The following is a 72,089-nucleotide window of genomic DNA, read 5'->3' as shown; positions in this document are numbered from 1 at the left end:
TCTGGTCCTGATAACTTGATGAGATACCGGTGCCAACCAATTGGGAGTGTGTGCGTGTCATGCCAATAATGATGGCGTGATCCCGGTTACCGGGTTCCCATGTGTCGTGGGCACGACAAATGAGGGACAACGTGCAACTAGCATGGCATCTACGAAATGGACAACATCGACTCTCACACAACAACACATTCATCCCCGGGTATCATCTCGGTGGTATACCTTTGAAGCGTGCCTCTCGGAGCGGGTGAAATCCTGGCGGTGTAGTTCTACATGGTCTTCCTGGACGTAGTGGAAGTAGTGGTACTCGCGATCTTGTCGACTTTAGTTGAAGTAGTGGCACACGAGTCTTCGGCGACGGTAGTCGTACATGCTCTATAGATGTTCGGGGTCATCGAGGATGTCAAGGAACTAGATGTAAATGACAACGATAGTGGTTTCGGTGTTGAGCGTCGCGGTACTTGGCGCTTGCTGGGGTCATTCGTACGAAACCCATGATGTGGACAGGAGGCAAACGAGTCAAAATCTCCATATATGTGGTTGACCAAGATGCTCCTATTACAGGATGGTTGTGACCACAACCACTCATATCTGATGGCAGCAGCACAAGACGACGGGCTGCAGCTTCGAGCTTAGGTATGAGCGCGGGATCTGCGGGTCGAGGCGGGGAAGAGATGGGATGCGTCGGCGCTGGAGCAGGCCCACGCATGCGGGCACGTGGTCAATGGCCATGGCATGACATGCTCGGTCGCCCCAGACCGAAGCAAGCCCGACAGCACAGGGACGGCTGTGACCTGGCTTGGCTAATGCGGGCAAGGGGAGGTCGGATCGGGCCTCGCAGTAGCTACATGCACTTCCGGGTCTTAGGCGATGCATAGAGGCGGGGTTGGGGCGGCGAAAGGGGGGCTAGGCAAGCGACGGCGTATGGTGCGGTGCGGAGTGGACCTGCCGCGTTGGCGTTGAGCTGGAGATTGGAGCAGAGATGGGCGACGAGCCCGGGGCGTCGACCGATGGAGGGCGGGTGAGGCGGTGCTAGTCGCGGCTACTGGCGGCGAGTGATGTCAGCTGTGCTTCCCCGCCAACGGCGCCAGAAATACTTCTGATGTCAGCTGTGCTTCCTTGGCAATGGCAGCAGGAATAGTCGTGTCGACGGCACCAGCAATCCTTCTGCTACGGCTACGGAGCCTTGCGTTGGTGTTCCCTCGAAGCGGAAAGGGTGATGTAGCACAACGGTGGTAAGTATTTCCCTTAGTTTGAGAACCAAGGTATCAATCCAGTGGAGGAGTATCACAAGATCCTGCACAAACACAAAGAACCTGCTCCCAACGCTATGAAGGGGTTGTCAATCCCTTATAGATTGTTTGCCAAGTGAGAACTGGAAGCAACAAAGTAACAAAGCAAAGTAAAAGCAAAGGTGTAAACGATGGATGTGAATAGACCCGGGGGCCGTAGTGTTTACTAGTGGCTTCTCTCATGAAAGCAAGTAGACGGTGGGTGAACAAATTACTATCGATCAATTAATAGAACCGCGCAAAGTCGTGACGATATCTATGGCAATGATTATATCTATAGGCATCACGTCCAAAACAAGTAGACTGATACTGTCTGCATCTACTACTATTACTCCACACGTCGACCGCTATCCAGAATACATCTATTGTATTAAGTCCAAAAGAACAGAGTAACGCCTTAAGCAAGATGACATGATGTAGATGGACAATCTCATATCAACGACAGAGCCAATCTTGTTACCCTTGATGGCAACTACTTAATGTGTGCCTTGCTGCCCCTACTGTCACTGGGAAAGGTCACCACATGGTAGAACCCAAAACCAAGCACTTCTCCCATTGCAAGAATCATAGATCTAGTTGGCCAAACAAGACCCAAGACTCGGAGAGAGTTACAAGGATATCAAATCATGCATATAAGAAATCAGCAAAGACTCAAATATATATATATATCATAGATAATCTGATCACAAATCCATAATTCATCGGATCTCGACAAACACACCGCCAAAGAAGATTACATCGGATAGATCTCCATGAAGACCATGGGGAACTTTGTATTGAAGATCCAAGAGAGAGAAGAAGTCATCTAGCTACTAACTATGGACCCGTAGGTCTGAAGTGAACTACTCACGAGTCATTGGAGGGGAGATGATGATGATGAAGAAATCCTCCAACTCCAAAGTCCCCTCCGGCAGGGCGCCGGCAAGGGTCTCCACATGAGATCTCACGGAAACGGAAGCTTGCGGCGGCGGAAAAGTATTTTCGAGGCTCCCCTGATTTTTTCTTGTATTTTAGGGAATATATAGGCCAAAGATCTAGGCCAGGGGGCGGCCAGAGAGGCCACAAGCCCTGCCACTGCCGCCTCCCTTGGTGGCGGAGTGGGGGCTTGTGGGCTCCGAGGAGCCCTCCTGGCTTGGCCCACAGCCCCCCTGATCTTCTTCCATTCGGGAAAAAAATCATTTCGGGGATTTTATTCTGTTTGGACTCCGTTCCAAAATCAGATCTGAAAAGAGCCAAAAACACAGAAAAAACAGGAACTGACACTAGGCACTGAATTAATAAGTTAGTCCCAAAAAAGATATAAAAGGTACATACAACATCCAAAGATGACAAGATAACAACATGAAACCATAAAAAATTATAGATACGTTTGAGATGTATCAAGCATCCCCAAGCTTAACTCCTGCTCCTCCTCGAGTAGGGAAGTGATAAAGAATGAATTTTTGATGCTTTCATGCTACCTAGCATAGATGTCCTTTGTAACTCCTCTTATGTGACGTGAATGTTCAGATCCATTAGATTCAAAAAAATAGTTTGCTATTGACGTGGAAACAATAATAATTCAAGCAAACTAGCAAGGTAATCATGAACTTTCAAAATAACAAGTCCAAAAGAAAGTTATCGCTACAAAAGCATATAGTCTGGCTATGCTCTATCATCATTGCACAACAAATTTAAATCATGCACAACCCCTGTATTGGCCAAGTAATTTTTTCACACCTTTACTTTCTCAAACCTTTTCAACTCTCACGCAATACATGAGCGTGAGCCATGGTTTTAGCACTATAAATGGTGTGGAGTGTGGTGGAGGTTGCAAGACAAAAAAGGAGAAGATAGTAACATTAACTAGGCATATCAATGAGCTGTGGAGATGCTCATCAATAGATATCAATGTGAATGAGTAGGGATTGCCATACAAATGATGCACTAGAGCTAAGAGTATGTGAAAGCTCTTAAAGAAAACTAGTGGGTGTGCATCCAACTTGCTTGCTCACGAAGACCTAAGGAAATTTTGAGGAAGCCTATCATTGGAATATACAAGCCAAGTTATATAATGAAGATTTTCCCACTAGCTATATGGTGGTGACAAAATGAGAGAGACTCAATCATGAAGATCATGGTGCTTAATATGCACAAGTGTGGAAAAAGTAGTAGCATTGTCCCTTCTCTCTTTTTCTCTCATTTTTTTTTATTTTTTTGGTGGGCTCTTTGGCCTCTTTTGTTTTGGTGGGCTTCTTTGGCCTCTTTTATTTCCTCACATGGGACAATGCTCCATTAATGATGATCATCACACCATCAACTCAAAACTTAGAGCAACAATGACTCTATATGGAATGCCTTCGGAAGTGTACCGTGGCAATGATCTAGCATGGCATAGACATTAATGGAAACATCATGCTAGCTATCTTACGATCATGCAATGGCAATGTAGACGTGGTGGCACATGTCATGGTGGTAGTTGCATGGCAATATATCTCGGAATGACTTTGAAAAAGCCATAGTAGGTAAGTATGGTGGCTGTTTTGTGGGAGGCTAATGGTGGGTTTTGTGTACCGGTGAAAGTTGCACGACACTAAGAAGATAGTGATGGTGGTAGGTGAAAGTGCATCTAAACCATGGAATCAACATTAGTCATGAAGAACTCATATACTTGTTGCAAAAGTTTTATTAGTAATTGAAACGAGGCATTCAACGGATACTCCTAGGGGAAGGGTTGGTAGGTATAAACCATCGCGCGATCCCAACCGCCACGCAAAGGATGACAATCAATAGACTAATCATGCTCAGATTTCATCACATAGCGGTTCACCATACGAGCATGCTACAGGGTTCACTAACTTCAACACAAGTATTTCTAGATCCACAACACCTTACTAGCATAACTTCAATATTACCATAACCACAACTCAAAACTAATTGAGATGAATCAAACTTTTCTAACTATTCAATGCACATGAAGGTGGAAGTTTTCGTATCCCTTTGGATAACTACCCCTTTTGAGACTAATTTCAAAGCATAGATCAACTACCAAGCCATGCACCGCTGTGCTCTAAAAGATATAAGTGAAGCACATAGAGCAAAAGTATCTAGCTCAAAAGATATAAGTGAAGCACATGTGAGCTGAAATGTCTACCAAAAGATATAAGTGAAGCTCGACAAAATCACGGTGAGTGCATGTCTCTCTCTCTCTAGGTGTGCAGCAAGGATGATTGTGACACAACAAAAAATAAAAGACTCCTACGATACAAGACGCTCCAAGCAAAAACACATAACATGTGGTGAATAAAAATATAGCCCCAAGTAACGTTACTGATGGATTGAAGACGAGAGAGGGGATGCCTTCCCGGGGCATCCCCAAGCTTAGGCTTTTACGACATCCTTGAATCTCTTGGGGTGCCTTGGGCATCCCCAAGCTTGAGCTCTTGCCACTCTTTATCTTTTTGTCCATAAGAACTTCACCCAAAACTTGAAAACTTCACAACACGAAACTTAAACAGAAACTTGTGATAACATTAGTATGAGAAAGCAAACCACCACTTCCTTAGGTACTGTAGCAAACTTAAATTCTACTTATTCTGATGTTGGGTTACTGTATTTTCAATCTTCCATGCCTAATACCCCCCGATACTATCCATAGTTTCATCAAAATATGCAACCAACACAACAAAAACAGAATATGTTAACAGCAGACCAGTCTGTAGCAATCTGTATATTTCGTATACCTCTGGTACTTCAAAACTACTGAAACATTACGACAGTCTGAATAGTTTGCGTAGCCATCAGCAGCAAAAAGAATCAACTCAAAAGCTCTTACAGAAAAAAATGAAAATTCTTTTCGTGAGCAGAAAGTTTCTGTCTTTTCCAGGATGACCAAACGATACTCCCCAAGACTAATCATAACGGTTTTGCTTGGTGCAAACGCAAAAAGAAACACAAAAAACACAGTCATAACAGAATTATGAAAGTGTGTAAAACACAAAACAGAAAGAAAAAGGATAGATTCGTTGGGTTGCCTCCCAACAAGCGCTTTTGTTTAACGCCCTTAGCTAGGCAAAAAGTGATGGAATCACGCATAGTCATCTTTGGTGCTCAAACCATAAGTAGCGTGATCATTTATCATCTTAAGATCTTCATCTTTATTGGATGACTCACCCCTAGCTTTAGGAACAAAAACAGGCTTGACGGTCTTTTTGAGAGTGAGATTTGGAGTATTTTGCACAGCGGCAAAAGAGGAACCCAAGTTGGTTATGACATCTTCTAATTTGCCAATTCTAGAAGAATCATTAACTATAAGTTCCTTCTCCCTTAAATTTTTCAAAAAGCTTCCCACTTTGGATCCGTACTGAGTAATTTGATTGTGGATCTTTCTATCCAAATCCTCAATAAGTTCAACTGTGGCAATTTTGTTTTCAATAGCGTCAAGCCTTTGCATCACGTGTTCCAAGGTCAAGATAGTTCCATTAACCATGAGCGGGGGTGAGCCTACCAAATTCATGATAGCTCTACACGAGTCAACAGTATGGCTCCCCAAAAAGTTCCCGCCTAGAATGGTATCAAGGATATACCTATTCCAAGGAGAAATTCCAACATAGAAACTGCGAAGGTCGACGGTAGTGGATTGCTTACGAGTAGATCTACTTTGAGCATTGCAAATCCTGCACCAAGCGTCCTTCAAATTTTCTTCCTCATTTTTCCTGAAATTGAGAACTTCATTTTCAGGGGTGTCGTTTGGAATGGTGGGTCTAGCCATCGATGGACTATCTCACACACAAACGAGCAGGAAGAGAGAGTGAAACGGGCAAAAGAAAACGGCAAAAGAGAAAGGCAAAGGAGAAAGGCAAATGTGAAGTGGGGAGAGGAAAACGAGAGGCAACTCGCAACAAAAGTAAATGCAGGAGATGAGTTTGTGAGACCTACTTGGATAGATCTTGATCTCTCCTCCCCGGCAACGGCGCCAGAAATACTTCTAATGTCAGCTGTGCTTCCCCGGGAACGGTGCTAGAAATACTTCTGATGTCAGTTGTGCTTCCTCGGCAACGGCGACAGGAATAGTCATGTCGACGGCACAAGGAATCCCTCTACTACGGCTATGGAGCCTTGCGTTGGTGTTCCCTCGAAGTGGAAAGGATTATGTAGCACATCGGTGGTAAGTATTTCCCTCAGTTTGAGAACCAACATATCAATCCAGTGGAGGAGTATCACAAGATCCTGCACAAACACAAAGAACCTGCTCCCAACGCTGTGAAGGGGTTGTCAATCCCTTATAGATTGTTTGCCAAGTGAGAACTGAAAGCAAAAAATTAACAAAGCAAAGTAAAAGCGAAGGTGTAAACGATGGATGTGAATAGAGCCAGGGGCCGTAGTGTTTACTAGTGGCTTCTTTCATGAAAGCAAGTAGACGGTGGCTGAACAAATTACTGTCAAGCAATTGATAGAACCGCGCAAAGTCGTGACGATATCTATGGCAATGATAATATCTATAGGCATCACGTCCAAAACAAGTAGACCGATACTGTCTGCATCTACTACTATTACTCCACACGTCGACCGCTATCCAGCATGCATCTAGTGTATTAAGTCCAAAAGAACAGAGTAACGCCTTAAGCAAGATGACATGATGTAGATGGACAATCTCATATCAACAACAGGGCCCATCTTGTTACCCTTGATGGCAACTACTTAATGTGTGCCTTGCTGCCCCTACTGTCACTGGGAAAGGTCACCACATGGTAGAACCCAAAACCAAGCACTTCTCCCATTGCAAGAATCATAGATCTAGTTGGCCAAACAAAACCCAAGACTTGGAGAGACTTACAAGGATATCAAATCATGCATATAATAAATCAGCAAAGACTCAAATATATATCATAGATAATATGGTCACAAATCCACAATTCATTGGATCTCGACAAACACGCCGCCAAAGAAGATAACATCGGATAGATCTCCATGAAGATCATGGAGAACTTTGTATTCAAGATCCAAGAGAGAGAAGAAGCCATCTAGCTACTAACTACGGACCCGTAGGTCTGAAGTGAACTACTCACGAGGTATTGGAGGGGAGATGATGATGATGAAGCAGCCCTCCAACTCCAAAGTCCTCTCCGGCAGGGCGCCGGCAAGGGTCTCCATATGAGATCTCGCGGAAACGAAAGCTTGCGGTGGCGGAAAAGTATTTTCGAGGCTCCCCTGATTTTTTGTTGTATTTTAGGGAATACATAGGCCAAAGATCTAGGTCAGGGCGCGGCCAGGGAGGCCACAAGCCCTACCACCCTCGCCTCCCCTGGTGCCGGAGTGGGGGCTTGTGGGCTCCTAGGTGCCCTCCTGGCTTGGCCCACAGGCCCCCTGATCTTCTTCCGTTCAGGAAAAAATCATTTCGGGGATTTTATTCCGTTTGGACTCCGTTCCAAAATCAGATCTGAAAAGAGCCAAAACACAGAAAAAACAGGAACTAGCACTTGGCACCGAATTAATAAGTTAGTCCCAAAAAAGATAAAAGGTACATAAAACATCCAAAGATGACAAGATAGCAGCATGAAACCATCAAAATTTATAGATACGTTTGAGACGTATCAGCGGGGTCCGGCGAGGAGGCGCGATCAACGCTCGGGAATGGCAAGGCTCTCGGGAGAAGTGCGCGGATGGAGCTCGAGGGTTCGCGGGGCAGGTACGTGAGCGTGGCGTTCGGCTCTCGGTTGTGGGCTCAAGGGCATGCATGGCGGGGTCGAGGACCACTGCTCCTCTCTCTCTACGCAGGTGTGTTGCGGCGCAAGGTGAGGGACGTGACGGGAAGGAGAGGAGTGAGATGTGGATCAGGCACGGGATCAGGGAGAGGCTAGGGTTTCGATGGTGGGGGTGGCTGGGCCTTCGGCCAGCTTTGCAACAGGGCGGGCTTCCCTCTCACAAATCCCTCTGTCTTCTCTAACTATCTCTAGAAATTAGGAAAGAACGAAAAGAAAGGAAAACGAGGGTTAGAAAAAGAATTTGAGCATGGGGTTTAAAATGTAATTGTGTTCATGGTTTATTCCAAAAAAAATATGGAATAATTTTTATAGTAGCTCCCTAAAATATTGGGAGGATATGTTATCTAGAGAATCATCATGTAAATCCCATAGATCCAAAGATCCATGAAATTTATTTATATAAGATGCAGGAGAACTTAATGGCATGATGACATGATGAATGCAACAAACCAATAATTAACACAGCGACAACGGAATAAAAGGGGAATCTTCTAGCGCGCCGGTCTCGAGATGTTACAACTCTCCTAAACTAACAAGAGATCTCTCCCCGAGATCGAAGAATGAAAGGGGAAGAGGACGAAAAAGAGTAATAGGTAAACTTAGTTGCGTCTCGACAAACGGTTGAAACCAACGATCCTTGAAGGTTGCAATGAGATGAAGAATGATATTGGAAATAAGAAAGAATTCACACAAAATTTCGGCAGCACTTCGGTAGGAAATTGAGGACAAAAATTTGATAAGATGGAAAGATCTTGACAAGATTCAAAAAAACCAACTAAATTGATAAGCAAGGAAAGAACATGATCTTGGCAACCCGAGATGATTGATATAAAAAAAGAGCAACATCACAACCACTCCGGAACAAGAGAATAGAAACTAGATCACTGGGAAGAAAGAATGATGAAGAAAATGAAAACTTCTATCACAATTGAATTTGACAATCACCCTTCCAAGAAGAATTGATCGGAGTTGTTGGCAAACCAACAACGAAAAGAACAATCTTGTTGTGGACTTATGAAAACCATCTCAAATAATGAGTTGACAACCAGCCACTAACGGAATAGGGGTTGCTTGGGAGCAACAAGATACGAAAACTTCTTACACAAAGAGGATACAACAAGAACTTGGATCAAGAGAAACACCACAATAGCAAAAATCCAAGCTTTAGGTGAATCTAAACCAAGATATCTCAATGAAAAAATCATGAGTTGAAAGTATCTCATGATCATAGAATTGGTGGGTTTAATTATCTCATTCTTGAAACAAACTCTTTTCGAGACTCCTCCACTAACAAGAATGCTATAACACCACCTCAAAGGACAAGGAGGGAGAATTGCACTTGGAATGCAGAACACAGGATATTTGAGCCTCTCCAACAAGAATGGTGAAGAACACTTCGAGAAAGAATTGAAACCTATGAAGAACCACCATGATGCACCTCCGTCTACAAAAGAATGATGCAAAGAGATGAAGGATGAAAGAATAAGATTCACGCCCTGCCATGACTTAGATGAAGCTTCAAGAAGAGATACTTGAGAAAACTTGGAACTGTAGAAAAGAAAAGATGAGCACTTGAGAAAAAAATTGATATCATGAGCCACTCCGGAAGAAGAATTCAAATCACCTTGACGAAACAAGAATAAGAATTATGTTATGATTATCCTTCATCAAGTTAAATTGATGACAAGCAACGAATTTAGCATAGCACTTATTCTTCTTAAAAGGATTGAGGAGGGATATAGGGCACAAATTGAAGAGTCTTGGAAGAAACACCGGTAAGAATTTGCAAATGAATAAGGATACCAAGATTGAATGTAGATACATGACAATGAAGACATCTTGATCCATGTGAGAGAAAACTTCAACAAGCACCGGAATAATTGAGAGACGAACGAAGAGACAAGAATTGAGAAGAATTTGAGAATGAAAGATGAAAGCTGAGAACGAAGAGTACTTATAAAATGATGTCCTTCAGAGGACCAAGAAGTGAAAACGACACTGAAATGCACCGGATAGATATGGAAGGAATTCACATGATTGGAAACAATTGAAATGGTACCAACAGGCTGAATTAACAAATCTTCAAAAGAATGGACCAAGATTGAAGAGGAATTCTTCTTCGGTCCTCCAAGCTGAGAATGATGAGGAAGAACACCACCAAAATTACTAAGACACTCTCGAAGAATGAATAACGAAAAGTTGAGCCAATGATGAAAAATAAACTTGAAGTGATCTTGGAGAAGGAATATGGCCGATGGAAATCATTCTTACGTCATACTTGAAAGGAATTAGAGATCTTCGAAAAAGATTAGAAGAGCCAGGTAAGATCCTGGGAAAAACCTGTGGATTATGGGCCCACTCAAAAGAAACCACCATTGAAACAATTGATTAGAAAAGAGAGATTGCACCAGTACAAATGAAACTAGATGAGGTGAGACCGTTGAAATAATGGAAAGGATTGAAAACCAAAAACTTCTGAGATACTTTCAGCACTCCAGATAGGAAAGAGAGAGATCAATAAACAAGAGAGACTTGGATGAGGATCACCAACATTGGAAGAATTTAAAGGATGAAAAGGATATGATGAACACCTATAACTTGAATTAAATCCACCGGAGAGATAGCAAGAATGAAGAAAGATGAACACGAAAGTCCTGAGAATCTTCACAATGAATTAGTGGGAACAAAAGAAAAGAAAAGATAGCGGAAGCAATAATGAAAGGAAGATACTTGAATGATAGTTGAAACATTGAAGAGAAGGGGTGGGAGGGTGGGAAAAACAAAGACAACTTGGACAGATGAGACAAACTCCGAAACGAAATGAGAGATTGATCTTCCAAATATTGAAAATGATAGAATTGACCTGAAGAGAAGCACTCCGGTTGGAAAAGAAGTGACATGATGACTTCGGTTTAAGGAATTGATAAAACAACTTGAATGAGCAAAGTATTTGCATTCCCATAAAAATATGAGAACACCTCTTGGAAAGATATGAACTCACCACTTGACATCGAACCAACTCGAATTACCATATTACAACAAAACAAAGGATGAGGCTTGCGAATTAGCCTCAACAAACATATGACAAAGATTCTGCTTGATTTTTTCGTGGATACGGTCGCACAGGCTCGATCGTACATTGGATTGTCATATTGAAATGACGCTCGAGTATGCTCCCTAGGCGTAGTGAACTACAAGGCTTGTCGAAGCATACTGGTGACATATACCGACACTGTCCTCGGTAAAAACGATCGTGAACAAACGAATCACTCAATATCGAACTCCAACCTCACATCATGCATCTGTTGGAAGATAATCCTATAGGTAACTACTTGAATATCCACCTAAGAAGTCCGGAAATTTTCTGGTCATGCAATCAGGTCCACGGATACAAGGATAAATTCATAACTCAACTCCTAGCATCTAACCCGTCCAGTGTATCATATCCGTCAACTCATAACCAGAATTTTGGAACCTCGTCTATCTCAGAACCTCGTAATCACAACGATACTAAGTATGGCGCTACATCCGGACCTATCTACACCATTACTAGGGAAGCCAGACTCCTGTTGCCACTACGAGTATTGAAGCAATTTCGAACATCCTTCGTCCTGACATACTAAGGAATCTGAATGATAACGATGTACTCAAGAGTCCCCTGGAGCTCAACTCCCCGGAATAAATCAAGTCAGACATGAGGCACCAAGATAGAACTCCATCACATCGACATCATATAGATTCGAAAATATCTGCGTGATCCTAAAAAAATTGAGAGAGAAGAGGAGTAGAATTAAAATTATTACGTCAAGATTCCTCACCAAAGCATAGAAGATGAGAAAAAAGAATCCTACTCTCCCATAAATAACTGGACTCAAAGAAGTTTTTGCTAGACTAGAAAAGGCCAAGTTCGATCAATCAAGGGGGCTCCTAGGTCGGTACTGCTCTGATACCAACTTGTAACGCCCAAGATGCGATCCTATCTTTATTTTGGCACGAGGGCCGCGATAGGGATAGAAGCGCATCTCGTCATTTCGCTAGAACGGATATCGTTACAAGTACATGGACTGAAGAGATGAGTATATGGAATTGGCTTACACTCGCCACAAGCTACAGCAAGTTCACATCAATACAACAATATACAGTCATCATGAAGAAGAGCAGGGTCCGACTACGGACAAAATCAAATGATAAAAGAACGACACCCATCCTTGCTATCCCAGGCTGCCGGCCTGGAACCCATCCTAGATCGATGATGAAGAAGAAGAAAAATCTCCCAATAGCACAATCATCGCGCTCACATCATAATATCACTTTACCTGCACCTGCACCTGCAACTGGTGTTGTAGTAATATGTGAGCCATAGGGACAAAGCAATCTCATTTCCGAAGATATCGAGACTAACAAAGCTTAATGGGTGAGGTATGGTGAAGTGGTGAGGCTGCAACAGGCGACTAAGCATTTATTTGAGGTGGCTAACTTACGAGTACAAGAATAAAAGAGGGGGTAGATCTACGCATAGCGGACGTGAACTACTGATGATCAAATTAATGATCCTAAACAGCTACTTACGTCAGACATAACCCCACCATATCCTCGATTGGAGAAGGAGCTCACGAAAGAGACAGTCATAGTTATGCACTAAATTGGCAAGTCTTAATTAAGTTTACTTCAAGTTATCTAGAACCGGATGTTAAACTAAGTTTCTAAGTTGCCACATAACCACGGGTGTGGCTTTCTGAAAGATTTAAACCTGCAGGCGTGCTCCAACTAGTCCATCACAAATTACCACAAGCCGCATAGAAAGCCTCGATCACGAAACTCCTGATCTCCTCGCATTCATTATTGGAAAACCTCAACTCTGAGATAGCCCAAAGCATCACCGGAATCCCAATGCACAAGATATTTCATCAAAGGTAAAACTAATCCAGCAAGTCAGCCCGACGTGTCGACAAACACGATAGGAGCCGCGTATCTCGTTCTCAGGACACGACAGATTAGCGAAGCGTATGGCGGCCTAATAGACATCTCCCGAGTTGCCCCGGGTTGGCCCCGCACGGTTCTCTAGTTTGGACCAACACTCATGAGGAGCACTGGTCCGGGGGTTGATTAATTTTCCTCGGGTTAATTACTCCCTATGTGGTTCATTAGTTATTAGGCAAATAGTACCAAAGTTGGGACTTGCCAGACCAGCTTTAAACTAAGGCGAATTGTCAAGGGGGTCCCCATAAAAACCCCGATCGTGTTAGGAGCACTCATTTATGGAACATAACACCGGTAGCAGAAACTAAGGCAGCAAAGGTGGAACAAAACACCAGGCATGAAGGCCAGGCCCTCCACCTTTTACTAAGTATATAGGTGCATTAAATTAAGTAGCAATTATATGATGATATAACAAGGAACCCATTTTTCCACATAGAATCATGTGCACCTGCAACTAGCAATGCTATCCAATGTTTAAGCAAGCGGTAACTTAGCCAATCAGTGGTTTGCTAAGTTGTAGAAAGGTTGAAGGTTTCATGGCAATGTTGAGAGGTTGACATATAACAAATGGTAGGAAACTATACAAAACGAAATAAACGAGACAACTAACATGGTATTGATAGTAATAGTATGTAGGGAAATGGTCATCTTGCATGAGATCCCGCTTGGATGAAAAACGAATCTGTGAAGCAGACGAACCAACGTAGTCGAACGGATCCTCACTTTCCGACACGTTTGCAGAACTCTATCGAGAAGAAGCAATCCGGAAACAAGAATCGACACGCAATATTCACCACAATACATGCATGATATGATGCTCAACCTAATATGATGCATGTCCATTTCAATTATGCAAGGCATGGCATAGCATTTCACAACAATCAAACACTACACATTAAGTGAAGCTCAATATGCAAAGAGTTGCATATTGACTAAATTACACAATTGAATTACTTAGTTCACTTTCGTTAGGTAGATGACAATATTAAATGTTGTTAGACATGGCAAGGGGTGAAGCATGTGATTCTACACGTCATTCCAGTTGGTTAACACATCAGAACATTGAACGGAGCTACGGTTTACCGAATATGTGCAATACAAGATATTATGCCATGAATGCAACATGAATGCAATTTTTTGACCAACACTGTAAAGAAGGATATGAAGCATGTGTCGCCATGCCGAACGAAAGGGAACAATGGCGGCAAAATAGAAACTATGGCATGGTAACGTTCCGGTCCCAGTAACTCAACGAGATAGTGGTGCCAACGAATTGGGAGCGTGTGCATGTCATGCCAAAAATGACGGGGTGATCCTAGTTACCGGGTTCCCATGTGTCGGGATCACGGCAAAAGAGGGACAACGTGCAAATAGCATTGCATCTACAAAACGGAAAACATCGACTCTCACACAACAACACATTCATCCATGGGTATCATCTCGGGGGTATACCTTTGAAGCGTGCCTCTTGGAGCGGGTCAAGTTGTGGCGGTGTAGTTGTACATGGTCGTTGTGGACTTAGTGGTACTCGCGATCTTGTCGACGGTAGTTGAAGTAGTGGCACACGGGTCTTCAGCGACGGTAGTCTTACATGTTGTGTAGATGTTCGGGGTCATCAAGGATGTTGTGGAAGTAGATGTACATGACGACGATAGTGGTCTCGGCGTCGAGCATCGTGGTACTTGGCGCTTGCAGGGGTCATTCGTACGAAACCCACGATGTGGACAGGAGGCAAACGACTCGAAATCTCCATATATGCAGGTGACCAAGACACTCCTGTTATAGGGAGGTTGTGACCACATCCACTATATTTAATAACAGCAGCACAAGACGACGGGCTGCAGCTTTGAGCTTCGGTAAGGGTGCAGGATCTGCGGGTCGAGGCGGGGAAGAGCTGGGACGCCTGGGTGCTGGAGCAGGCCCACGCACGCGGGCACGCGGTCAACGGACACGGCATGACCTTCTCGATCGTCCCCAGACCGAAGCACGGCCGATAGTGCAGGGGCGGCTGTGACCTGGCTTGGCTCATGCGGGCAAGGGGCATCCGGATCTGGCCTCGCGGCGGCTACATGCTCGTGCGGGTCTTTGGAGACGCACAGAGGCGGGGTTGGGGCGGCAAAAGGGAGGAGCTGGGCAGGCGACGACGTACAGCGTGGGGCGGAGTGGACCTGCAACGTTGGTGTCGAGCGGGAGGAGGGAGCAGAGGCGGGTGACGAGCACGGGGCTCCGGCCGATGGTAGGGCGAGCGAGGCGGCGCTCGTCGCTGCTGGTGGCAGCAAGGTACGGCTAGGAGGCGTGGTCAACGCTCGGAGCGGCAAGGCTCTCGGGAGAAGCGAGCGAGTGGATCTCGAGGACTCGCGGGGCAGGTACCTGGGTGCGACAGCTGGCTCAAGGCCATGGCGGGGTCGAGGGGCACTGCTCCTCTCTCTACACGGGTGTGCTGCGACGTGAGGTGAGGGACGCGACGGGAACGAGAGGAGTGAGATGTGGATCGAGCACGGGATCATGGAGAGTCTAGGGTTTCGGTGTTGGGGTGGCTGGGCCTTGGGCCAGCTTTGCAACAGGCTGGGCTCCCCTCGAACCAATCCCTCTCTCTTCTCTAACTATCTCTGGAAATTAGCAAAGAAAGAAAAGAAAGGAAAGCGAGGGTTAGAAAAAAAATTGAGCATGGGGTTTAAAATGTAATTGTGTTCATGGGTGATTCCAAAGAAAATATGGAAAAATTATTATAGTAGCTCCCTAAAATATTGGGAGGATATGTTGTCAAGAAAATCATCATGTGAATCCCTCAATTTAAATATATCCAAAGATCCATGCAATTTATTTATATGAGATGCAGAAAAACTTAATGGCATGATGAATGCAACAAACCAACAATTAACACGGTGACAACGGAATAAAAGGGGAATCTTTTGGAGCATCGGTCTCGGGTTGTTACATATAAGGTGCATAGTAACTATGCTTGATTCATTCATCACTCAGAAATTTATTTAGGGTGTAGTTCTTGAACTTGGTGCCATTGTCACTTTTGATCATCAATATCCTTGCATTATGTTGGCATTGAGCTTCATTAGCAAAGTCGATGACGGTTTGTTGAGTCTCACTCTTTCCCTTGAAAAAGTCTACCCAGGTATATCTTTAGTAGTCATCCACTATCACCAAGCAATACTTTCTTCCCCCAAGACGATCATATGATGGAGGACCAAAGAGATCCATGTGGAGGAGCTCCAAGGTCCTTTTTGTGTAGACTATAGTCGTGGGGCAGTGAACGGTCTCATGGATATTTCTATCAACACATTCACTGCAAGCAAGATCTCTGGCAAAACTCACATTTGTTAGTCCAAGAACGTGATCCCCTTTGAGGAGACTTTGCATAGATCTCATATTGACATGGGCTAGCCCGTGATGCCAAAGCCATCCCACATCAACTTTAGCCATTACGCAAGCCGCGGTCTTAGTGGGTCGTTCCGAAAATTTAACCACATAGAGACCATTCTCGACATGCCCAACAAAGGCTACTTTAAGAGTCTTGCTCCACAAAAGGTCCAAAGAGTCAATGCAAAAGAAGGTACCAAAGCCCTTAAGTGCAAGTTGATGAACGGACAGTAAATTGTATGCGAGGGTCTCAACAAGCATAAACTTTTCAATGGTAAGTTCCAGAGAAATTACCACCTTGCCGAGTCCCAATACCTTTGAAATCGCATCATCACCAAATGGGACTTGGGTGGCAATGGATGGGTCGGGATGAACGTCCACCACCAAGTCCTTGCTTCTGGTCATATGATTTGTTGCTCCACTATCAAGCAACCAGGACACCCCACCGGAAAGAAACTCATGCATAAGATCAATGCTTGGATTTAGGTACCCATTCCTTAATGGGTCCTCTGAGGTTAGTAACAAGGGTCTTAGGAACTCAAATAGACCATTCAATGTACTCAACATAAGAACCAACAAACTTAGAAAAACTATTCCCATCACTGGCACAGAACATAAGAGGGCTTAAAGTCGCCGGATGTGTTGGGCACAGGGGTATTGCCCTCCATGGCATTAGTACCCTTAGGTTGGTCCTTTTTCTCCTCATGAGTACCCTCCCCAGATTTAACAAAGGTTTCCATAAGTTGGGGAGGTTTCTTGGTCTTCTTGTTGTTGTTGTTGTTCTTGTTCTTGGGTGAAAACCCCAACTCCTTACTTTGCAACCACTTCCTTTTGACTACTCAAAAGGTCATTAAGATTCTTTTCACCTTGGATGCATATCACAAGGCCTTTCTCAAGCTTCTCCTTTAATTTGGACTTCTCCTCCACAAGATGTGCGTGCTCACAATAGGGGTTAGTAGTATGGACATTATCATTTAAAACAAATGGAGAGCAAGTGGCTATTTCCTTAGTGAGTTTTACTTGGAGTTGAGCATGAGACACTTTTAAAGAGACATGAGCATTCTTCAAGGCCTTGTGAGCCTACTCAAGTGTTGTAAGATCTTCCTTTAGTCTAACATGATCAAGCCCAAGTGCACTCTTTTTGAATTGAAGCAAGGGGTAAGAACAAGAGCATGATTAAGATCTTTCTTTAACTTAGCAAGGTCATCGTTATGTGACTCCTCAAGAGTCAAACGAAATCCTTGCTCTTCTTCAAGAGCAATAGAAAGATCCACAATCTCATCGGCATAGTCACGACTATGACCATGTAATGTAGAGATAGTTTCTTCGTGAGATTCAATGAGGGCATTAGCCTCTCCTAGTTGTTCCAAGAGAGAAACAAAATGCTAGTTGGATTTACCCTTGAGTTTTCCCATGAATTTATCAAAGGAGTTTTCCTCCACCTCTACATCTTCTTTTTCATCTCCGTTATCCATGCTAGTGGAAATGGTAGCTTTGATGTTGGTAGTTTGAGCATTAGAGGTTACCTTGTTGGGTGTCTTGGCCATCAGGCACTTGGAAATGCGGTTCTCATTGGGGTCCTTGAAGAGAGACACCTTGCTTGGAGAAGAGGATGCAATGGCCACCGTGGCCATTCCCTGCTTCACCACTTGTCTCATCGTAATCATTCTCATCGGAGAGGTACTCTTCTTGAGCCACCAACACATTTTGGGGCATCTTCTTGGGGAAGTTGTTCTTGTTTGGGAAGGACTTGGTCTTGTCTTTGCGAATGAGCTTGCCACCACTGTGTTCCCTCTACTCATAGGGACAATCTACCGCAAAGTGACTCACATTGCCACAATTATAGCAAGTTCTCATGTGTTGCTTTCACTTGGACCCATTTGAGTTGTTCTTGGAGAAGTTGGGCCTTGAGTTCTTATTGTTGCCCCAAAACTGCCTTGATGCAAGAGCCATGTGCTCATGGTAAGCATACTTGGTGTCTTCATGACAAGTTTCTTATCCGTCTTCCTCATCTTCCTCCAAAGCAACGTAGACCTTCAAAAAAATGTCGGGGGAGTCTTTTCTTGACCGTTGAACTCGGGCTAGAGCATTGTCAACGATCTTTTTCAAAATGTCCAAGGCAATAAACTCATCTGATACATCACTTGAGGACAAGGACTGGAAGTCCGGCATTTGACGGATGAAGGAGGACATGGACTTATTGAAAGGCATGATGGCCTTGAGAAAGTTACGCTTAATCCAAGTGTCATCCACATATTTGCTTCCATGATCCTGAAGAGAAACAACAAGTGTTGTAACTCTTTGATATAGTTCACGAGGGTCCTCATCCTCGATCATAGCAAATTCATCGGCCTCATCAAGAACCACTTCATAGTTGGACCGTTGAATACTAGAGCTTCCCTTGTACATGGAGATGATGTGCTCCCAACAATCTTTGTCACGAGTGATGGGGCGCAAGTGAGGAAGGTCTTCAACAGGTACAACTTCTTGAAGAATGAACAAGGCGGAGTGATTGAGGTGATTATCGGCCCCTTCTCTTGCTGTGAGGTTTCTTGGATCATGCGGGTAGTACCCCTGCTCAATGATTCTCCAAAGTTGTGTTGAGTTGTGGTTCAAATGAGACTTGATACGTAAAACCTAGTTAGCAAAATCATTATTAACAAGCCTTGGTGGAGGACCTAGATTAATAATATGTGGTGGGTGGACCGGTCCTCCATCAACCATGGGAGGACGAATATAGGCAAAGGTATTTGCCCCACTCGTTCCTTGAGGCGTTTTATCTTTTTCACTAGTAGCATTTTCCTTTTTGGAATTGGCCCCCGTATCCGAAGTTGTGGGATTAGCCACCAACAACGAGTTGGTAGGCGGTTTGTAAATATCAAAGAAATCCTTAAGCATGTTCTTGACTTTGATAGCCACAGAGGATTTAAATGTGGACATGAACTCATTTAATTCCTCTCGGGTGACAAATTTTAAACTTTTCTTTAAACAAATTAGGTTTAGCAACAATTAGGTTGTGTAGATATGCAACTACGTGAGAACCCTATATGATGCTAACAACAAAAATAATAAGCAAGAAGTAAATACAAGTAAAGGTAAGAAATAATCACAAGTGGAACCGATGAAGACGAGGATGTGCTTCTGAAGTTCCTTCCCTTTGAGGGGAAGTACGTCTCCGTTGGAGCGGTGTGGAGGCACAATGCTCCCCAAGATGCCACTAAGGCCACCGTATTCTCCTCACACCATCACACAATGCGAGGTGTCATGATTCCACTAAGTGGTGCCCTTGAAGGCGGCGACCGAACCTTTGCAAACGAGGTTGGGCCAATCTCCACAACTTAATTGGAGGCTCCCAATAAGACCACGAAGCTTCACCACAATGGAATACGGCTTCGAGGTGGCCTCAAACGTCTAGGGTGCTCAAACACCCAAGAGTAACAAGATTCGCGAGGGATTAGTGGGGGGAATCAAATTTATCTTGGTGGAAGTGTAGATCAAAGCCCTTTGAACCAAACCCTAGAATATGAACAAGTTTTGTTGGCTAGGGAGAGAGATCGGGTTAAAATGGAACTTGGAGCAACAATGGAGCTTAGGGGGGAAAAGGTAAAATTCTTAGGGAAGAAGAACCACTTTATATAGTGGGGGAGGGATTCTGCCCGTTACCCACCCCCTCTGCACGAGCCACAGCGGTACTACCACTCCTGAGAGTGATAGTACCGATGATAAGAGGTAGTACCGCTCATGGAAGTGGTACTACCGGTCACGCAGAGGGAGGCCGGGCCAGAACTGAGGCACAACACCTAGTACCGCTCGGGCGGTACCAACAAGCGGTAGTACCGCCCAATACCACCGCAAAACCCGTCCACAGAAGTGCTCGCACTTTTGGATAGCGGTACAAGCATGAGGCACCAGCAGAGCACTAACGCTTTGAGCGGTACTACCGCCGGCCGGGTGGTACAACCGGTGGTAAGAGGTAGTACCGCTCCTGGGAGTGGTACTACCGCTTGGAATTTGCATGGCAGGGTTAGGCAAGGTAGAATGCTCCATCGAAGCGGAAAAGGGGTAAGGAAGAAAGTGTACGTGATGATTCCACCAAGACTTTTCCAAAGCGTATCCCCTCTTAATATTACGGCTTTTCCTATGACTCAAATCCACCAGCAACAAAGTGTAAGAGTGAAAACCATCTTCACGTCAAAACACCAAGCAGCAAGAATCATCTTTGTGCAAATCGAGGAAATACGTGAAAGGCTTATTGCTATGATTAGTCCGCAAAAGTGTCGTCATCAATCACCAAAACCACTAGGGTAAAAATATGCCCTTACACATAGCTAATCGTACATACCTTCAGCCCCGAGGGTGAACTACTCCCTCCTTGTCATGGCCTCCGCCGGGATGAGGAAGATGGCCACTGGAGTTGATTTCCCCCCTCCGCCAAGGTTTTGGAAAGGCTCCAGATGGGTTCTTCGTCGATACAAAGAGTTGCAGCAGCGGAGCGGAAGTTCTCTATTTATTTCTAGGGTTTCTGGTAGATATAAGATTTTTCAGTGTTGGAATCACGCCAAACGGAGCCACGTGGACCTACAAGACATCATTGCACGGTCAAGGGGGTGGTCGTGCCCTGTTGGCTTGTGGTACACAGGCAGCTCCCCTCTGGTCATTCTTCGCTCCAATATTGCCCATATGTTCCGGAAACAATCGTCAAAAACTTTCAAGCGATTCCAAGAACTTCCATTTTATGCACAAAAAACAACACCACGATAATTCTGCTGAAAATAGCGACAGTCTAGGTTAGTTCTAAATAAATCACAAAAGTGCATCAAAGCCATATAAAAATATTGTAAGCATAGTTGAATATGGCATGAGTACTTCATAAATTATCGATACGTTGGAGACATATCAAAGTGTCTCAGTAATTCTTGGTGGTGTTTCTCAGCCTGGAAGACCGAAGAAGAGTTCATCTTGATTCTTGGTCCATTCTCTTGAAGATTCGTGTTTCAAGCTTGATGAAATTCTTTCAAATTATTTTCAATCATGATAAATTTCTTTCATATCTATCCGGAGCATTTCAAAGTTGTTCTCATTTCTCAATCCTCCGAAGGCCATCATTTTAGAAGATTTCTTCGTTCTCAGCTTTCAACTTTCATTCGCAAATTCTTCTCAATTGTTGTCCCTTAGTTCGTATCTCAATTATTCCGGAACTTCGTTCGTATCTCAATTTTTCGGGAACTTCGTTCAAGTTTTCTGTGAGACGGGTCATGGTCTCTTTGTTCTCATGTATCTCCATTCATTCGTAGTATCCCCATTCATTTCAAATTCTTATGGGTGTTCCTTCCAATACTTCTTCAAGTTCGTGTTACCTCTCTTCAATCATTTTCAAGAAGAATAAGTCGTATGCCAAATCCATTCTTTTCATCAATTTAACTTGATGAAAGATAAGCATAACATAGTTATGATTCTTGTTTCATCAAGGTGACTTCATTCCTTTTCCGTAGTTGTTCATTATATCAAACTCTCGATTCAAGTGTTCTCATCTTTTTCTTGTCCGAAGTTCAAAGTTTTCTCAAGTATCTCGTCATGAAGCTTCATCTAAATCGTGGCCATGCCTCAATCTTGTTATTTTTGCAACCTTCAATTATTTTCTATCATCCTTTCATTCTGGTATTCTCCGAGAGGTTCTTCATGGTGGTTTGTTAAGGATGTAACTCTATCTCGAACTATTCTTCAAGACTCTTGTTTGAGGAGTTTCAAACATTTATTTTCATCTTGCATTTCAAAGAGCAATTCTTTCTCCATTATGTGTTCAGATGATGTTATAGCATTCTTGATTCATGAGGAGTCTTGAAGAGAGTTTTTCAAGAATGGTATATTTAAACCCATTTGTCTTCCTTGGAGCTATCTTACATTGGATTTCACCTAAATCTTTTTCTAAATATTTTGCTATCATGGTGCTTGTTATTAATCCAAGTTCTCAATATATCATCTTGGTAAAGAAGTTATGCATATCTTGTTGCTCCAAAGCAATCTTGTTTCTATTAGTGGTAGGTTGTCACCTCATAATTTTGAGATGTTTTCCATAAGCCCACAACAAGCTTATTATTTTCGTTGTTGATTTTCCAACTCAATTCAATCCTTCTTTCTAAGAATGTTCTTCAAATTCAATTGTGGAAGAAGTTGTCATTTTTCGTCTCCGTTCCTTTTCTATTGAAGATCTAGCTTCTATTTTTTCGGAGGTGTTGTGATGTTGCTCTCTCCGTACCATCATCTCATGTTATCAAAATCATGTTTGTTTCCAAGCGTATCCATTAAAACTGCAATGTCGTGTCCGCTTTTCATGTTCTTTCCGTCTTATCAAGTTTTACTTCTATTTCTACCGAAGTGCTGCCCAAATATTTTCTCTCTCGTTCCTAGTCTATCTCGTTTCAACCGGAATGCTTTCAATTCTTTCTTGCCCATTGGGTTCTCTTCTTCTATTTGCGACCTTCAAAATTCATTGGTTTCACTTTTTTGTCCAGAAGCAACTAATTTTTATCTCTTCAGTTCCTCTTCCTCTTCCTCTCCTCATTCTAAATTCTTGGGTCGAGATGTCTTGTTAGTGGAGGAGAGTTGTAACGGCCCGAGTTTTGCCTTGTGATTTATTTGGTTGTCGCATTCATCATCACATTGCATCGGCACTGTGTTTCCATCATTTTTCGAAACTTGCATCCATCCATAGTTGTCGGTTCTCTCCGTTCTTGTTGTTGACCGTTTCGTGACCAACTACACAAGCCCATGCCCAAGACATCATTAAAAATATTGTTTTTAAAAGTGTGTATAAAACATTCTCGGAATGAGTTGAATGTTGGTGTGCGGTCTTCATTTATCGTAGGTAGACCACCTACCAAATATCATCGCATTCGGAGGTTGTTTGATAACCCAACGGATAACTATAGCATACTACTAACTCTTCCATACTATTCACTCCTGAATAAAAGTAAATACTCAAAGGTAAAAGGTAGGCCTTTCGCAGAGGGAAGTAGAAGTTGTCATGCACTTTATGGTTTTGTATGCACAATCCCTTAATGCAAAACAACGTCACATTATATTGCACCTTATGATAGCAACTTTTATTATGTAGTCCACTTTTATTACTATGCTATCACAAGTTTGTACAACGCTCAATTTTCTCTTACACTTAATGATCAAACACATTTAGAAGCGATTTTTATTGCCTTTTTGCACTCATAACAACTTAGTTGAAGGATCTTATTCAATCCATAGGTAGCTATGGTGGACACTCATGGCAAGAAACTGGGTTTAAGAGTATTTTGGATGCACAAGTAACATCTCTACTTAGTACGAATTTTTGGCTAGCAAAAGATCCTAAGCAAACACCACATGTTGGAGTATCCATAACAATATACGTTCTATGCAAATATGCACAACCATAACTCATTACATTGTATTCCTTGTCCAACTTCAACTAATTTGCTCAAGTTTTAAAATAATAAATGTGTATTCACAATCATAGAAGATGGTCAAGATAATATATTTAGATGTGAAAGTTCTCTTCCTTACACCAATCATTCATGAATTGCTTGTATGACCAATATTCTGATTGTCAAGCTTCAAAAGATTTCACTTTATAAACCCAATGTGAAGCTACTACTAAGCATGACATCAACATATAATTACAACTTCATGGTATTCAATTGATTCAACAATTTACTCATAGGATATAAGTGAAAAACAAGAGCAAACAATCAAACTACTCTCAAAATATATAAGTGAAAATAAATGAGTAATTAAACAATCAAGTAGCTATGTGAGAGATCTCTCTCAATAAAGGTTTTTAGATTTTATATTTTATTCAGACAACAAACTAAACAAAAATGCATTCCAAGAATAGCACATATCATGTGGACAAGTAAAACTTTTAGACTCAACATAGGCTAACAAATGTTGTTGAAGAAGAGAGGCGGGATGCGTAGCAACCCCAAGCTTAGATGCTTGAGACTTCTTCAAATATTTACTTGGGGTGCCTTGGGCATCCCCAAGCTTGAGGTTTTGTGTCTCCTTAATTCCTCTCATATCATGGTTTCACCTAAGTCGCAAAAACTTCATCGACACAAAACTTGAAAAGAACTCGTGAGATAGGTCAGTACACATAAAACCAAATCAACTCTTTATGTACTGCCAAGACAAGTTGCATAATAATTTTCAAACATCATGTACTATAGACTATCATTTACACAATTTATATCTACCAATATAAGCCATGGAAACTACAGGAAAAGTAGATAACGAAACTATGATGGAATTCTATCCGAATAGAACAGTCTGTAGAAATATATATATAAAGTGTACTTCTGTTTCTGTGAAAATTCTAGAAATTTAGTATGTGATAAACAATTTGTGTGACAGAACTGCGTAAAAATTTTAGAACCTTTCCACGTCTAGTAAATATGATAATTCAAATACTACAGCGTAAGTTTCTGTTTTTACACATTCAATTCAAGCATTCTAAAGGCAATTCTTGGAACTTTTTATTGAAAAACAAGATTGTAAGTAACATATAACAGAGAACAAAAAAATAAAATGACGCGCCAAGAAAAACACATATCATGTGATGAATAAAAATATAACTCCAAGTAAGATATATCGATAATGTTGGAGATGAAAGAGGGGTGCCTTCCGGGTCATCCCCAAGCTTAGACGCTTGAGTCTTCCTTGGATATTAATTTTGGGTGTGCCTTAGGAATCCCCAAGGTTAGGTTCTTGTTGCTCCTTATTCTCCTTATATTGGTATCTCACCAAAAACATGAAAAACTTCAATCACACAAAACTTAACAGAACTTCGTGAGATGGGTTGGTATGATAAATATAGATCATTCACTTCGGTACTACCAAGACAAGATTCATAATTGTTATCACATATTACCTGCTTTATTATATCATTCCCAGCCCTAATTTATATCACTAAATATAAGCTATGGAAACACTAAAACAAGCAAACTATGCACGCAAAACAGAATCTGTTAAAAACAGAACAGTCTGTGAAGATCTGCATTGAAACCATACTTCCCTGGCTCTAAAATTTCTGAAAACTTAGTAACACGTAATTGGCATACAAAAACTGTCTAAAAAATTAAGAATTTTTTGACGCTCTAGTAAAATCAGTGAAATTCTGCACTCGACGTAAAAGTTTTGTGTTTGCACAGAATTAAACAAGCAAGTATCCACACTATCCCAAGCTTTACTTGTCACTTTATTGAAATAAAAGCTATAAAACATAATTAATACGTAGCTTAATTAGGTGAACACTCAAAAACATAAAGGGTAAATATTGGGTTGTCTCCGAACAATCGATTTTCTTTAGTGCCTTTTAGCTAGGCATGATGATTTCCATGATGCTCACATAAAAAGTAGTAATTATGGCATGCAAGAGAGCATCATGAATCACATGACAAGAACATTGTAAGTCTAACCCACTTCCTATGCATAGGGATTTTGCAAGAAAACAATTTATCGTAGCAATAATCGTCTTGCATAGGAAGGCATAACAAGCATGACTTCAAAACTTTGAACACATAGGGAGGAAACTTGATATTATTGAAATTCCTACAAGCATATGTTCCTCCCTCATAAAAAATTTCAGTAGCATCATAAAGTAATTAAAAAATATAACTATCACATACAGCATTATTTTCATGATGCACATGCGTAGAATTTTTATTACTCTCCACATAAGCAAATTTCTTCTCATTCATAATAGTGGGAGAAAACTCAACAAAATAACTATCATGAGATACTTGACTGATATAATCCATGTGAAAATTAATATCATGATGACAATTTTCATGGTTTTTATTACTATTTATAACATACATGTCATCATCATAATCATCATAGATAGCAACTTTGTTGTCATAATCAATTAGAACCTCTTCCAAAATAGTGGAATCATCACTAAATAAAGTCATGACCTCTCCAATTCCACTTTTATCATTATGAAAAGATTCGACGCCCTCCAAAATAGTGGGACCATCATTACCAATAGTTGACACTCTTCCGAACCCACTTTCATCAATATAATCATCATAAATAGGAGGCATGCTTTCAACATAATAAATTTGCTCATCAAAACTTGGGGGACTAAGTCTATCATCTTCATCCAACATAACATCCCCAAGCTTGTGGCTTTCCATATCATTAGCATCATGGATATACAATGAATTGATACCAACAATATTAATATAATTCTCATCATTCAAGTAATTCACATTAAGCATTTTCATACATTCTTGCTCTAGCAATTGAGCACGATTTTACTTTCCATCATTTTCAAGAAAGACATGATAAAGATGAACAATATGAGACCACCTCAATTCCATTTTTTGGTAATTTTCTTTGTATAAACCAAGCTAGTGATAAAACAAGAAACTAAAAGATTCAATTCCAATATCTAAACATATACCTTCAAGCACTCACCTCCCCGACAACAGCGCCAGAAAAGAGCTTGATGTCTACTATACAACTTGTTCTTGTAGACTCGTGTTGGGCCTCCAAATGTAGAGTTTTGTTGGACAGTAGCTAATTTCCCTCAAGTGGATGACCTAAGGTTTATCAATTGATGGGATGTCTATGATGAATATGGTCTCTGTCAAACAACCCTGCAACCAAATAATAAAAAATTTATTGTGTCCCCAACACACCAAATACAATGGTAAACTGTATAGGTGCACTAGTTCGACGAAGAGATGGAGATACAAGTGTAGTAATGATAGTAGATATAGTTGTAATCTGAAAATATAAAAACAGCAAGGTAGCAAGTGACAAAAGTGAGCATAAACGGTATTGCAATGCTTGAAAATGAGGTCTAGGGTCCGTACTTTCGCTAGTGCAATCTATCAACGATGCTAACATAGTTAGATCATATAACAATCCCTCAATGTGTGATAAATAATCACTCCAAAGTTCCTATCTAGTAGAGAACATCACAAGAAATTGTTTGTGTGGTACAAAACCACCTCAAAGTTATTCTTTCCATCAATCTTTCCAAGAGTTTGTACTAAGATAACAAGTTATCATTTACGATCGATCTATTGAGAGTTCGTACTAAAATAACACCATAACAAATTCAGATTCATAATACTCAATCCAACACAAAGAACTTCAAGGAGCACACCAAGACTTCTACCGGAGAACCTAGTATGAAGACGTGCAATCAACCCCTATGCCTATAGTATCTCATTGTCACCTCGGGAATCCGCGAGTTGACGCGACAATATATATCAAGTGAATCACTTGAATGCCCCAATAACACTAGGGTATCCGCATGCAAGACATATATTATGTGCTCTCAAACCTGAATGTTCAATCCAACATAATGAGATATTAAAGTGAAATATTCAATTCATCACAATAATAGCATGGGACAAACATCATATGATCCAACTATATTCACAAGGCACGTGATATATCAAGATCATGATATCTCAAGAACACGAGAGCGAGAGAGAGAGTAAACACATTACTACTCGTATAAACCCTCAGCCCCGAGGGTGGACTACTCCCTCATAATCATGGTGGCCGCCGGGATGATGAAGATGGCCACCAGAGATGATTTCCCCTCTCCGGCAGGGTACTGGAACATATACATATTGGTTTTTCATGGCTACAAAGGCCTGCAGCGGTGGAACTTCTCTTCTAAGGGTATTTCTGGAGGTTTCTATATTTATAGGATTTTTTGGCATTGGAATCATGCCAAGTTGGCCCACGAGTGGCCCACTATACATCACCCCACGCCAAGGGGGCTGGCACGCCCTGGTGTCTAGTGGGCACTACAGGGGACCTCTGGTGGTTCTTTGCTACAATATTTCTCTTTCTATCAAAAAATCATCCAAAACTTCCTTCCAATTCCGAGAACTTTTATTTTTGCACAAAAAACAGCACCATGGTAGTTCTGCTGAAAACAACATCAGTCTGGTTTAGTTCTAAATAAATCATATAAAGTGCAGCAAAACCATATAAAAGTATTGTTAACATAGGCAAACATGGCATGAACACTTCATAAATTATCGATATGTTGGAGAGTATCATGCGTCCTTGAAGATATTTATTCAAGGACTATGAAGCATGAAGACTTTTGTTTTCGTAGTTTCATTTCCTTTATTTTGAGTCATAGGAACACCGTAGTATTAAAGGGGGTCGAGGTAATACTAAGGAAAAATTTCCAAGTGACGCTCATCGCAAAGCCCATGCATAACCAATCCTTCAAGTCAAGCCTTTGGAAATCTCTTGCGGTTCACTCAAATTATTTAGTGACACACATGATGTTCTTCAGGTCTCTAAGGAAATTGCTCTGACTCAGGAGTTAGGATTTCACGAGTGCAAATTGCCTCCAAGTGAGGAACATGATAGATCTCAGGATTTTCATAGTTCGAAATTCCGACCGTTGATGTGTTGTGTGCCAGCTGTCCCCAAAACCTTATCCAATTATTGGTCATATCATTGGGGGCATTTATGTCATATCATGTCGGGTTGCACCCAGGCTATAAATAGGCGGCCCCTACAACCACTAGATAGTTGGATGATCCAAGAGAGAACTTGACCTTGTCATTTGAGAGCATCCCATCCTCCGAGGACTTTGAGAGAAAATCATCCGCGAGGAAAAACCCAAAAACCCAAACCAAAACCAAAAACCCAAAGTGATTGAGCATCACTGAAGAGATTATTCGTGTGTGGAACTGACACTGGTTACCTTTGAAGACTGCATATCTTCCACACGGTTAGGCGTCAAATGGTCTAGAGCATCCAGCAGTAAATTATGGATTGCAGGGTGACCGAGTTTGTGAGGGTTTGGAAGTCTCCCCTCAAGACTTACCAGGAGTGTTGGGCGAGGTTTGTGTGACCTTAGCTCAAGGATAATACATTAAGGACTGTGTGTCCTTTAGTTTAAATACCAAGCCGCTCCAAACCAAACGTACGACTATCACAGCAGATGGAACTAGGTCATGAAATCATTGTCTTCATTGAGCTACTGGTTCTATTTCCTCAACTCTTTCATTTCCTCATATACTTGTTGATGTGATTGATGGGTACTGCTTGAAGACTTTGACTGAAGACTTTCTCGCTTTCCTCATCTCAAACTCTTCACTCACCTTGTTCTTCACTTGCTTATCCTATTTCATGCTACTCGCACTATGTGTATGTTTCATTTCTCTATGATGACTATGTTGCTGACATGCCATGCTTACATCTGAGTACTTATTCCGCTGCAAGTAGTTTGTCTCTTAGCAATTTTCTCAAGTAGAAATTCCTCAATGACAAATTTGTGAAAGTCGCCTATTCACACCCTACCCTCTAGTCGATATAATGCACTTTCAATTGGTATCAAAGCAAGGTACTTCTTTGTTTTGTGTGATATTGGTTTAACCACCTAGTGTTTTAGTTATGTCGGTTGCACGTATGATCAAGGTATCTGCGGATTGTCCTACCTTTAAAGGGATGAACTACCCCTACTGGCAGAACAAGATGCGAATGCATCTTGAAGGAATTGACAATGATCTCTGGTATATTGTAGAAAATGGTGTTCCCTCCGTCTCCCCATCTATCAACGTTGCTGATGTGAAGAGATTCAAGCAACTCGACTCTCAAGTGAAGAATATCATATGTGGCCAACTTAGCAAAGGTCGGTAGGGCAGACTGAGTGCTTCGAGATCTACAAAGCTCAACAAGGACACACTGTCCAAAGTCAACGAAGGATCTCAACTCAACTGACTCTCGGGTTGATGTTCCTCGCAATCTCTTCAATCGCTTCAAAAGTCTCGACAATAAAAATGGTCAGCAAACTTTCGATCACCTCACTGATATCTCCAATGACCTCCAAGCTCTTGGTGCCAGTGACATCACCAACCATGAGGTGGTGAAGAGATTGTTGAGATCTCTTGATTCCTCATTCGATACACTTAATTTGATGATTCAAGAGCATGAATACTGCAAATCACTAGATCCTACTGATTTTATTGACAGACACAATACTCATGAATTCCAACAATCTGAGAAAATTGATCTCTATGGGCCAAGCTATGGAAGATTTCGTGCACTGAAGGCAAAGGCAATTTCCTCATTTGAAGAAGAAGAATCTTATTGCAGTCTTGGTGATCCTGAAGAACTTGGTCAGGAACTCGCAATGCTCGTGATGAAATTCCAGAAGTTCTCTAGAAAAGGTCGGTTTGGAAAATCTTCAAGAAGAGATATGAAGAAATCATAATATTCATCTTGGGATTACAAGAAAAGAACTTGTCACAAATGCAAGAAATCCGACCACTACGTTGTTGATTGTCCTCGTTGGGTAGATGAATAGAAGTAGAAAGATGACAGTTCTCATGACTCGAATAAAAATAAGAAATCTTCAAAGTCCTCATCTTGAAAGTCCTCATCGCACAAGAAGAACAGTTAGAGAAAGGTTCAAGCTCTTATTGGCAAGGAAATGGATTCTGAGGAAGAATCTGAAGAATGTGAAGAAGAGTAAGGATCTGAGGAGGAGTTAGTGACCGGTGTGGCAAGCCTAGCTCTTTCCACCACGTTCGTGAGCAAGTCCATCTTCAATCTTGAAGAAAATGATACCATCAACAACACTAATGATTGTAATGATGACTCTGCCCCCACCTATTACTCAATCATGCTTCCTCGTATGACTCAAGTGATGAAACTGATCATTATGAAAAACATAGTTACTACATACTTGCTAATATTGCCACTAAGCGACAGAATGCTATTGAAAAGCCTCACAAACTACTAGACAAAAGTGATGACCTGTTGAACGAGGAAATGGATCATACGAAAACTCTAACTAATGACTTTCAACGTCTTCAATCTAAGTTTGATAGCCTTCAAGATCGTCATGAAACTCTCTTAGCTGATCACAAGAATCTTTCTTATGATTTTTTTCAAAAAAAGCAAGATCTTGAGAAAATAAGAATGTCTCATGATGATCTTCAAAGAAAAAATGATACTTTGCATGCTCAACACATCGGTTCCGCTCAGGAAAAATTCATTCCACCATGCTTGAAATGCATCGATTGTGAAACTACTAATTCTTCACCTGAATGTTCAAATGCTTCTATTGTTGCAATATATCTATGGTCACAAATTCCTCACTTGAGTAAGCCACAAATGTCACTGACGAAAATGCAGCGTTGAAGGAATTGTATGTGACATGCATATACAAAAGTCTCAAAGGGCATCAACCCCTTTGTGATGTGCTTAAAAAGAAGATTCTGAACAGAAATCCAAGGAAATAGGTTATTGCGTTTGAAAGGAAATTGAATGATGATGGATCTTACTGGAAACCTGAGCAGTATCCCAAAACCTCATGGGTTGCTGCAAAAGGACCTCCTCTAGATCCATCCACCTTATGTGGATTTGCTTGTGAATCTTCAGATTCCTCTCATGAGTCATTTTAATCCAACTATAAACTGTTCAAAACTTAGAATGGTGCAGTATTTGCTAGATATGTTAGAACTAACTGCAGGAACGTACCACCTTTGAGAAAAATATGGGTTCCCAAAAGCTATCTATAAAACCTTCAAGTGAATGTCCTCATGACACCACGCGTGAAGAAAAGGAACCCCAGATAAAATTACTCAAATGGACCAAAGTCTTCACACGGATTAAATTCCATATGTAGCGACCCGACTCAAGACGAGTCAAGCCTCTGGTGTTTCCGTACCATCCCAAGATCATGCTGGTACACACACAGTACATAATGTATATATTCAAGAGTTCAATCACACAGCTTTATTAATCAAATCTCATAAAGAGTACTTTATTACAATAAAGGATTACAATAAAGTGGATGAAGGCCAACTCATGAGATATCTAACGAAGACTATCGGAAGCATCAGGTAGACGAGTCCATCCGACTCCAAGGGCATGTCGCTCACCGTAGATCGTAGCCTCACTCCTGGTCGGAAAAGTACTCTGCAACATGATACGTTGCAGCCGTGTAGGTCAGCATATTGAATATGCCGGCAAGTCATCAAAGAGAGGAGTAAAATATTAATCAACTATCTCTACATGCATATTTGGCCGGTGGGGCTAAGTTTTGCATAAAGCCAGTTTTATCCTACAACAAGAGGGGTTGAAAGCAAAATATTACTACAATGTTTGTTGTTAACGAGATGGTTCCACCAACCAATTCTCGTGCCCGAATAGTTGTTAACACCCACATCATTATTAAGTTGTGTCGAGAGTTCAGGGGAAATTCAATGCCTTCGGCTCAAGTTGTCCATGACCGTGGACACGGCTAATCAATTAGGTTGGGCACTCTGCAGAGTTTTGCACACGTTCCCCACAAGATTTGATCGCCTCCGTGTATTCCTCGCACTTCAATGTGTTTAAAGACCGGATGATCAAAACATGGTCTTTCAACGGGTCCCTCTGAATCCCTGTCGGTGCCCATCCATTCCTACCGTTCTTCTACATCTGCTAGCACCGCCTGTCTAGAGTCGCCGCGTTGTCCAACCAAGCTAGAGCCCATAATGACTTGTGGCTGTGCAGGTAAGCCTTGAGTCTTGAAGTCTCCGTCCGTCTCTTCGAGCCTGGGTGAAGCTTTCCGCAGGATGACATGGCCTCTCCAGCATCCCGGGCATCCACTGGGTTCTCCAGGGAGCCGATCAACCGTCCTTCACCCAGAGTTGCATTGCGTTCGAGGTCTTGAAAATCTTGTCTTAGCCGGTCTTGATTATTTAATCAACCTCGCATCACTCGTGATATACACTCAACCGAAAACCCGTCTACATCAAGCATAGCATTAAGAAATTGTCGTCCCGGGGCCAAGTATCGGGGTTGTTGTGTTCCTACCACATGATACTACAACTTATACTAAAGTTTCCAAGTACCTAGGCAGCATGCAATTGGGCAAAGAAAGGTGATCTACCATGCATCGAAAACATAGGTAAAATAACATGATCAAAATGACTTGCCTTGATGATAGTTGTCTTGCTCAAGCGCTTCTAAGTAACATGCTTCGCACTCCGGATGATCTACCGATACAAACACAAAGCACACCATAAGCACTTCAATCATGCAACAAGTAAAAATAACATCACAAGTAAGGATTTGCGAAAGCCTAAGTAAAAGAATTCATCACGCGTCGTTATGGCAGAAACTTGTTTCTGTTGAAAACACCAGTAAAATACTTTAAATTTTTCGAAACTTCTACCATAGTACGCTTTTATCACTAGGAAGCAGTAGCAAAAAGAATCAACTAAAAATCATTTTTTAAACTCCTGGAATAGGCAAAACAAGGTTTAAACTAAATCTGATCTAACTTATATTTTAAAATTTCAAACATAGAAAAATTATATGTTTTTACAAACTACAGAAAAATTGGAGTCTACTGGAACAAGACTCAATATCATTGGACTTCGGGATCAAAGGTTGTGGCCAAAACAAAACAGAAACTTTCCGTTTTTGCAATTTAGACAGAAAAACTGAAGCTAACTAGTAACTAACAGGGGGGTACACGTGGCATGTTGTGATAGGCTGCGGGGGCGTTTGTTGCAAGTTTAGGAGCAAACGGCTGAGGACTAGTAAAACTCGCTGGCTAAATGTTTAAGTGAAATAAAAACCGCCGGTTTTCTACTCTAAACCGAAGGGTTATACTGGGATCTAATCTAGACCATCTAATAGAGATCTAATGGCTACAAAAGAAAAAAAAAGACAACAGAGAGAGAAAGAGCTACCGTGGCTGTGGGGGCAGCTCCGGCGAGGGTGAGGGGGGCTCCGGGGGCGTTGGAGGGGACGGGGCGGCGGCGGTGGTCCTCCGGTGGGGGGGGGGGACGTCGGGCGGAGCGGAGAGGGCGCTGGGGCGTTGCTCCAGGAGGGGCCGAAGTGCAACAGCTTCGGCAGCTCCGGCGGGCTGCGGCATAGGGCGGCTCGGGCGGCGGTTCGTCGAGGAAGGGGTGGGAACGGGGCGGCTCGGGGGTGGGGGTACTTATAGGCCTAGGGAGGGGAGAGGAAAGGAAGGAGTAGAGAGGGATCGGGGAGGGAATCCCGAGTTCTGGGGGCAGGCTCGGTCTCGGGCACGAGTATGGAAGGAGAGGGAGAAGATGACCGAGGGAAGGGAGGAGTCGGTCGGCGGGTCCCGCTGGCAGCGAGTGGAGGCGGGGAAGGAAAGGGGGGATCGGCCGAGATCTAAGGGATTTATTCCCTGGGCTGTGGGGGTGGCGGCCCACAGCTTATTAGGCGCCCGGGGCGGTGGCTGCTAAAAAAGAAAAACTTTCCTATTTTTAAACCTTTTCCGAAACAGAAAAACAAAAACGAATAAAGAGGAAGTAAATCAAAATATTAATATAGGGTATTATATACCCAAAAAATCAGAAAAATATTCTCTACCCGAATAACATTTTTCCAAAGCAAAAATAAAAACTTAAAAAAATGTTTTTTCAGAAATTCCTCAAAATGCTTTAGTTTCTTTTTGCAATTATTTTTGCAAATGATCTTTGGATTTTCTTGGCTCCAACATTTCAGAAATTGCCCGCTCTTTGGAGGGTCATTTTCCTCCGCTCTCTCTCTTGCGTGCAAGAGAGTATTTTCTCCGGGCTTTTTGTGCTCGGAAGAAAAATGGAAATGCAAATCAAAAGACGAAAGAATTTCAAGTGCTAAATTTATTTCAATCAATATGCATAGATGCTTAGCTACAATGTAAAACATTCCCAATTAGGAAAATTGGGATGTTACAAACCTACCCACCTTAAGATGAATCTCGCCCTCGAGATTCGGGTTGGCTAGAAAACAGGTGCGGGTGGTCTCGACGAAGATCCTCTTCTCGTTCCGAGGTGGTTTCTTCCTCGGTGTGGTGGCTCCACAACACCTTGCAGAACTTGATGATCTTGCTGCGGGTAACTCTGTTGGCAGTCTCGAGAATCCTGACGGGTTTCTCCTCATACGTCAGATCACTGTCAAGCTGTATGGCCTCTAGGGGCACTGTATCTCTTAACGGAACATCGGCCATCTCAGCGTGGCATTTCTTCAACTGGGAAACATGGAAGACATCATGAACTCCGGAAAATCCTTCCGGCAGTTCCAGTTTATATGCAACTTCGCCTACACGTTCAAGAATTTTGTAGGGGCCAATGAAACGAGGTGCTAATTTTCCTTTCACACCGAATCTCTTGATTCCTCGAAGTGGAGACACCCGAAGATATGCTCGGTCTCCCACTTCGTACGTTACTTCCTTGCATTTGTTGTCAGCATAACTCTTTTGCCTGGACTGAGCTATCTTCAGTCGGTCACGAATAAGCTTGACCTTCTCTTCGGAATCTCGGATAAGGTCAGGACCAAAAAGTTGTCGGTCTCCAACTCCATCCCACATCAACGGTGTTCTGCACCTCCTTCCGTATAGAGCTTCGAAAGGGTCCATCTTCAGACTGGTCTGGTAGCTGTTGTTGTATGAGAACTCGGCATAAGGTAAATTGTCATCCCAACTAGACCCATAGTCTAGTGCGCAAGCTCTCAACATGTCCTCCAGAATCTGATTAACTCTCTCGGTCTGTCCATCTGTCTGTGGGTGAAAAGTTGTACTGAACTCCAATCTCGTTCCCAAGGTTTCATGCAGTTGGTGCCAAAATTTTGATGTGAACTGAGTCCCTCTATCTGACACAATGCTCTTCGGTACTCCGTGCAGACATACGATCCTCGTCATATATATCTTGGCCAGCTTTGCACTCGTGTAAGTAGTCTTCACCGGAATGAAGTGAGCTACCTTGGTCAAACGATCGACCACAACCCAAATAGAATCATAGCCAGAACGGGTCCTGGGTAATCCTGTGATGAAGTCCATACCAAGCTTTTCCCATTTCCACTCGGGTATCGGCAGAGGTTGGAGCAAACCTGCTGGCTTCTGATGCTCGGCTTTTACTCGCTGATAAACATCGCATATCGCTACGAACTCGGCAATGTCTTTCTTCAATCTTGTCCACCAGAAACTTTCTTTCAGATCCAGATACATCTTGGTGTTGCCGGGGTGTATCGAGTACGGGGAATCATGGGCCTCCTGAAGTATCAACTTCTTGAGTTCGGGATCATTGGGCACATAGATGCGATCCTCAAACCATAAAGTTCCGTGTTCATCCACACGAAAACCTTTAGCCTTCCCGTCTTCCATTTTCTGCTTAATCTCAGCTATCTCCTTGTCTGTTTTCTCTGCTTCGCGGATCTTTTCTGTCAACGTAGACTGAATTTCCAGAGTGGCAACAAATCCTCTTGGAACAATCTCCAATTTAAGCTCTCGGAGGTCATCGACTAACTCCTGGGGTAATCCTTTAGCTGTGAGCGTGTTCACATAACTCTTGCGGCTCAACGCATCGGCTACAACATTTGCCTTGCCTGGGTGATAATGCAATCTCATGTCATAGTCCTTGATCAACTCTAGCCATCGCCTCTGTCTGAGGTTCAACTCCTTCTGCTGAAGATATATTTCAGGCTCTTGTGATCAGTGTAAACATCACAACTATTTCCGATCAGGAAATGTCTCCAGGTCTTGAGAGATTGCACTACGGCTGCTAGTTCCAAGTCATGTGTGGCATAATTCAACTCATGAGGTCTGAGCTGTCTGGATGCATAGGCTACAACTTTGCCTTCTTGCATGAGCACTCCTCCGAGTCCTTGACGAGAAGCGTCACAGTAAACCTGGAAATCCTTCTGAATGTTTGGCAATATCAGCACTGGGGCTGTAACAAGACGTATCTTCAGCTCTTGAAAACTGGTTTCACATTCCTCAGTCCAAATATACTTGGATTCCTTCTTCAACAACTCTGTCATGGGCTTGGCAATCTTTGAGAAATTCTCAATGAACCTCCGGTAATATCCGGCAAGTCCGAGGAAACTACGGATCTCCTTGACTGAAGTGGGTGCTACCCATTCGGTGACTGCTGCGACCTTGGCAGGGTCCACTAATATTCCTTCTCCTGAGATGACGTGTTCGAGGAATCCGACTTCCTTCAACCAAAACTCACATTTGCTGAACTTTGCATATAGCTTATGCTCACGAAGCTTCTCTAGAACTAGACGCAGGTGTTCCTTGTGCTCCTCTTCGTTCTTGGAGAATATCAGTATGTCATCGATGAACACCACGACAAACTTGTCCACGTATTCCATAAATACATTGTTCATCAGATTCATAAAATATGTCGGAGCATTAGTCAGTCCAAATGACATGAACGTGTACTCATACAAGCCGTACCGAGTGGTGAAGGCTGTCTTGGGTATATCCTGTTCACGAATCTTCAACTGATGATACCCGGATCGAAGATCGATCTTTGAGAATACGCGAGCTCCAACTAACTGATCAAACAGATCATTGATCATCGGCAAGGGGTACTTGTTCTTGATGGTCACATCGTTCAATGCACGATAATCGACAACCATCCTCAGGGACTTGTCCTTCTTTTCAACCAAGAGCACTGGGGCTCCCCAAGGTGAAGAACTTGAGCGAATATACCCTTTGTCCAATAACTCCTTAATTTGCTTCTTGATTTCTATCAAGTCATTTGCGGGCATCCGATAGGGTCTCTTGGATATCGCGACTGTTCCGGGTAATAGCTCAATCAAGAACTCAATCTCTCTATCGGGTGGCATGCCCGGCAATTCCTCCGGAAATACATCTGGGTACTCCTGTACAATCGGTACTTCCTCCTGGACTACTCCCGTGAGAGAGTTTACTCACTTACTCCGTGTCGGGCGCTGAGACACGTACTTAATCCGCTTCTGCTCGGGGGTGGTGAGCAAAATAGACTTAAGGGCACAATCGATATTCCCTTCATACTTGGCCAACCAATCCATGCCTAGGATTACATCCAATCCCTGGGACTCTAATACGATGAGGTCGGTGGGAAAATTATGGTTCCCGATGTTGAGACTCAAAGCATGGCATCCTATCCCGGCTGTCATCATGCCTCCTGGGGAACTGACCTTAATAGGCTGGCTGAGGGTTCTAGTTGGCAAACTATACTTTTCCACAACTACCCTTCATATGAATGAATGTGTTGCACCAGAATCGAAAAGTACCAATACTGGACGTGAATTTAGCAAAAACTTACCAACCACAGTATCGGGGTGATCATAGACCTCTTCAACATCAATGTGGTTCACCTGAGCTCGAGGAAAAGGATTGGGCTTCTTTGCTGCAGAGTTGCCGTTGTCGTTTCCATTTCCCTGCTTGTTCTGGGGACATTCAGTGGCATAGGGTCCCGTCTTCTGACACTTGAAGCATGTGATGTGAGTCAGATCCTTCTGAGCTGGAGTTGAATGCTGCTGAGTGCCAGTACCGCCATTCTTGAAGTTGTTGTTGTTACGGTGGTTCCCATTTCCTCCATGGTGGTGGCCTCCATGGTTGTGCACCGGGTGGTTATGCTGAACGTGTCCTCCAAACTTACCGGATCCAGTCCCGGTATTCCCTGAATAGCGGGTGTAGCGAGGCTTCTGCTGAGTGCCGGAGTTGAACTTTCCAACCCCATACTTTCGCTTGCGGTTCTCCATCTGCTGGTGTTTCCCCTCCAAGATGAGGTCCTTATCAACCAGCTCCTGGTAGTTGTTGAAGGTGGCTACAGTCAACTGAATGCTCAGCTCATCATTCAGTCCTTCCAAGAACTTTTCCTGCTTGGCCGCATCATCGGCCACATCTCCAGGTGCATAACGGGCGAGCATGCTGAATTCATCAACGTACTAGGCCACAGAGCGATTCCCCTAGCGTAAGTTGCGAAACTCACGCTTCTTCAGACTCATTGCACCAGCTGAGACATGCGCGGTGCGGAAGGCTTGCTTGAATTGCTACCAAGTGACTCCAGCAATGGGATAAGTGGTGGTGTAGTTCTCCCACCAAGCAGCTGCAGGGCCTTCAAGTTGATGCGCGGCAAAACGCACCTTCTCAGCTTCAGTACAACCAGCAGTGATAAGTTCACGCTCCATCTTGCGGAGCCAATCATCTGCCACAATGGGCTCAATGCTGCTGGAGAAAGTTGGAGGGTTCAACCTCAGAAAACGGGCGAGATTGTCAGCCTGGGGTGGATGATGGTTGTTGTTGTTGTTCTGGTTCTGGATGATCAGCTGCATCAGGGTGTTTTGTTGCTGGATCAACTGGTGAGTTCTGGCGGAAAGTTGGACTCAGGGGCGCGTCCTGGAGGCATCTGATGTTTGTGGAGAGGTGAGACTAGCATAGAACAATGGTCTAAGAGTAATTACACTACCCATATGAATGCAACACACAAGTATCACACCACACATTTTATTCAATACCATCACAAGGTTCACACGGGGATACAAGATTCGATAATCCTAAACATCGGCCTAAAACGTATAACGATAAAGTAAATTTGGTGGTCTAGTCTAAGTGTCCTCCTCAGAAAAGCATGGTGATGGGTCCTTCAGTGGAGCTTTCTTCATAGTCCTCGTCGTTGCTGATCAAGGGGGCTACGTCTCCTTCGGGATGAAGGTTCTTGCCCATGTCCAGTTCCTCCTCTAGGTATGCAACTCGAGTCTTCAGCTTCTCGATCCGCTTCAGAAAGTCCTTCACCTCCAGCTCATGCTCATAGTGGGCTTCCCGGGTTGCATCTTCAAGTTCAAGCTCGCGGAGTGACAGTTGCTTGATTTTCCTGGCGTCCTTGATCACGTGATACTCCAGAGTCCCGCTGTGCTTCTCCAAGGTCTGGGCATAAGACAAGAGAGCGTCCTTGGTCTTGCTTAGGATGATATCTCCGTCTTCGTTTCTCCGGGATACGGTGAATAGGTCTGGAGAAATAGGGTAGCCTTTGTATTCTTCCTTGATACGTCCGAGTGCACAATGGATCGCCATGTCCCTTCCGAGAATCCAGTTGGGTGCGATGAACTTGAAATCCATCGGCTCAGTGCACGGCTGGAATGTCCTTTCGGGAATGTGCACCTCGATCCTGTAGCGTGAATCCTCCAGGTAAGACGAAGTTGGCTTCCCTGTGATAGTCGGCAGAGCAATCCTCAAATCCTTGGTGATCTGCACCAGCTCCTTTCTGAACGGCATAGTGGTGTCGGGCTGGCAAAACTCCGTGAACTTAACAGGGATGAAGGTGGCCATCTAAACATTGGAAAATCGGAGAGAAGTCAGAAATGATCAGAAGAGGAAATAGAAGATTTATAGACATAAGAGAAAATAGTTTTCTTCCTAAGGCTTTTCCATTCCTAGAGGTTACGTCCTAAGGTCAGCGTGTGCTCTGAATACCATTTCTGTAGCGACCCCACTCAAGACGAGTCAAGCCTCTGGTGTTTCCGTACCATCCCAAGATCATGTTGGTACACACACAGTACATAATGTATATATTCAAGAGTTCAATCACATAGCTTTATTAATCTAATCTCATAAAGAGTACTTTATTACAATAAAGGATTACAATAAAGTGGCTGAAGGCCAACTCATGAGATATCTGACGAAGACTATCGGAAGCATCAGGTAGACGAGTCCATCCGACTCCAAGGGCATGTCGCTGAGCGTAGATCGTAGCCTCACTCCTGGTCGGAAAAGTACTCTGCAACATGATACGTTGCAGCCGTGTAGGTCAGCATATTGAATATGCCGGCATGTCATCAAAGAGAGGAGTAAAATATTAATCAACTATCTCTACATGCATATTTGGCCGGTGGGGCTAAGTTTTGCATAAAGCCAGTTTTATCCTACAACAAGAGGGGTTGAAAGCAAAATATTACTACAATGTTTGTTGTTAACGAGATGGTTCCGCCAACCAATTCTCGTGCCCGAATAGTTGTTAACACCCACATCATTATTAAGTTGTGTCGAGAGTTCAGGGGAAATTCAATGCCTTCGGCTCAAGTTGTCCATGACCGTGGACACGGCTAATCGATTAGGTTGGGCACTCTGCAGAGTTTTGCACACATTCCCCACAAGATTTGATCGCCTCCGTGTATGTCCTCGCACTTCAATGTGTTTGAAGACTGGATGATCAAAACATGGTCTTTCAACGGGTCCCTCTGAATCCCTGTCGGTGCCCATCCATTCCTACCATTCTTCTACATCTGCTAGCACCGCCTATCCAGAGTCGCCGCGTTGTCCAACCAAGCTAGAGCCCATAATGACTTGTGGCTGTGCAGGTAAGCCTTGAGTCTTGAAGTGTCCGTCCGTCTCTTCGAGCCTGGGTGAAGCTTTCCGCAGGATGACATGGCCTCTCCAGCATCCCGGGCATCCACTGGGTTCTCCAGGAAGCCGATCAACCGTCCTTCACCCAGAGTTGCATTGCGTCCGAGGTCTTGAAAATCTTGTCTTAGCCGGTCTTGATTATTTAATCAACCTCGCATCACTCGTGATATACACTCAACCAAAAACCCGTCTACATCAAGCATAGCATTAAGAAATTGTCGTCCCGGAGCCAAATATCGGGGTTGTTGTGTTCCTACCACATGATACTACAACTTATACTAAAGTTTCCAAGTACCTAGGCAGCATGCAGTTGGGCAAAGAAAGGTGATCTACCATGCATCGAAAACATAGGTAAAATAACATGATCAAAACGACTTGCCTTGATGATAGTTGTCTTGCTCAAGCGCTTCTAAGTAACACGCTTTGCACTCCGGATGATCTACCGATACAAACACAAAGCACACCATAAGCACTTCAATCATGCAACAAGTAAAAATAACATCGCAAGTAAGGATTTGCGAAAGCCTAAGTAAAAGAATTCATCACGCGTCGTTATGGCAGAAACTTGTTTCTGTTGAAAACACCAGTAAAATACTTTAAAATTTTTGAAACTTCTACCACAGTACGATTTTATCACTAGGAAGCAGTAGCAAAAAGAATCAACTAAAAATCATTTTTTAAACTCCTGGAATAGGCAAAACAAGGTTTAAACTAAATCTGATCTAACTTATATTTGAAAATTTCAAACATAGACAAATTATATGTTTTTAAAAACTACAGAAACATTGGAGTCTACTGGAACAAGAATCAATATCATTGGACTTCGGGATCAAAAGTTGTGGCCAAAACAAAACAGAAACTTTCTGTTTTTGCAATTTAGACAGAAAAACTGAAGCTAACTAGTAACTAACAGGGGGGTACACGTGGCATGTTGTGATAGGCTGCGGGGGCGTTTGTTGCCAGGTTAGGAGCAAACGGCCGAGGACTAGTAAAACTTGCTGGCTAAATGTTTAAGTGAAATAAAAACCGCCGGTTTTCTACTCTAAACCGAAGGGTTATACTGGGATCTAATCTAGACCATCTAATAGAGATCTAATGGCTACAAAAGAAAAAAAAAGAAAGACAACAAAGAGAGAAAGAGCTACCGTGGCTGTGGGGGCAGCTCCGGCGAGGTGGCGTCGCCGGCGAGGGTGAGGGGGGCTCCGGGGGCGTTGGAGGGGACGGGGCGGCGGCGGTGGTCCTCCTGCGGGGGGTGGCGGGGGACGTCGGGCGGAGCAGAGAGGGGCGCTGGGGCATTGCTCCAGGAGGGGCCGAAGTGCAGCAGCTTCGGCGGCTCCGGCGGGCTGCGGCAGGGGCGGCTCGGGCGGCGGTTCGTCGAGCAAGGGGTGGGAACGGGGCGGTTCGGGGGTGGGGGTACTTATAGGCCTGGGGAGGGGAGAGGAAAGGAAGGAGTAGAGAGGGATCGGGGAGGGAATCCCGAGTTCTAGGGGCAGGCTCGGTCTCGGGCACGAGTATGGAAGGAGAGGGAGAAGATGACCGAGGGAAGGGAGGAGTCGGTCGGCGGGTCCCGCTGGCAGCAAGTGGAGGCGGGGAAGGAAAGGGGGGATCGGCCGAGATCTAAGGGATTTATTCCCTGGGCTGTGGGGGTGGCGGCCCAAAGCTTATTAGGCGCCCGGGGCGGTGGCTGCTAAAAAAGAAAAACTTTCCTATTTTTAAACCTTTTCCGAAACAGAAAACAAAAACGAATAAAGAGGAAGTAAATCAAAATATTAATATAGGGTATTATATACCAAAAAAATCAGAAAAATATTCTCTACCCGAATAACATTTTTCCAAAGCAAAAATAAAAACTTTAAAAAAAATGTTTTTCAGAAATTCCTCAAAATGCTTTAGTTTCTTTTTGCAATTATTTTTGCAAATGATCTTTGGATTTTCTTGGCTCCAACATTTCAGAAATTGCCCCTCTTTGGAGGGTCATTTTCCTCCGCTCTCTCTCTTGCGTGCAAGAGAGTATTTTCTCCGGGCTTTTCGTGCGAGAAAAAAATGGAAATGCAAATCAAAAGACGAAAGAATTTCAAGTGCTAAATTTATTTCAATCAATATGCATAGATGCTTAGCTACAATGTAAAACATGCCCAATTAGGAAAATTGGGATGTTACACCATATATGGTCATAATTCTAGTCATGCATCTGCTAATGCTTCTGCTTCACGAGGAAGCCACAAGGCTTATGAATATGTGCATTACTCTTCCAATCATTATGTTCATAAATCGTCTGCATATGCATTTGAATACACTAACCCCCTGCAGTGAAACAAACTGCATTAGCTTCACTGCCTAAATTTTTATATGGTTCCTGTAGAATGATGAACTCCTGCCACCCCTCCAGATGTGGATGGTGTAGAAAATGAACAAAATACCTTTGTAGGTCAGGTCTCCAGAGGAACTTGAACATCTGAGAACTTCTGGAGACCTGAAGAAATGCTTGAAAGGATGCAAGCTAATCTTGATGAAATGAGTCATTCATTTCACATGTACTCATGTTATCTAACCTCTACACTATTTTATGAAATTCATGTCTGATGAATTTTATATCATATTATTCACTCTGAAGTATATGAGATGGTAAGTTGTACTAATTCATGTGTAGGATGAAACTCCTAAAGCCACTGAGGTCCTCGACAGTGGATGTACAAATCACATGACTAGTGAAAAGAATGTTTTGATGGACATTCCATTAACTCCATCTCATGTAAAGCATATCACCTATGCAGATAAAGGAAAAAAACAGGGTATTGGGTCTAGGTAAAATTGCAATCTCGAAGGACCGACACATGGAAAAAGTCATGCTTATCGAATCCCACGGATTCAATCGCATGTCATCCTTAATGCGTTGTGATCTTGATATGATTGTCATCTTTGGCAAATATCACTACATAGTTGACATAGAATCTGACAAATCCAATGTCTTTGAAGGCTTTAGGAAAGGAGATCTCTATATTGTTGATTTCTCTAAAGGTCCACAGTTAGCCACACATCTACTTGCAAAAGCTTCAGAAGGATGGCTATGGCATCGACGACTTGGTCATGTGTGTGGGGATTGTGAGTGTGGAAAGAGGACGAGATCCAAGCATCCCTCCAAGACCATCATGACTACCACTCGTCCCTTTGAATTGCTTCGCATGGACCTCTTTGGCCCTACTCATTATGCCACACTAACAAATGATGCATATCTATATGGCTTTGTCATTGTTGATGATTATTCATGTTACACTTGGGTGCATATTATCTGTTACAAAACTAAAGTGCATGAAGAATTAGACGATTTTCCTCAAGGGATGAATGAATTTCGGTATCAAGATCAAGCACAACAGGAGTGATAATGGGACCAAGTACAAAAACATCGATCTTGATGATTATCTAGATGAACTTGGTATTACTCATGAGCTATCTGCCCCATATACTCCACAAAAAAATGCCATCATAGTGTGCCAGAATAGGACTCTTGCTGAGATGGCTTGCACTATGCTTGAAGAATACCAAACTCCTCGTCATTTCTGGCCTAAGGTAATGAACACTCCCTGCCACATCATCAACATGGTATATCTTCAAAAATTCCTCAAGAAGACTTCATATGAACTCCTTGATACGTCTCCAACGTATCTATAATATATGAATTATTCATGCCATAATTACAATAATTATATATGATTTTGGTATGATTTGATTAGAACTAACACGGACTGACGTCGTTTTCAGCACAACTACCGTGGTGTTGTTTTTGTGCAGACATAAAAGTTCTCGGAATGAACTAAAGTACTTACCTTTATGCAAGAGTCATGGTGATCTTGACCACTTCCTATATTTCGCCTTTTTCTCTTGGCAAGCGTCATGTGTTGGGGAATGATCTAGACATATATATCCACACAAATATATTTGATCATGAATTATTATTATTCACAATTATCTATATGATAAATAAGTTGGGAGGCGAAACATTAAGGCCCTATTTTTCATATGTGTTCGATGGACTCTATTTGCTCTTAAAATATGCTTTGAGTGTCAATAATCATGGAAGACTATATGATAGTTGAGTATGTGGAATTTGCTAAATCAAAGCTCTTCCATAGACCCTTCCCGAAAATAAGATGAATTGCAATTGTTCAATGACTAGGATTATGGTCTGTTACTTTTCATGAAACTTTTTGGTCTATACTTTAACATGTGAATAGCTTGTTACTTGATCATGAGAAGTTTTATGAGATGAGCTACTGTTTATGGTTTATATTGATGCTAGAAAAAGTGATTGGAAGTATCATTGATCAAACTTGTGCACTTATAGCATTCACACTTTATAAATTATTTCTTTTATCATTTACCTACTCGAGGAGCGGGAATTAAGCTTGGGGATGCTGATACATCTCCAACGTATCTATAATTTATAAAGTATTCATGCCATGTTTACAATAATTTTATATGATTTTCGTATGATTTGATTAGAACTAACCCGGACTAGCGTTGTTTTCAGTAGAACAACCATGGTGTTACTTTGTGCACAAATAAAAGTTCTCGGAATGAGCCAAACATTTACGGAGAATATATTCTAAAACATAAAAAATACTGGCGAAAGAATCAACCGGAGGGGGTCCACCACCTGGCCACAAGCCACGGGGTGCCCCCCCTAGGGCGCGCCCCTTGTCTTGTGGGCCACTCAAGCACCGCCTTGACGTGAGACCGACGCCAAAAATTACTATAATTCAAGAAACCTCCAGAATGAAACCTTGATCGGGATTTCCTCCGCCGCAAGCCTCCAGAGCCACGGAAAAACTAATCGGGAGCCCGTTCCAGAGGCCATCTTCATCATCCTGGCAGTCTCCATGACGAGGAGGGAGTAGTTCACCCTCGGGGCTGAGGGTATGTACAAGTAGCTATGTGTTTGATCTCTCTCTCTCCCGTGTTCTTGAGATGGCACGATGTTGATGTATCGCGAGCTTTATTAATATAGATGAATCATATGGAGTTTTCCCCTCTCTATCTTCTTGTGATGAATTGACTTTTCCCTTTGAAGTTTTCTTATCGGACTCAGTCTTTAAGGATTTGAGAACACTTGATGTATGTCTTGCGATAGGATATATGTGGTGACAATAGTGTATTCTATTGATCCACTTGATGTATGTTTTGGTGGTCAACTTTCGGGTTCCGTGACCTTGGGAATCTATGCATAGGGGTTGGCACATGTTGTCCTCTTGACTCTCCGGTAGAAACTTTGGGGCACTCTTTGATGTTCTTTGTGTTATATTGAACATTATGAATCTGAAATTGTGTGATGCATATCATATAATCAAGCCATGGGTACTTGTGGTGACATTGGAGTATCTAGGTGACATTAGGGTTTTGGTTGATGTGTATCTTAAGGTGTTATTTTAGTACGAACTCTAGGGCTCTTCATGACACTTATAGGGATAGCTCATGAGATTGATTGGAGAAGATAACTTTGAGGTGGTTTCGTACCCTACGATAATTTCTTCATTTTTTTCTCTGCTATTTGGAACTTTGGAGTGAACTCTCTGTCGCACATGAGGGATTTATACATGATTCAACTATGTTAGTATTGTTGGGAGAACTTGCACTAGTGAAAGTATGGACCCTAGGCCTTGTTTCCAAGCATTTATACAATGTTTTGCTCGCTGTTTACTATTTGTTACCTTGATGTTTTTATATTTTCAGATTACAAAAACCTATATCTACCATCCATATTACACTTGTATCACCATCTCTTCGACGAACTAGTGCACCTATACAATTTTCCATGTATTGGATGTGTTGGGGACACAAGATATTTCTGGTATTTGATTGCAGGGTTGTTTGAGAGAGACCATATTCATCCTACACCTCCCACGGATTGATAAACCTTAGGTCATCCACTTGAGGTAAATTTGCCACTGTCCTACCAAACTCTGCGCTTGGAGGCCCGACACAAGTCTACAAGAAGAAGGTTGCATAGTAGACATCAAGCTCTTTTCTGGCACCGTTGCCGGGGAGGTGAGTTCTTGAAGGTATATCCTTAGATCTTGCAATTAAATATTTTAGTTTCTTGTTTTTCACTAGTTTGGTTTTATAAAAGAAAACTACAAAAAATAGAATTGAGGTTGCCACATATGCTGCATCTTTCCAATGTCTTTCGTGAAAATGATGGAAAGGAAAATTGTGCTCAAGTGTTAGAAGAAGAAGTTATTAAAATGTTTGGCACTAAATCTTTGAGTGGTGAGCATGATTGCAATGTTGTTAGTATGAATTCATTGAATATCCATAGTACTAATGATGATTGCACTAGTCATGATAAAAATATTTCTTATAAGCATGTCAATTTTTGTGGAGTGCATAGAGTTTGTGAAGACATGCCTAAAAGGGAAGATAGATTTTGTAAGAGGCTTAATTATTTAGAAACTAAATGGTTGCAAGAGAGGCTATATGTTAGTTCTCAAAGACTTAATATTTCTCGCCGTCCTTGTGAACTTTGCAATGAAAGTGGTCATTTTAATTTCCAATGTGGATTATTTCATGACTGAATTGTGTCCAAAAATTGTGATAACCTCATTACCCTTCAGCATCATGATGAATTTAGTCTATTTTGGTGGTATTAAGAAATGAAACATAAATCTAAGGATGTTCCAGCTTGGGTTCTCATGAGAATGATTGATTTTGATCTAAATGAAATCTATATGTATGGCGTGGTAAATTTCATTGAGAATCCTTATATTAACAATTACTTAAATACAAGAAAACAAAAACAAGATGAATAGAATACTAATAAAGGGGAAGAGGTTTCCCAATATCCTTCTCTTTTTTATTATGATGAACAGGTAATGAGGAGGAGCTTTTTATTCAACCAACCTCTTCAAAAAGAAGCTTGGAGGAATAAAATAAACCCACACATAATGCGTTGAAGAAGAAGGAAAGAAGTAAAAGTAAATGTAAAGAGGTATCTCTCCCAAATAATGTTGCTCCCATTATTGATAGGCCTCATGAGAATGAATCAAAAATAGTGGGGGAAGATGATACACTTGAGGATGATTTTGTTATGCCTGTTGCTTGTTGTGATAATTATAATTGGGTAGATAATGATACTTATTATAATATTTAAAATATTTAAGGAACCAACTTGGAGGATGATGATAATAATTGCTAATACTATTGGTGCTATTAATACTATTAATGATGAGAGTGATTACACAATCTTAGGGATGCTATGTTTGATGAAAATGACATGTTTGAGATTTTGTTTGCTGCAATTAATGTTTTTTCCAAGCTTGGGGATGCTATGCTTAATGAAGATGATATTTTATTCCCCCTACTTTGAATGATCAAATTTGTTATAATGATTGCATGCCTCCTACTTATGATGACTATTGTGATGATACTTATGCGATGAAAAAGAGTGATGATTACTATTATGGTACTTTTCATAATTATGAATATACATTTACTAATATTACACTTTTAATGTGGAACCAATTTGTAGTATTCAATTCTTTTATTATACTCCCACTATTAGTCATGAGAAGAAATTTTCTTGTGTGGAGAGTAGTAAAATTCCATTGCTTATAAATCATGAAAAAATTGCTTTATGTGATGGTTATATTGTGCAATTCCTTCATGATGTTGCTGAAAATTATTATGAGGGAGGAACATATGCTTGTAGGAATTCCAATAATATCAAGTTTCCTCTCTATGTGTTCAAAGTTTTGAAGTTATGCTTGTTTTGCCTTCCTATGCTAGTTGATTCTTGCTCCCATAAATTGTTTGTTCACAAAATCACTATGCATAGGAAGTGGGTTAGACTTAAATGTGTTAGTCATGAGATTCATTATGCTCTTTTGCATGTTATAATTATTATTCCTATGTGAGCATCATTGAAATCATCATGCCTAGCTAAAAGGCTTTAAAGAAAAATGCTTGTTGGGAGACAGCCCAACACTTTTACTTTCTGTTTTTTCGTGTTCAAATGATTAAGGAACTGTAGTAATCATGTTGTTGGAAATATTCCCTAGAGGAAATAATAAATTGGTTATTATTATATTTCCTTGTTCATGATAATCGTTTATTATCCATGCTAGAACTGTATTGATTGGAAACTCAAATACATGTGTGGATACATAGACAACACACTGTCCCTAGTGACCTCTAGTTGACTAGCCCGTTGATCAAAGATGGTCAAGGTTTCCTGGCCATAGACAAGTCTTGTCACTTTATGACGGGATCACATCATTAGGAGAATGATGTGATGGACAAGACCCAAACTATAAACATAGCATATGATCGTGTCAGTTTATTGCTACTGTTTTTCTGCATGTCAATGTATCTGTTCCTATGACCATGAGATCATGCAACTCCTAGACACCGGAGGAATACCATGTGTGTATCAAACGTCGCAATGTAACTGGGTGACTACGAAGGTGCTCTACAGGTATCTCCAAAGGTGTCTATTGGGTTAACATGGATCAAGACTGGGATTTGTCACTCCGTGTGACGGAGAGGTATCTCGGGGCCCACTTAGTAATAAAACATCACAACAAGCGTTCCAAGCAATGTGACTAAGGAGTTACTTATAGGATCTTGTATTACGGAACAAGTAAAGAGACTTGCCGGTGACGAGATTGAACTAGGTATGGAGATACCGACAATCGAATCTCGGGCAAGTAACATACTGAAGGACAAAGGGAATGGTATACGGGATTATATGAATCCTTGACATAGAGGTTCAACCGATAAAGATCTTCGTGGAATATGTAGGAGCCAATATGGATCCAGGTCCCGCTGTTGGTTATTGACCGGAGAGTGTCTCAGGTCATGTCTGCATAGTTCTCGAACCCGCATAGTGTGCACACTTAAGGTTCGGTGACGTTTCGATATAGTTGAGTTATATGTGTTGGTGACCGAAGGTTGTTCGGAGTCCCAGATGAGTTCACGGATGTCACGATGGTTTCCGGAATGGTCCGGAAATGAAGATTGATATATAGGAAGTCCTGTTTTGGTCGCCGGAAGAGTTTCGGGCTCATCGGTAGTGTACCAGGAGTGCCGGGGGGTGTCGGGGACCATCGGGAGGGGTGTTACGCCCTAAGGGACCTCATGGGCTGTGGGAAGAGATAAACCAACCCCTAGTGGACTGAAATAAGTTCCACTAAGGCCCATAAGTTTTGAGAAGGAAAAAAACAAGGTGGAAAGAGTTTCCAAGTGGGAAGGAGGAATCCTACTCCAAATAGGATTGGAGTAGGACTCCTCCTCTCTCCCTTGCGCAAGGGAAGAGAAGGTTGCCTAGGGCTCAGCCCTCTCCCTCCTCTCCTCCTATATATACTAAGGGTTTTGAGGGTTTTAGACATAACAAAAAACAGCCACATGCTGCCCTCTCTATTTAGATCTGTTTCTCTTCTAGTTTTAGTGGTGCTTAGGCGAAGCCCTGCTAGAATAGCACCACCACCACCACCATGCCGCCATGCTGGAGAACTCATCTATCTCTCCGCCCCCTCTTGCTGGATTAAGAAGGCAGAGATCGTCATCGAGTTGTACGTGTGCGAAGCGCGAACGTGTCGTCCGTTCGGCACTTGATCGAGATGGATCGAGGGACGGAACGTGAGACGGTTCGTGGGACGGATCATAGGACGGTTCATGGGACGGATCGTGAAGACGCACCACTTCATCAACCGCGTTTGTTAACTCTTGCGTTTAGCGAACTACAAGGGTATGTGGATCCGATCTCCCTCTCGTAGATGATCATCACCATGATAGGTCTTCGTGCGCGTAGGAATTTTTTTGTTTCGCATGCAACGTTCCCCAACAGTGGCATCATGAGCTAGGTTCATGCGTAGATGATATCTCGAGTAGAACACAAAAGAGTTTGTGGGCTTTGATGTTCTTTTTGCTTCCCTCGATAGTCTTTTCTCGATTCAGCGGTATTGTTGGATTGAAGCGGCCCGGGCCAACCTTACTCGTACGCTTACGAGAGACCGGTTTCATCGACTAACATGCAACTTTTTGCATAAAGATGACTGGCGGGTGCCTGTTTCTTCAACTTTAGTTGAATCGGATTTGACCGAGGCGGTCCTTGGAGAAGGTTGAATAGCAAATTGCATATCACCGTTGTGGCTTTGCGTAAGTAAGATGTGATCATACTAGATACCCATAGCTTCCATGTAAAACATGCAACAACAAATTAGAGGACGTCTAACTTGTTTTTGCAGGGTATGCATGTGATGTGATATGGCCAATAACATGATATGATATGTTGGATGTATGAGATTATCATGTTGTAGTAGTTAAATATCGACTTGCACGTCGATGCTACGGCAACTGACACGAGCCATAGGGTTGTCTTTAAACTAACGTTTGTGCTTGCAGATCCGTTTACTATATTTCTAGGTTGTAGCTTTAGTAGTAATAGCATAGATAGCATGACAACCTCGATGGAGGCACAATGATGGAGATCATGGTGTGGCGCCACTGACGATGAAGATCATGCCGGTGCTTTGGTGATGGGATCAAGAAGCACAAGATCATGGCCATATCTTGTCACTTATGATTTGCATGTGATGTTAATCCTTTTATGCACCTTATTTTTCTTAGAACGACGGTAGCATTATAAGGTTATCCCTCACTAAAATTTCAAGATAAAATTATGTTCTCCCCGACTGTGCACCGTTGTGACAGTTCGTCGTTTCGAGACACCACGTGATGATCGGGTGTGATAGACTCAACGTTCACATACAACGGGTGCAAAACAGTTACACACGCGGAACACTTGGGTTAAACTTGACGATCCAAGCATGTACAGACATGGCCTCGGAAAAGAAGAGACCGAAAGGTCGAGCATGAATCATATAGCTGATATGATCAACATGGAGATGTTCACCACTAAAACTATACTCTACTCACGTGATGATTGGACTTGAGTTAGTGGATTTGGATCATGCGCCACTCGAATGACTAGAGGGATGTCTATTTGAGTGGGAGTTCTTAAGTAATATGATTAATTGAACTCATTATCATGAACATAGTAAAAAGGTCTTTGCAAATTATGTTGTAGCTTGCGTTGTAGCTCTACTGTTTTTAGATATTTTCCTAGAGAAAATTTAGTTGAAAGATGATAGTAGAATTATGCGGACTGGGTCCGTAAACTGAGGATTGTCCTCATTGCTGCACAGAAGGGTTATGTCCTTAATGCATCGCTCAGTGTACTAATCCCAAAGCATCGTGTGTAGATGTTGCGAACATCTAACATACACGTTTTTTATGACTACATGATAGTTCAGTGCGTAATGCTTAAACGTCTTAGAAGTAAGGCGTCGAAGATGTTTTGAACGTCATGGAACATATGAGATGTTCTAAGAGATGAAATTTGTATTTCATGCTCGTGCCCTTGTTGAGAGGTATGAGACCTCCGACAAGATTCTTTGTCTACAAAGTAAAGAAGAAAAGTGCAATCGTTGAGCATGTGCTCAGATTGTCTGAGTGCAAGAGTCGCTTGAATCAAGTGGGAGTTAATCTTCCAGATGAGATAGTGATGGTTCTCCAAAGTCACTGCCACCAAGCTACTAGAGCTTTGTGATGAACTATAACGTATCAAGGATAGATATGATGATCCTTGAGCGATTCACAATGTTTGACACTGCGAAAGTAGAAATCAAGTAGGAGCATCAATTGTTGATGGTTAGCAAAATCACTAGTTTCAAGAAGGGCAAGGGCTAGAAGGGATACTTCACGAAACAGCAAACTAGTGCTCTAATGAAGAAACCCAAGGTTGAACCCAAACCCGAGACTAAGTGCTTCGGTTATGAGGGGAACAGTCACTGAGGTGGAACTACCCTAGATACTTGGTAGATGAGAACGCTGGCGAAGTCGACAGAAGTATATTTGATATACATGATATTGATGTGTACTTTACTAGTACTCCTAGTAACACAAGGGTATTAGATACCGATTCAGTTGCTAAGTGTTAGTAACTCGAAATAAAAGCTACGGAATAAAGGAAGACTAGCTAAAGGCGAGGTGACGATATGTGTTGGAAGTGTTTCCAAGGTTAATGTAATCAAACATCGCACACTCCCTCTACCATCGGGATTATTGTTAAACCTAAATAATTGTTATTTGGTATTTGTGTTGAGCATGAACATGATTAGATCGTATATATTGCAATACGATTATTCATTTAAAGAGAATAATGGTTATTCTATTTTCTTGAATAAATACCTTCAATGGTTTATTAAATCTCGATTACACTGAGACACATGTTCATAATATTGATGCCAAAAGATACAAAGTGGTAATGATAGTACCACTTACTTGTGGCACTGCCGCTTGAGTCATGTTGGTACAAAATGCATGAAGAAACTCCATGTAGATGGATCGTTTGGACTCACTTGATATTGAATCACTTGAGACATGCAAATCATACCACATGGGCAAGATGACTGAAGACCTCGTGTTCAAGTGAGATGGTACTAGAAAGTAACTTATTGGAAGTAATACGTTTGGATGTATGCAGTCCAATGAGTGATGAGGCACGCAGTGGATATCTTTATGTTCTTACTTCATAGATGATTCGAGTAGATACTAGTGTATTTGCTTGATGAAACACACGTCTGAATTATTGAAAGGTTCAAAGTAGTTTCAGAGTGAAGTTGAAGATCGTCATGACAAGAGGTTAACATGTCTACGATATGATCATAGAGATGAATATCTGAGTTGCGAGTTTGGTACACAATTAAGACAAATGTGAAAATTGTTTCACATCTCATGCCACCTAGAACACCATAGTGTGATGGTGTGTCTGAACGTCATAGCCACGCCCTATTTGATATGGTGCATGCTATGATGTCTCTTATTGAATTACCACTATCGTTTATGGGTTATGCATTAGAGACAACCGCATTCACTTTAAATAGGGCACCATGTATTTCCGTTGAGATGACACTGTATGAACTATGGTTTGGAGAAACCTAAGGTGACGTTTCTTCAAAGGTTTGGGGCTGCGATGCTTATGTGGAAAAGTTTCAGCATGATAAGCTCGAACCCAAAGCGGATAAATGCATCTTCATAGGACACCCAATATAGTTGGGTATACCTCCTATCTCAGATTTGGAAGCAAAGTGTTTCTTTCTAGAAACGGGTCCTTTCTCGAGGAAAAGTTTCTCTCGAAAGAATTGAGTGGGAGGGTGGTGGAACTTGATGAGGTTATTTAACCGTCACTTCAACCAGTGTGTAGAAGGACGCCGGAAGTTGTTCCTGTGGCGCCTACGCCAATTGAAGTGGAAACTCATGATAGTGATCATTAAGCTTCGGATCAAGTTACTACAAACCTCGTAGGTTGACAAGGTCACGTACTTCTATAGAGTGGTATGGTAACCCTGTCTTGGAGGTCATGTTGTTGAACAACAATGAACCTACGAGCTATGGAGAAGCGATGGTGGCCTCGGATTCCGGAAAATGGCTGGAGGCCATGAAATCCGAGAGAGTATCCATGTATGAAAACAAAGTGTGGACTTTGGAAGAACTACTTGATGATCGTAAGACTATTAAGTACAGATGGATCTTTAAAAGAAGACAGACAATGATGGTGAAAGTCACCATCTAAGAAAGCTCGACTTGTTGCAAAGAGGTTTCCGGCAAGTTCAAGGAGTTGACTACAATGAGACTTTCTCACTCGTAGGGCTGCTAAAAGTCTGTTGGAATTATGTTAACAGTTGCTGCATCTTGCAGATGGATGTCAAAACATTGTTTCCTCAACGGTTTCCTTGAGGAAAGGTTGTATGTGATACAACCAGACGGTTTTGTCGATCCTAAGGATGCTAACAAGTATGCAAGCTCTAGTGATCCTTCTAAAGGACTAGAGTAAGCATCTCGGAGTTGGATATGCGCTTTGATGTGATGATCAAAGATTTTGGGTTTATACAAAGTTTGTGAGAAACTTGTATTTCCAAAGAAGTGAGTGGGAGCACTATAGAATTTCTGATAAGTATATGTGGTTGACATATTGTTGATCGGAAGTAATGTATAATTTGTGGAAAGCATAAAGGGTTGTTTCGAAGGAGTTTTTCAAAGGAAAACCTGGATAGAGCTACTTGAACATTGAGCATCAAGATCTATAGAGATAAATCAAAACGTTAAATAGAACTTTCAATGAAATGCATGCCTTGACAAGTTTTTGAAGGAGTTCAAATAGATCAGCAAAGAAGAAGTTCTTTGCTGTGTTGTAAGGTGTGAATTTGAGTAAGACTCAAAGCCCAACCACGGAAGAAGAAAGAGAAAGGACGAAGGTCGTCCCCTCTGCCTTGGCCGTAGGCTCTAAAGTATACCATGATGTGTACCGCACCTCATGTGTGCCTTGCCATGAGTCTGTCAAGGGGTACAAAGAGTGATCCAGGATTGAATCACTGAACAGCGGTCAAAGTTGTCCTTAGTAACTAGTGGAGTAAGGAATTTTTCTCGATTATGCAGGTGATTAAAGAGTTCATCGTAAAGGGTTACGTCGATACAAGCTTTGACACTAATCCTAATAACTATGAGTAGTAAACCGGGTTCGTATACTGGAGCAAGTCATTTGGAATAGTTCCAAATGGTGCATGGTAGCAGCATCTATAGGATGACATAGAGATTTGTATAGCACACACGGTTCTGAAAGGTTCAGACCCATTGACTAAAACCTCTCTCACAACCAAGATATGATCAAACCCCATAACTGTATGGGTGTTAGGTTCATTGCAATCACATAGTGATGTGAGCAAGATTATTGACTCTAGTGCAAGTGGGAGACTGTTGGAAATATGCCCTAGAGGCAATAATAAATTGGTTATTATTATATCTCCTTGTTCATGATAATCATTTATTATCCATGCTAGAATTGTATTGATTGGAAACACAAATACATGTGTGGATACATAGACACCACACTGTCCCTCGTGAGCCTCTAGTTGACTAGCTCATTGATCAAATATGGTCAAGGTTTCCTGGCCATACACAAGTGTTGTCACTTGATGACGGGATCACATCATTAGGAGAATGATGTGATGGACAAGACCCAAACTATAAACATAGCATATGATCGTGTTAGTTTGTTGCTACTGTTTTTATGCATGTTAATGTATCTGTTCCTATGACCATGAGATCATGCAACTCCCAGACACCGGAGGAATACCTTGTGTGTATCAAACGTCGCAACGTAACTGGGTGACTATAAAGGTACTCTACAGGTATCTCCAAAGGTGTCTGTTGGGTTAGCATGGATCAAGACTGGGATTTGTCACTCTGTGTGACGGAGAGGTATCTCGGGGCCCACTCGGTAATACAACATCACAACAATCCTTGCAAGAATGTGACTAAGGAGTTAGTTACGGTATCTTGTATTACGGAACGAGTAAATAGACTAGCCGGTAACGAGATTGAACTAGGCATGGAGATACCGACGATCGAATCTGACGCAAGTAACATATAGAAGGACAAAGGGAATAGTATACGGGAATATATGAATCCTTGACATAGAGGTTCAACCGATAGAGATCTTCGTAGAATATGTAGGAGCCAATATGGACATCGAGGTCCCGCTGTTAGTTATTGACCGGAGAGTGTCTCAGGTCATGTCTGCATAGTTCTCGAACCCACAGGGTCTGCACACTTAAGGTTCGGTGACGTTTCAGTATAGTTGAGTTATATGTGTTGGTGACCGAAGGTTGTTCGGAGTCCCGGCTGAGATCCCGAACATCATGAGGGTGTCTGGAATGGTCCGAAAACGAAGATTGATATATAGGAAGTCCGATTTTGGTCACCGGAAAAGTTTCGGGCTCATTGGTAGTGTACCGGGAGTGCCGGGAGGGTTGTTGGGGACCATCGGGAGGGGTGTCACACCACAAGGGATCTCATGCGCTATGGGAAGAGATAAACCAGCCCCTAGTGGGCTGGAATAAGTTCCCACTAAGGCCCATAAGGTTTGAGAAGGAAAAAACAAGGTGGAAAGAGTTTCCAGGTGGGAAGGAGGAATCCTTCTCCAAATAGGATTGGAGTAGGACTCGTCCTCTCTCCCTTGCGCAAGGGAGGAGAAGGCTTCCCTAGGGCGCAGCCCTCTCCCTCCTCTCCTCCTACATATACTAAGGGTTTTGAGGGTTTTAGACATAACAGAAAACAACCACGTGTTGCCCTCTCTCTCTAGATCTGTTTCTCTTCTAGTTTCAGTGGTGCTTAGGCGAAGCCCTGCTGGAATAGCACCACCACCACCACCGTGCCGCCGTGCTGGAGAACTCATCTATCTCTCTACCCCCTCTTGCTGGATCAAGAAGGCGGAGATCGTCATCGAGGTGTACGTGTGCGGAAGGTGGGGGTGTCGTCCGTTCGGCATTTGATCGGGACGGATCGTGAGACGGTTCGTGGGACGGATCGTAGCACGGTTCATGGGACGAATCATGAAGATGTACCACTATGTCAACCGCGTTTATTAACTCTTCCGCTTAGCGATCTACAATGGTATGTGGATCCGATCTCCCTCTCGTAGATGATCATCACCATGATAGGTCTTCGTGTGCGTAGGATTTTTTTTTGTTTCCCATGCAATGTTCCACAACACATGTTTTATGCCTTTTATTTCAATAAAGTGTCAAGTAAAGCCTTTGGGATAGTGTGGATGATAGTTGACTTGATTCCGTGCAAAAACAGAAACATTTTCTCTCAGTCCAGGAACTTTGTAAATTCACTGGAACGTGCTTTTGATCTGAATTTTTGACACATGATGTATATACAAATTGCCTGGATTTTCCTAATTTTTCAGAATTTTTAGAGACAGGGAAGTATAGTTACACTATAGATCTTCACAAATTGTTTTGTTTTTGACAGATTCTCTTTTGCATGCATAGTTTGCTCGTTTTAGTGTTCCTATAGCGTATATTCAGTGAAATAAATTATGGGAATATTATAATACAGTAGGTATCATGTGGGAACAATTATGAATCTTGTCTTGACAGTACTAAGTGAATGATCATTATTTATTATACTAACCCATCTCACGAAGTTCCGTTAAGTTTTGTGTGATTGAAGTTTTCAAGTTTTGGGTGAGATACCGATATGAGGAGAATAAGGAGTGACAACAACCTAAGCTTGGGGATGCCCAAGGAGCCCCCAAGGTAATATCCAAGGAAGACTAAAGCGCCTAAGCTTGGGGATGCCCCGGAAGGCATCCCCTCTTTCGTCTTCAACATTATGAGTATATCTTACTTGGAGCTATATTTTTATTCATCACATAATATGAGTTTTGCTTGGAGCGTCATTTTATTTTTTTGTGATCTGTTAGGTGTTATTTATAATCTTGTTTTCCACTAAAAAGTTCCGAAAATTGCATTAGGATGCTTGCATTGCATCCTGTTGAAAATATGCCCTAGAGGCAATAATAAATTGGTTATTATTATATTTCCTTGTTCATGATAATCGTTTATTATCCATGCTAGAATTGTATTGATTGGAAACTCAAATACATGTGTGGATACATAGACAACACATTGTCCCTAGTGAGCTTCTAGTTGACTAGCTCGTTGATCAAAGATGGTCAAGGTTTCCTGGCCATCGACAAGTATTGTCACTTGATAACGGGATCACATCATTAGGATAATGATGTGATGGACAAGACCCAAACTATAAACGTAGCATATGATCGTGTTAGTTTATTGCTACTATTTTCTGCATGTCACTATATCTGTTCCTTTCACCATCAGATCAGGCAACTCCAGGACACCGCAGGAATACCTTGTGTGTATCAAACGTCGCAACGTTACTTACTGGGTGACTATAAAGGTGCTCTACAGGTATCTCCAAAGGTGTATGTTGCGTTGGCATGGATCAATACTGGGATTTGTCACACCGTGTGATGGAGAGGTATCTCGGGGCCCACTCGGTAATACAACATCACAACCAGCCTTGCAAGCAATGTGACTAAGGAGTTAGTTACAGGATCTTGTATTACCGAACGAGTAAAGAGACTTTACGGTAAAGAGATTGAACTAGGTATGGAGATACCAACGATCTAATCTCGGGAAAGTAACACATTGAAAGACAAAGGGAACAACATACGGGATTAACTGAATCCTTGACATAGAGGTTCAACCGATAAAGATCTTCATACAATATGTAGGAGCCAATATGGACATCCAGGTCCCGCTATTGGTTATGAATCAGGGAGTGTCTCACGTCATGTTTGGATAGTTCTTGAACCCGCACGGTCTGCACGCTTAAGGTTCGGTGACGTTTCGGTATTATTGAGTTATGTGTGTTTGGTAACTAAATGTTGTTCGGAGTCCCGGATGAGATCTTGGACATCACGAGGAGGTCTGGAATGGTCCGGAGGTAAAGATTTATATATAGGAAAGTGGGTTTTGAACTCTAGAAAAGTTTCGAGCATTTCCGTGAGTGTACCGGGAGTGACGAATGGGTTCTGGGGGTCCACCAAGTGGGCCCACCCACTCCAAAGGGTCTCATGGGCTGTGGGAGGACGTGGACCAGTCCTTAGTGGGGTGGCTGAAGCTTCCACTAAAGCCCAAGGCGGATTGGAGGTGGGAAGGAAACAAATCCAAAGGTGGAAAAGGTGGAAAGGGTTTGCAAGTGGAGAGGAGGAATCCTACTCCTAGTAGGATTGGAGTAGGACTCCTCCACCTCCAATTTTGTCCAAACCTTGAGGGTTTGAGGCTGCCTCCTCCCTCCCTCCATGCAATATATACTAAGGTTTTAGATGTGAGGGCTAACCCTAATTGCCACATGCTCCCTCAACTTCTCTCTAGATTTGTTTCTCCACTAGTCTAGTTCGATGGTGCTTAGGCGAAGCCCTGCTAGACAAGTTCACCACCACCACCACCACGGCGCCGTGCTGGAGGACTCATCTACCTCTCCGCCCCTCTTGCTGGATCAAGAAGGCGGGGATTGTCATCGAGCTGTACGAGTGCTGAATGCGGAGGTGCCGTCCGTTTGGCACTAGATCGGGATGGATCCTGATGGGATCGCGGGATGGATCGTGATGAGATCGCGGGATGGGTTGTGATTTGAATCACAAAGATGTTCCACTACATCAACCACGTTATATATGCTTCCGCTTAGCGATATACGAGGGTATGTATATTCACTCTCCCCTCTCATAGATGATCATCACCATGGATAGGTATTGCGTGTGCGTAGGAATTTTTTTGTTTCCCATGCGATGTTCCCCAACAATGGCATCATGAGCTAGGTTCATGCATAGATGATATCACGAGTAGAACACAAAAGAGTTTGTGGGTGTTGATGTTCAATTTGCTGCCCTCCTTAGTCTTTTCTTGATTCGGCGGTATTGTTGGATTGAAGCGGCCCGGACCAACTTTACTCGTACGCTTACGAGAGACCGGTTTCATCGACAGACATGCAACTTGTTGCATAAAGATGACTCGTGGGTGTCTGTTTCTTCAACTTTAGTTGAATCAGATTTGACCGAGGCGGTCCTTGGAGAAGGTTAAATATCAATTTGCATATCACCGTTGTGGCTTTGCGTAAGTAAGATGCGATCATACTAGATACCCATAGCAGCCACGTAAAACATGCAACAACAAATTAGAGGACGTCTAACTTGTTTTTTTAGTGTATGCATGTGATGAGATATGGCCAAAGACATGATATGATATATTGGATGTATGAGATGATCATGTTGTAATAGTTAAATATCGACTTGGACGTCGATGCTACAGCAACCGGCAGAAGCCATAGGGTTGTCTTCAAAACTAACGTTTGTGCTTGTAGATTTAGTAGTAATAGCATAGATAGCACAACAACCTCGATGGCGGCACGATGATGGAGATCATGATGATAGATATCATGGTGCAGCGTCGGTGACGATGGAGATCATGCCGGTGCTTTGGTGATGGAGATCAAGAAGCCCAAGTTCATGGCCATATCATGTCACTTATGATTTGCATGTGTTGTTAATACTTTTATGCACCTTATTTTGTTTAGAATGACGGTAGCATTATAAGGTGATCCCTCACCAAAATTTCAAGATAAAATTGTGTTCTCCCGGACTGTGCACTGTTGCGATAGTTCGTCGTTTCGAGACACCATGTGATGATCGGGTGTGATAGACTCAACGTTCACATACAACGGGTGCAAAACAGTTGCACACGCGGAACACTCGGGGTTAAACTTGACGAGCCTAGAATGTACAGACATGGCCTCAGAACACAAGAGACCGAAATGTCGAGCATGAATCATATAGTTGATATGATCAACATGGAGATGTTCACCACTGAAACTATACTCAACTCACATGATGATCGGACTTGAGTTAGTGAATTTGGATCATGTGACACTCGAATGACTAGAGGGATGTCTATTTGAGTGGGAGTTCATTAGTAATATGATTAGCTAAGCTCATTATCATGAACATAGTCAAAAGGTCCTTGCAAATTATGTTGTAGCTTGCATAGTAGCTCTACTGTTTTTGATATGTTCCTAGAGAAAATTTAGTTGAAAGATGATAGTAGCAATTATGCGGACTGGGTCCGTAAACTGAGGATTGTCCTCATTACTGCGCAGAAGGCTTATGTCCTTAATGCACCGCTCAGTGTGCTGAACCTCGAGCGTCGTGTGTGGATGTTGCAAACATATGATATACACGTTTTTGATGACTACGTGATAGTTCAATGTGTAATGCTTAACGGCTTAGAATTGAGGCGTTGAACACATTTTGAACGTCACAGAATATATGAGATGTTCCAAGAGATGAAATTGGGATTTCATGCTCGTGCCCTTGCTGAGAGGTATGAGACCTCTCACAAGATTCTTTGTCTACAAAGTAAGGGAGAAAAACTCAATCGTTGAGCATGTGCTTAGATTGTCTGAGTGCTACAATCTCTTGAATCAAGTGGGAGTTAATCTTCCAGATGAGATAGTGATGGTTCTCCAAAGTCACTGCCACCAAGCTACTAGAGCTTCGTGATGAACTATAACATATCAAGGATATATATGATGATCCTTGAGCTATTCGCGATGTTTGACACCACGAAAGTGGAAATCAAAAGGGAGCATCAATTGTTGATGGTTAGTAAAACCACTAGTTTCAAGAAGGGCAAGGGCAAGAAGGGATACTTCATGAAACGGAAAACCAGTTGCTGCTCTAGTGAAGAGACCCCGGGTTGAACCCAAACCAGAGACTAAGTGCTTCTATAATGAGGGGAACAGTCACTGAAGAGGAACTACCCTAGATACTTGGTAGATGAGAAGGCTGGCAGAGTCAACAGAAGTATGTTGGATATACATGATATTGATGTGTACTTTACTAGTACTCCTAGTAGCACGAGGGTATTAGATACCGGTTCGGTTGCTAAGTGTTAGTAACTCGAAATAAAAGCTATGGAATAAAACGAAGACTAGCTTAAGGCGAGGTGACGATATGTGTTGGAAGTGTTTCCAAGGCTGATGTGATCAAACATCGCACGCTCCCTCTACCATCGTGATTAGTGTTAGACCTAAATAATTTTTATTTGGTCTTTGTGTTGAGCATGAACATGATTAGATCGTATTTATTGCAATACGATTATTCATTTATAGAGAATAATGGTTATTCTATTTGCTTGAATAAATACCTTCAATGGTTTATTGAATCTCGATCGTAGTGATACACATGTTAATAATATTAATGCCAAAAGATACAAAGTAGTAATGTTAGTACCACTTAATTGTGGCATTGCCCTTGAGTCATGTTGGTATAAAATGCATGAAGAAGATCTATGTTGATGGATCTTGGTACTCACTCATTTTTGAAACGTTCGAGACATGCAAACCATGCCTATTGGTATAAACGCATGAAGAAACTCCATGCAGATGGATCGTTTGGACTCACTTGATATTGAATCACTTGAGAGATGCAAATCATACCACATGGGTGAGATGACTGAAGGCCTCGTTTTTCCAGTGCGATGGAACAAGAAAGTAACTTGTTGGAAATAATACATTTTGATGTGTGCGGTCCAATGAGTGCTGAGGCACGCAGTGGATATTGTTATGTTCTGACTTCAATGACGATTTGAGTAGATACAAGAGTATTTACTTTATGAATCATAAGTCTGAAATATTGAAAAGTTCAAGCTATTTCAGAGTGAAGATCATTGTGACAATAGGATAAAATGTCTGCGATATGATCATAGAGATGAATATGTGAGTTGCGAGTTTGGTACGAAGTTAAGACAATGTGGAAATTGTTTCACAACTAATGCCACCTGGAACACCGTGGTGGGATGGTGTGTACGAACATCATAGTCGCGCCCTATTGGATATGGTGCATACTATGATGTCTCTTATCGAATTATCAATATCGTTTTTGGGTTAGGCATTAGAGACAACCGCATTCAGTTTAAATAGGGCACCACGTAATTCTGTTGAGATGACACCGTATGGACTATGGTTTGGAGAAACTTAAGTTGTCATTTCTTAAAAGTTTGGGGGTGCGACGCTTATGTGAAAAAGTTTCAGCCTGATAATCTCGAACCCAAAGCGGATAAATGCATCTTCATAGGACACCCAAAATAGTTGGGTATACCTCCTATGTCAAATCCAGAAGCAAACTGTTTGTTTCTAGAAACGGGTCTTTTGTCGAGGAAAAGTTTCTCTTGAAAGAAATGGAGTGGGAGGATGGTGGAAACTTGATGAGATTATTGAACCGTCACTTTAACAAGTGTGTAGCAGGGCGCAGGAAGTTGTTACTGTGGCGCCTACACCAATTGAATTGGAAGCTAATGATAGTGACCATGAAACTTTGGATCAAGTTACTACAAACCTCATAGGTTGAGAAGGTCACGTACTCCTAGAGAGTGGTACGGTAACCCTGTCTTGGAGGTCATGTTGTTGGACAACAATGAACCTACGAGCTATGGACAAGTGATGGTGGGCCCGGATTCTGGCAAATGGCTCTAGGCCATGAAATCCGAGAGAGGATCCATGTATGAAAACAAAGTGTAGACTTTGGAAGAACTACTTGATGGTCATAAGAATATTAATTATAGATGGATCTTTAAAAGCAAGACAAACGATGATGGTGAAAAGTCACCATTAAGAAAGCATGACTTGTTGCAAATATGTTTCCGACAAGTTCAAAGAGTTGACTATGATGAGACTTCCTCATTCGTAGCGATGCTAAAAGTTTGCTGGAATTATGTTAGCAGTTGTTGCATTATTGATGAAATATTGCACATAGGATGTCAAAACATTGTTTCCTCGACGGTTTCCTTGAGGAAAGGTTGTATGTGATACAACCAGAAGGTTTTGTCAATCCTAAGGATGATAACAAGTATGCAAGCTCCAGCGATCCTTCTATGGACTGGTGCAAGCATCTCGGGGTTGGAATACACTTTGATGAGATGATCAAAGCTTTTGGGTTTATACAAGGTTTATGATAAACTTGTATTTCCGAAGAAGTAAGTGGGAGCACTATAGAATTTCTGATTAGTATATGCAGTTGACATATTGTTGATCGGAAGTAATGTAGAATTTTTGGAAAGCATAAAGGGATGTTTGAAAGGAGTTTTTCAAAGGAAAACCTAGATATAGCTACTTGAACATTGAGCATCAAGATCTATAGAGATAGATCAAAACGCTCAATAGAACTTTCAATAAAATGCATGCCTTGACAAGTTTTTGAAGGAGTTCAAAACAGATCAGCAAAGAAGGAGTTTTTGGCTGTGTTGTAAGGTGTGAATTTGAGTAAGACTCAAAGCCCGACCATGGCAGAAGAAAGAGAAAGGACGAAGGTCGTCCCCTAGGCCTTAGCCGTAGGCTCTAAAGTATGCCATGATGTGTACCGCACCTGATGTGTGCCTGCCATAAGTCTGTCAAGGGGTACAAAGAGTGATCCAGGATTGAATCACTGAACAACGGTCAAAGTTATCCTTAGTAACTAGTGGACTAAGGAATTTTTCTCGATTATGGAGGTGATTAAAGAGTTCATCATAAAGGGTTACGTCGATGCAAGCTTTGACACTAATCCGGATAACTCTCAGTAGTAAACCGGATTCCTATAGTGGAGCAGTCATTTGGAATAGTTCCAAATGGCACGTGGTAACATCTATAGGATCAAATAGAGATTTATAAAGCACACACGGATCTGAAAGATTCAGACCCGTTGACTAAAAACCTCTGTCACAAGCAAGACATGATCGAACCCCAGAACTGTATGGGTGTTAGATTTGTTGCAATCACATAGTGATGTGAACTTGATTATTGACTCTAGTGCAAGTGGGAGACTATTGGAAATATACCCTAGAGGCAATAACAAATTGGTTATTATTATATTTCCTTGTTCATGATAATCGTTTATTATCCATGCTAGAATTGTATTGATTGGAAACTCATATACATGTGTGGATACATAGACAACACACTATCCCTAGTGAGCCTCTAGTTGACTAGCTCGTTGATCAAAGATAGTCAAGGTTTCCTGGCCATAGACAAGTATTTTCACTTAATAACGGGATCACATCATTAGGAGAACGATGTGATGGACAAGACCCTAACTATAAATGTAGCATATGATCGTGTCAGTTTAATGCTACTGTTTTCTCCATGTCAATGTATCTATTCCTATGACGATGAGTTCATGCAACTCCAGGACACCAGAGGAATACCTTGTGTGTATCAAACGTCACTACGTTATTGGGTGACTATAAAGGTACTATACAGGTATCTCCAAAGGTGTCTGTTGGGTTGGCATGGATCGAGACTAGGATTTGTCACTGCGTGTGACGCAGAGGTATCTTGGGGCCCACTCGGTAATACAACATCATAACAAGCCTTGCAAGCAATGTGACTAAGGAGTTAGTTACGGGATCTTGTATTACAGAACGAGTAAAGAGACTTGTCGGTAATGAGATTGAACTAGGTATGGAGATACCAACGATCGAATCTCGGGCAAGTAACATACCGAAGGACAAAGGGAACAACATACGGGATTAACTCAATCCTTGACATAGAGGTTCAACCGATAGAGATCTTCGTAGAATATGTAGGAGCCAATATGGACATCATGGTCCAAAGTTGTCAGAATCGCGATTATAAATCAGATCGGAGCTTCGTTGCTATGATCGTGAATCATAGAATCATAACTATGAGGATTGTAGAAACTAAGACTCCATGAGAAAAATCGTAGAATCGAAGGGGCTAGATTGGATCGTAAGATTCTAAGACTTGAGTCGCGATTCTGACAACTTTGCTCTGGTCATGTCTGCAGAGTTCTCGAACCCGCAGGGTCTGCACACTTAAGGTTCGATGACGTTTCAATATTATTGAGTTATGTGTGTTTGGTAACGAATGTTGTTTGGAGTCCCGGATGAGATCCCGGACATCATGAGCAGCTCCGAAATGGTCCTGAGGTAAAGAATGATATATAGGAAAGTGGGATTTGAACTCCGAAAAAGTTTCGAGCATTTCCGACAGTGTACGCGGAGTGACGAATGGGTCCCGGGGGTCCACCAGGTGGGCCCACCCACCCCAAAGGGTCTCATGGGCTGTGGGAGGACGTGGACCAGTCCTTAGTGGGGTGGCTGAAGCCTCCACTAAAGCCCAAGGAGGATTGGAGGTGGGAAGGAAAGAAACCAAAAGGTGGAAAAAGTGGAAAGGGTTTCCAAGTGGAGAGGAGGAATCCTACTCCTAGTAGGATTGGAGTAGGACTCCTCCACCTCCAATTTCGGCCAAACCTCGAGGGTTTGAGGCTGCCTCCTCCCCTCCCTCCCTCCGATATATACTAGAGGTTTTAGAGGTGACGGCTAACCCTAATTGTCACGTGCTCCCTCTACTTCTCTCTAAATCTGTTTTTCCTCTAGTCTAGTTCGGTGGTGCTTAGGCGAATCCCTGCTGGATAAGTTCACCACCACCACGCCGCCGTGCTAGAGGACTCGTCTACCTCTCCGCTCGTCTTGCTGGATCAAGAAGGCGGGGATCGTCATCGAGCTGTACGTGTGCTGAATGCGGAGGCGCCGTTCGTTCGGCACTAGATCGGGATGGATCGTGATGGGATCGCGGGACAGATCATTATGAGATCACGGGACGGGCTGCGATTTGAATCGCAAAGATGTTCCACTACATCAACCGCGTTATATATGCTTCTGCTTAGCGATCTACAAGGGTATGTATATTCACTCTCCCCTCTCGTAGATGATCATCACCATGGAGAGGTATTTTGTGTGCGTAGGAATTTTTTTTGTTTCCCATGCGACATTCCCCAACACATGCTTTGATTGGTGTTGTGTAAATTCAGAAACCGGTGTTGTAGTGTTTGAATTTTCATATTTTACTGGAACGTGAAAACTTCCTAAATTTTTACATAGTGTTGTCATATAAATTTTATAGCATGTCCTAAAGTTTAATAATTTGTTGAGTTACAAAAGTACTCTGTTTTCATAAATTGCTACAGATTGTTCTCTTTGGAAAATTTGTTCTCCTAGTTTTGTTATCTACTTATCCTATAGTTTACATAGCCTGTATTGATAGATATAAATGGTGGAAATGATAGTAAACAGTAGATGATGCTTGCAATTATTATGCAACTTGTGTTGGTAGTACATAAAGAATAGGTGAAACCGGGATACGAGAGGATTGAGAAAGATACAAAAGCTCAACTTGGGGATGCCCAAGGCACCACAATTAAATAATACAAGAACTCTCAAGCATCTAAGCTTGGGGATGCTACGCATCCCACCTCTCTTGGTCAACTATTGGTTAGCCTATGTTGAGCCTAAATTTTAATTCGTTCACATGATGCGTCCTATTCTTGGAGTGCTATTTTACTTTTGCTTGTTGTTTAAATAAAATACTCAGATATGAAAATATTTATTAAGAGAGAGAGAGAGAGAAAGTCCTCACATAGCTACTTAATTGTTTGACTACTCATTGATCTTCACTTATATGTTTTGGAGTAGTTTTGTCATTTACTTTCGTGCTTCACTTATATCCTATGAGTAAATCGTTGAATGAATTGAATATCATAAATCTGAAATTAAATATGCTTCATATACTTATCCCATGGGGAGTAATGACTTCACACATAACAAATATAGGTGGTAAAATTTATTGGAAGTTAGCAAACACCGCATTGGTCACTTGAATAATTCATGAAATAATATTGAAGGAAGAGAGATTCCACATATAAATATACAATATTGGACATCTTCTATGATTGTGAGCTCATGAATTATTTTCAAAATAGAGTAAATTAGTTAAAACTGGACAAGGAAGACAACTTAATGAGTTATGCTTGGGTATATTTGTATGGAAGTCATATTGTTATGGATCCTCTAACATGTGGTGCTTCCTTCAACCTCATACTAGCCAAAACTTTCGCATCAAGTAGAAATAATACTTGTGCATCCAAACGCCCTTAAACCAGTTTGCCATGCGAGTCCACTATACCAACCTATGGATTGAGTAAGATCCTTCAAGTAAGTTGTCATCGGTGCAAAAAGCAATAAAAATTGTTCCTAAATATGTATGATCTTTTATTGTAAGGGAAAATAAGAGTTGTACGAACTTGTGATGGTAAAGAAATAAAAGCGACGGACTGCATAATAAAGGTTGCTATCACAAAGGGCAATACAACGTGACGTTCCTTTGCATTAAGGGTTTGCACATCCAAAAACAAAAAGTGTATGACAACCTCTGCTTCCCTCTGCGAAGGGCCTATCTTTTACTTTCTAGTACTTACCTTTATGAAAGAGTCATGGTGATCTTCACCACTTCCTATATTTCGCCTTTTTCTCTTGGCAAGCGGAGTGTGTTGGGGAATGATCATGACATATATATCCACACAAATATATATTGATCATGAATTATTATTTTTGACAATTCTCTATATGATAAATAAACTGGGAGGCGAAACATTAAGCCCCTATTTTTCTATGTGTTCGATGGATGCTATTTGTTATTAAAATATGCTTTGACTGTCAATAATCATGGAAGACTATATGATAGTTGAGTATGTGGAATTTGCTAAATCAAAGCTCTTACATAGACCCTTCCTGAAAATAAGATGAATTGCAATTGTTCGATGACTAGAATTATGGTTTATTAGTTTTCAAGAAAAAATTTGGTCTATACCTTAACATGTGAATAGCTTGTTACTTGATCATGAGAAGTTTTATGAGATGAGCTACTGTTTTATGGTTTATATTGATGCTAGAAAAAATGATTGGAAGTATCATTGATCAACCTTGTGCACTTATAGCATTCACACTTCATAAATTATTTCTTTTATCATTTACCTACTCAAGGAGCAGGAGTTTGGAGATGTTGATACATCTCCAACGTATCTATAATTTATGAAGTATTCATGCCATGTTTACAATAATTTTATATGATTTTGGTATTATTTGATTAGAACTAACCCGGACTGGCGTTGTTTTCAGCAAAACTACCGTGGTGTTATTTTTGTGCAGAAATAAAAGTTCTCGGAATGAGATGAACATTTACGGAGAATATTTTTGGAAAACATAAAAAATACTAGCGAAAGAATCAACCGGAGGGGGTCCACCACCTGGCCACAACCCAAGGGCGCACCCCATGTCTTGTGGGCCCCTCGGGCACCGCCTTGACATGAGACCGACGTCGAAAATTCCTAATTCAAGAAACCTCTAGAATGAAACCTAGATCGGGAGTTCCACCACCGCAAGCCTCCAGAGCCATGAAAAACCAACCGGGAACATGTTCCGGCACCTTGCCGGAGGGGGTAACCATCACTAGAGGCCATCTTCATCATCCGGATGGTCTCCATGACGAGGAGGGAGTAGTTCACCCTCGGGGCTGAGGGTATGTACGAGTACCTATGTGTTTGATCTCTCTCTCTCGTGTTCTTGAGATGGCACGATCTTGATGTATCGCAAGCTTTGTTAATATATATGAATCATATGGAGTTTTCCCCTCTCTATCTTCTTGTGATGAATTGAGTTTTCCCTTTGAAGTTTTCCTATCGGATTGAGTCTTTAAGGATTTGAGAACACTTGATGTATGTCTTGCGATGGGATATCCGTGGTGACAATGGGGTGTTCTATTGATCCACTTGATGTATGTTTTGGTGGTCAACTTGCTGGTTCCGTGACCTTGGGAATCTATGCATAGGGGTTGGCACATGTTGTCATCTTGACTCTCCGGTACAAACTTTGGGGCACTCTTTGAAGGTATTTGTGTTTGATTGAACATGACGAATCTGAAACTGTGTCATGCATATCGTATAGTCAAGCCCATGGGTACTTGTGGTGACATTGGAGTATCTAGGTGACGTTAGGGTTTTGGTTGATGTGTATCTTAAGGTGTTATTTAAGTATGAACTTTAGGGCTGTTTGCGACACTTATAGGGATAGCTCATAAGATTGATCGGAAAAGATTACTTTGAGGTGGTTTCGTACCCTACAATAATTTCTTCGTTTGTTCTCCGTCATTTGTAGATTTGGAGTGAACTCTTTGTCGTACATGAGGGATTTATATATGATTCAACTATGTTAGTATTGTTCGGAGAACTTGCACTAGTGAAAGTATGGACCCTAGGCCTTGTTTCCAAGCATTTATACAACATTTTGCTCGTTGTTTACTATTTGTTACCTTTCTGTTTTTATATTTTTAGATTACAAAAACCTATATCTACCATCCACATTACACTTGTATCACCATCTCTTCGCCGAACTAGTGCACCTACACAATTTGCGATTATATTGGGTGTGCTGGGGACACAAGAAATTTCTTGTATTTGATTGCAGATCTGTTTGAGAGAGACCATCTTCATCCTACACATCCCACGGATTGATAAACCTTAGGTCATCCACTTGAGGGAAATTTGATACTGTCCTACATAACTCTGTGCTTGGAGGCCCAACACGAGTCTGCAAGAAGAAGGTTGCGTGGTAGACATCACTCGTCACTGACAAGAAACCCAATAATCCACCAAGGTCGATGAAGCCTTTATGGATCCTGGGTGGATTCAAGCAATGCAAGATGAATTGCATCAATTCAAGCTCAAAAATGTGTGGGAACTTGTCAAGCGACCTGATCCTTGCAAGCACAACATCATCGGTACCAAGATGATCTACCACAACAAGCAAGATAAAAATGGTCAAGTGGTGAGGAATAAGGCTCGTCTTGTAGCACATGGCTACACACAGGTTGAGGGAATTGACTTTGATGAAACCTTTGCACCTCTTGCTAGACTTGAAGCTATTCGAATATTGATGGCTTATGCTAACCATCACAATATCATCGTATATCAACTAGATGTGAAAAGTGCATTCCTTAATGGTAAGCTTGATAAAGAAGTATATGTTGCTCAGTCCCCAAGTTTTGAAGACCCAAAGCATCCTGACAAAGTCTTTAGAGCGACTCTAGCAGACCCCGCATCTCGCCGGCCCGCAAAACGCGTTTGCAGGTCGCGCAAAACAGGCTTTTGCAGGCTGGACTGGGCTGGCACAGATGCAGACCCCCCAAAAGGATCCGTAAAAAAGTGTATTCGCGGAATATTCCTAT

The sequence above is a fragment of the Hordeum vulgare genome, chromosome 3H, assembly GCF_904849725.1.
Source record: "Hordeum vulgare subsp. vulgare chromosome 3H, MorexV3_pseudomolecules_assembly, whole genome shotgun sequence".
NCBI classification, from domain to species: domain Eukaryota; kingdom Viridiplantae; phylum Streptophyta; class Magnoliopsida; order Poales; family Poaceae; genus Hordeum; species Hordeum vulgare.
Note: the sequence above shows the minus strand (reverse complement) of the source record.